The sequence below is a fragment of the Castor canadensis genome, chromosome 15 (genome assembly GCF_047511655.1).
Source record: "Castor canadensis chromosome 15, mCasCan1.hap1v2, whole genome shotgun sequence".
In the NCBI taxonomy this organism is placed as follows: Eukaryota; Metazoa; Chordata; class Mammalia; order Rodentia; family Castoridae; genus Castor; species Castor canadensis.
This window is the reverse complement of record NC_133400.1, coordinates 91,517,176-91,589,264: the sequence shown is the minus strand read 5'-3', so window position 1 is coordinate 91,589,264 and position 72,089 is coordinate 91,517,176. Positions and strand designations below refer to the sequence as shown.

Here is a 72,089-nt window from a genome sequence, read left to right as displayed (position 1 = left end):
ATGCTAATCTCATCCAGAAACACCTTTATAGGCACCCAGAAATATTGTTTTATCAGCAATCTGGTCAGGGTGACATCATCACAATCAGCAATGAAGATCATGGAATAAATAGTTTGTACACATAGTACACTATGTGTATATCATGAAATATACATAGAGAGAATAGTTGCCAATCTTTAAATGTTGCTTGTATTTGAAGAATTAAGAACAGAGGATAGGCTTTTCAGCATCAGATACTGGAAATGTTTGTGCCAAAGCATTAAAGAGTGAGACTCTTCAGAGTGATGACATGGGCCATCCATGAACACCTTTAATTAGAGAACAGACATAACCATATTTAATTTTGCTGTGGTCACTATGACATATGAGCAGTGGATGCTCCAGGAGGGGAAGAGTAGAGGCCATAAGAACTGGTTATGAGGTAGGTGATGGTACTGTGAATTACTGAGGAGGTCATGGCAGAAGTCAGTCAGTCAGGATTTAAAGAGGAGAGAAAGAGTTCAAGAAATATGGAGTTGGTGGATTTTACAAGGCTGTTGACTAGACATAAGAAAGGTGCCTGAGTCTGGGCTAAGTTGCAGGTGTTTGCTTTGGGAGGCCATATGGATGGTGGCCCCACACATCCAGGGAGATATAACAGGGACAAGAGTAGGTTTTGAGGGTATATGGAGGGAAAGAATGACTATAGTCTGGATTGGTTGCATTGGAGATGCCTCATGAGACACAGGAAGGAATACCAACTGTTCTAACATTGAGGGTTGGAATGGTGGCAGAGGCTCTTCTTAAAAATCTAATGAATAATTTCTCTTGAGTGTTTTCTTCTTGGACACAAACTGTCAAATATGATAACATTTCAAAGTGGGGAGGGTGTCGTAGGGTATAGCAACTTTCAGATGGAGTGTACACATATCTAGCTTTATTTTGTTTTTAAAAGCATAACTTTTCAGTTAGACTCCAGTGACTATCTTTAAGGACTCTAGTCAAAGATTTTTATTGCTATTGTTAAAAATAGCAAGTTCAAGTGGTGTAAATCACCTATTACACTGTGAGGCATTGACCTAAAACTGTGGACTCACGTTTCTTGTTCTTCTGGGACATCAGAACTCCTCAGGTTTAAACAACACATCAGTTAATATATATTGATTACTATTGTTAAGTTTGAACATTGTGGCAAATCAAAGAAAGTCAGACACTCACTGATCTCAGTAGGTGAAAAATGTATTTGGAGAGACAAGATGTGCACTTAAAACTTGAACACTATAAACTATGTGTCTTTTCTCAGGACTTAAGTGGGTGCTTTGAATTTAGAAAGGCAAAACCATTGCCCCTGAGCTTGTCACAGAAAACGGAAGTAACTTGAAGTTCAGCTGGGTTTTGAATGGAAAGTGGATCTCTGTTAAAATATTAGGTATTAAAACATGTCCCTTCTTGCCACATTTTATTTTAAAATATCATTGTTTGTGATCGTTAATATTTGAATCTGTCTATCTGTCAGACAGTGTAAAATGTCCACAATGTATTACCATGACCTCCTGCCGTGAAGCATCTGTGGAATGGGCTGAATCAATTCCTATTCCACTACAGAAGCCTCTCCTCCGCCTCAGACAATTGCTGTGAGTAACCAGGAACCCTGAGGGCCATGTTGCTCTGTTATGAACAAGCTGATTAAAGTGAGTTGAAGCACAGATACAGTAATGACCTGTTCAGAGGCGTTCAGGAAGGAAGAGAAGCTCAGATGAATAAGTGATGAGCCGCAAGCAGGAAAAGTAGGCACACAAATGTTTGGGAAGGAGCAAGAAGCCACATATTTTTTGGTATTTTTGTTTTATTCTTTTGCAATTAGGCAAATTAAAGGGAAAATAGATATCATACGCACATTATCCAGGTAACAGTTAATGATAATTGTGACAAATACCACGAAGAAGCATGGGATAGTAAGACATCATATTATAGAAGATCTTTACAGCTTTAGGGAGGTCAACAATCTGATTTTATGAAGAATTGACATTTTAGAGCTGAATGACAGGTAGGAAGCAAGCAAGGAAAGAAAAAAACAAATGAGAGCAGCATTTACAATAAAGTTAAAATGGAAAGTGCCTGGAACACTGAAGGAATTAAAACAAAAAGTAACCAGTGTGGACTGAACCAGAAAACACAGGGAAGCCCTCAAGTGCAGAGGCTGAAGAGGCAGGGACTAGCACACAGGTTCCTTTAGGAATTTGTATTTGCTAGCTTTCCACTGCTGTGACCAAAACACCTGATAGAAACAAGTTAAAGAAGCAAAGATTTATTTTGGCTCATGGCTTTAGGGGGTTCAGTTCATAGTGGCTTCATGGTTGGGTAGAACATCATGGTGATGGGAGCATGTGGTCAAGAAGAGGTATTTACCTCATGGCAGACGGGAAGCAGAGGAAGACAGACAGGAAGGGGACAGGGATAAGACTTCACCCCAGTGACCTACTTTCTTCAGCTAGGTCCCACCTCCTAATGTTTCTAGAACCTCCCAAAAAATAGTGTCACCAGATGGGGACCAAGTTTTCAACACATGAGACTGTGGAAGACATTTCCTATTCAAACCATAACAAGATTTTGGGAGAGACAGGTGTACAGAAGATAGCGACAAGGAGTCTAAAACAAAACAAAAGCAGACAAAAAAATAACAATAAAAACAAACAACATAATGCCAACGAAGGAATCAGAACAAAAGTTGGATTCCATTGTAACTGACTTTCTATACATTTTAATATCATCCAAATGACCCCATGTTCCTAAGATTTTGATATTATTCTTACGTGACATGCAAATAAGATGGCTCATGACTGCACTTTAAACATTGTGCAAAATTCATGAGCTTCATTATGTTAATATTGAACACAAATACCTATGTTTTAAAGCTCCTTCCATCTTCCCTGACACTAGCTCGCTTACTGTTTCTCTCCTTTCCCTCTCCTTCTCTCCCTATCCCATCCATTTTCTACCTTTATACCTACTTCACCTACAAAGGAACAATTAAAACACCAGCCAAACACACACACACACACACACACACTTTTAGACAGAAGCATCTTCTGATCCATCCTCCTTTTTTAATGCAATACTCTGAGTCTCAGCTTCCATTCACAGATGGGGACCTTCTTTGCCTTAAGGAATGCTGTGACAATTACTTACAAGGAACTTTATAACTTAACACTTTCACAGATCAGGAAACAAGGAGGACTTTAGCACACACACACACACAGCCCCGCAGACACTGGTATGCGTCACGGTGCAAGGAGGTGTCTGCAGTTAGAGAGAAGCATCTCTTTTCGACTACGGCTAAAGGTCTCCCAGGCATAACATTGCCTCTGCCCGTGTTTCCTCTACCGATGTCTCATTTTTCATCTTTTGATTTTGAGCCTGTGGTCCTCATGCACTTTCAGACCCAGCAGCATGATCAGATTGACCTTAGAAACAGAGGTGACAACATTTCTAGAATAAGCTGAGCCAGTTACAAGACTTACTAGAGGACACAAGGTGTGATCCCCATGGCCTTTTGTGTCCACCCTCCGAGAGGTCTAGCTTCCTGTCTTCCTTTCAAAAGGAGAGCTGCTGGCATGATGAATTAGCACATTAGGTTGCTTTCTCCTCTGACCTGGGAGCACTTCCAGTATTCACTTTAAGTCTCTGTGTTGTGTGCCTTGTGATGTTGTACATCTTAATAGGAGCAAACCATGTTTTATCTGCATAATGCATTTGCCAGGGGAAGACCTGAGATCCTTGATGAGTGTTTCAGGCTGTTCCCTACATCCCTGGGGATTGTTTTTACCTAACTACTCCCTCTGTGTTTGCCTTGTGGAGGGAGCAGTAGAATAAAGGATCCTCACACATAGTACAACTTTGGAACATGTCTTTCTTTGCAGTGTTGAGGATGAATTGGAAATTCACCACACAATAAAATAACAACTGTGTAACCACAATTTGGAACCTGACCCAAGGGACTGGAAATCTACCTGATTCACATACTGCCCACTTCCATTTAGAATTCAGGGTTGGGACGTAATCGGACATTTTGACTTATAAAAATCTATCCCTGTTGTCAGTATAGGTGGTAGAAAAATTAACGAACATGCAGAATAACATGAATAAAAATAAAAGTTTTAACTTCCTTATCTGCTTACTTATTTCCGAAGGCATTGGAGCATAACACCTCTGTGAATAATCAAGGATAATAATTAAGAATCAGAACATCTGCTTCAGTCAATTAAACTAGGTGAATAATATACGGCAATCAGGAATAATATGTTCCTGGGGGGCTATTATTCATGGATTGCTTTTAAAAGAAATGTCACCTTAACAAAAATATGTCTGAATCTTGATTGATATCACATTATAAAAGGTGTTTGCTGGTCAGACAATTTGGTAGATCTCTACAGCCAAGTCACCCTACTCTTCCTCTCAATTACCATTTCATAGTTATAAATCCATAGAAAGTGTTGGCTTGAATTAAAGAAGTACAGTTTGCAAAACATACCTCATCCCAAATCCAGGGTATCTGGGTCAGCTTCCACCCTGGCCTGCAGTTTGGGAAAAGCTTCTTGCACAGAGCATCTCCTTTCTCTTGGAGATGCTCCAGGTGGAGGCCAGAGAGAATGGAATGTTTAGTCATGTTTTATAGGACACGGTAATCATCACCCTTCCTCTTCTTTACACCACATATTCTAAAGCATCTCAAATTGTTTTTATTCAACTTCCCTCCCAAAGCAAAACAAAATACCTCTAGCAAAATATGACAGTTTCAAACGATCCCATAAGAATAACGACTTAGGTGTATGTTTTACAACTGAAGCTCAAATTGTCTTCCTTCAGAATTGTGGTCAGAACATTTCTTTGTCATTTCCTTTATTCCTGGCAATGTGTTCCTTCTGGCCTTTAGACCCTGCAATATTTCACTGTGATTACTGCCAGTGCATTTGTAATAAAATTTTATTACCACAAAAGCAGAATGTCTACTGTCATTTGCTTCAGGAGAACTTGATCAATCATTCTTTCTAATACTAAACCTTGGAATTTTAGTCTCGTCCCTATTACCAATTAAATTTTATTACATTAAAAATATTTAATGAGCTCCCACTTTGGTTGGGATATTGTTATTGGCACTTGTATGTAGACAAATTAAAGGTATGCTCTCTGTCTTCAAGCAGGCTTCAGGTAGTCATAGTGATAACTAATACCTGCTGAGCATATACTGTGTGCCAGGTAATGGATTAAGGGATTACATTTATTAACTCATTTAATGTTCCAAACAAATTAAAGAGATTTAATAATATAGATTTAAGAAACTACCTAGCTCTGCTTAAAATGAACAGTCTCTCTCATTTTTTTGTTGTGCATATTAACATTTTGCCTACCACTATATATTTATGGGGCCAAGAGAAAAAGGATGTGTGTGTGTGTGTGTGTGTGTGTGTGTGTGTATTTCTCTCTCTCACTTTCCATGATTTGCACATATTTGGTAAGAAGAAACATTCATATATACTGATGCAGTTTATACTATGTTATAAATGAAGAAAGGAAAAACAAAGACAGAAAGTGCTATAAGTGTTCAAAGGCAAAAGAGACCAATGGTGGAGATGAGAGAATCTAGAAAAGACATTTAGGAAAAGGCAAGATTTTAACTGCCTTTGAAATAAAGGTAAGAATTAGATACTCAGAGGTAAACCCATGCTTTAACTACATTTGAGCTCTGTGGACACATTCATCATTTTCTAGCTGCTTCATATCACCTTCAAATTTCACTAGAGACAACATCTCTCTTCTATTAATTTATCTGAGAATTTCAGGACAACATTCTTGTAACAAAAAAAAATCCAAATTGCCTTTTTCTTATTTTATTGACTGATTTTTATAAACAAATTTGTGGGCATAGCTAATCAGCCTAAACTAATTGAAATGACTTCAGTTATTAAAATAACTTTCGAAGGGAAGGCATTAGAGTGTTCCTTGGAACATGCGTGGTGCATTTGTTAAGTTTTTAGGTAAGGTCATGCACATAACAAATAATATTGTTGAGCCACATTCCATTGGGAAAGTATTGGCAATACCATATCAGGGATAACCATAGGAAAACTTGAAAGACTTCCAAGCCTATAAAGAATGAGTTGGTGATGGGAACAAATGCTTCCCACCCTCCTCCTGGACCATAACACTAAAATGGGAGGTTAGGATGACACCAAAAGAGAAGTTGAAACAATAGGGCTTGGAGTCAGGATTTGAAGGTTTTGCTGATGGTGAGAAAGAGCAGCTATCTCACGTATGATATCAGAGAACTGATGCTGTGTTAAGAAATGTGCTTAATGCAGAGAAACTAAAGCAGATACCTTAAAGCAACTGAGGCCAATAGGAAAAGGGGAACAGGTACTAGAGAAAAGGTTAGATCAAAAAGAATTAACCTAGAAGGTAACACCCATGCACAGGAAATCAATGTGAGTCAATGCTCTGTATAGCTATCCTTATCTCAACCAGCAAAACCCCTTGTTCCTTCCTATTATTGCTTATACTCTCTCTACAACAAAATTAGAGATAAGGGCAAAATAGTTTCTGCTGGGTATTGGGGGGGGGAGCGGGAGGGGGTGGAGTGGATGGTAAGGGAGGGGGTGGGGGTAGGGGGGAGAAATGAACCAAGCCTTGTATGCACATATGAATAATAAAAGAAAAATGAAAAAAAAAAAAAAGAAATGGCATGTGACAGAATTGCTTCATGAAGTGTGTAGAGTAGTTTTTTAAAAGACTAGTTTTAGAATCAACAAATTACAGAATTAATTACTCTGGGAACAGAACAAGTGAAAAAGGTCAAAGACTACCAAATGGATTTAGAAATAAGAATGCATGTCAAGGTAATGAGTGGTCACTGGGGAAGTTGTATATCTCATCTAATTCAGTCCATGTTGCCTTTCCACCTTTCCCTGTTTTTGCAACCTCTACATCTCTTTCTAAATGTATTGTTTTTTTGAATACTTAATCACATATCAGACTTTTCATTTCACTCAAATATTTTTAGTGTCTTTCTTCTACTGTCACATAAAATTAGCCAGTGGTCTAGAAACACTACCTGATTTTTTTAATAGCTGTGAGTATCTAATCATCTATTTCTTTCTTCCTAAACTTCTGTGAAGAAAACAGAGCAGGTATTTTTATTCCTAGTTTTCAAATTAAAATATACATACCAAATGGAGCCAAGTGGAGAGGGCTCCAACTAGTTCCTGGCTGCTCTAAGTCAATGCTGCTTCCTACGGTTCATCCTGCTTATCACAAGATGAACTCACCAGAGACACTTGCTAGGAAAATAATGGATCAATATAATAAGGTTGGTGAATGAAGGCGTTTCAGTTTTTTTGTTAAACTTTTATATTAATATCTCACTTGTGATCTAAGAATTACAATTATGTAATTATTTAAAGTATCATATTTTCTTGAGGACATCTACCACAACGTTTTCAATTTTGAGCTTTTGTTAAAGTTCTGAAGATGGTAATTAAACATATATAATAGAATAAAAATAAGAATCTCATTCAGCCTTATGTAATTAGACCTGGAAACATATTGTCCAGTTACAAGAGATGACAATAAATTATTGTTCCCAATGGAATTTTTAAAATTGCGATTCCAGTATAATTTTAAATACCTTCATAAATTTGCTGGTATCTCTTTCCCAGAGAGATTATAATTTAATATAATGTCACCTGCTCTTACGACATTCTTGAGCAAAGAATATGAATGTCCTTTTCAAATTTAATCATTCTAATTTTAGACACATATTGTAATACTACCTTAAACATTTCCTTTATTACAGATTTTTTTTCTTTCAGACACAATGCAGTCATTTTTCATTAACATGCATTTGTGTTATTTAAAATTTTGTTATCTTTTTTATAATAATTTTCATGTTCATTTCTCAATGTTCAACTCTATTGTCCACCTGCTATAGGTAATTAGGCTCTTAAATTCAGATTTTTCTGACATAATTTTGAGAGATTTGCTATTTCAGTATTGACTCAATGCCAAACCAACTCCATTCATATATTTGTTATATAATATTGTGAATCCATCTTAAGTATATTGTCTTGATGTTTTAATGAATGACAAATACCTGTTTCTAAAATATTATTCCAAGGTGTCTATATGCACTGCTGATATCAGAGAAAGGATAAAAAGAAAGGTTCAAGTTATAAAGGAGTAAAACTTATATGCAACATTAACCCAATTTCAGTGTAATCATGAAATCACAAGCTGGAGCCCATGAAATGGGTTTAATCTGGACTTGAATGGCATTTTGTTAGAATTTTTGGGCATAATTTGAGGATAGTAAGATATGTTACTTTTTTACTCTATTTTCATAGACTTCTTTTTCTCCTCCTTCCTCTCCTCCTTCTTTTTCATCTCATCCTGCTAATTTCTTCACATGACCTTTTTTTCTCACTTTGAAACCTGTTTTGACCAGATATTCTGTTAGAGGACCCATTTAACAAATTCACTCTAGTTTGTGTTTAGCTAATGATAGTGTGCTGGACCATTCTTTTTAGGTTAACACAACAGCAATGTGCTTGGACGATTATTTGCAGAAAGAACAAATGAAAGCAGATTGAAAATATAGAATGAAATATGTATGTTACAAATGGAATACATTTCAAAGCCAAAGTTAGTACGATATAACAAAGGATAGTAAAGTAATGATTGTACTAAACTTAAATCTGCGGAACTCATCAAAGATCTGAGTAAGTGTATGGACTCCACTAAGACATGGTGGCCATGTCATCTGCTCTCAGCAGTTATTAACTTATGTTACTGTCATTGACTGAAAATTTTTCCCAATGTTATCATCTACAAATTTTATAAATTTATATTTAACATTTCAGTGTGTTGTCCATCTTGAATTAACTTTGTAGGGTAGAATGTCTGTCTGTAGATTCAATTTTCACATATGATGGTCTGTTGTTCCAGTGTCACTTGTTGAAAAGATACCCTTTCTCCATTTAATTGGTTTTTCTCTTTTGAAATGTCAGTTTATTCTATTTGTATGGATCTACATCTGGGCTGTCTGATGGTTTTATCAGTTTTTTCACCAATAGTGCACTATCTTGATGACTGTAACTTATAGTAAGCCTCAAATTCAGGTAGTGTCAGTACTTCAACTTTGTTCTTGAATTATATATTGGTATTCTCAATCCATTAACTTTTCATATAAACTTCAGAATCAGATTGTTAGAAAGAAAATTGCTCAGATTTTGTGAAGGATTTCATTGACTCCATCAATTAATATGGGAAGAACTGTTATCTTAAAAGTTTTGAGTCTTTCTATCCATGAATGCAGAATATCTTTCAATTTATTTAGATATTTTATTTCTTTTATTATAGTTGTTTTAGTTTTCCTCATATAGATGTTACATCCATTTGGTTAGATTCATAGAGAGAAATTTCATCTTTTGTGATGTTGGTAAAGGTTGCTATGTTTCTAATTTCAAATTCCAATTTATAACTGTTTTATAAAAGGAAATTAATGTATTAACTTTGTACCTTTCAACTTTGCTGCAAGCATTTATTAATTGCATAATTTTTTGTTATTCATTCTTTGGAATTTTCTGTTGAAAACAATCTCATCATCTGTGAACCAGTCTTATTTTTTTCTTTCCTAACTTGGATAACTTAAAAAATTTTTTTCTCATCTATTTCTTAGCTAGGACTTCCAGTTTGATATTAACAAGGAATGGTGATCGATGACATCCTTGCTTTGTTTCTGACCATAGTGAAAAATTATCTAGTTTTATTACAGTGCTTTTAACAGGTAAATTTAATTAAAATTTATTCTAGTAACTGAAGCTTGCTAGGTGCTCTTGATAATACACTTTGGTAGAAAAAAATGAACAGAATATAGCAACATATGTTGTTGCATAGCCCTCTTTCAGTGATAACTCTGCTACAATTCTGTCATACTTCTCATCACAGCAACCACAGGCCTATTTGAGATGTTCAGTTCCTCAGCCTCATTCTCCATCATCCATATCACCTGCACTGTTATAGGATATTACCTCAATTCCTCTGTACACAATACCACGCATATTCTGAATGTTGCTGACATTTCTCAACTGTATTTCAGATTTCTGTTTTTCTGTATTCTTACTCCTTTACTTTTTATGTCTTAGAGGAAATAATCCTTCTCTTTTCCACTGATATATATCCTTTAAGATCTTTATCTTCAGATTATCTACCCATCAATTATTCTCTCTTTTGAATTTTTTGTTCATTATGTCTTTTCTGTCCTAGAAAAAGCAAATGAAACCTTCTCTGGCATTATAATCATTCCAAATAATAAACTATCTTCAGTGTCAGAATCCCTAAAAGAATATCTTATTTCCTCACAATGTCTACTCCCCTATTCATAATTTGTCCCTTGAAAACTAATGTTTTCCCCCAATAACATTACTTACATCAGGTGTCAAAGCTCTTCACCAGAACAAGTTGGTTCCACTGTTTTTAAACTTCTGTAGATTTGACATTCTTAGACATACTTTGATTCTCACATCCCTCTGGAAGCCATAGTTTGGCTTCTACCAAACTATGTTTTTTATGATTCTCCTCCATCTTTACTGCTTCTTAAGACTTTTCCCCTTTATGTCTTTAATATAGATTTTTGCAAAATTCTAGTTCTCTTCAGCCTTTGTCTTTCTTCTCAAGTTTCTCTCTTGACCTTGGATAGCTAAAGGCAAAACCTTTAGTCATTCTATCCCTGTAGATAATTATCCAGTACATGTTTCCAGACCTGGTCTCTCTGGTACTCAAGCTGTACATTTTAAGCTATCTTTTTAACATCTGCATCAGTATAGCTACTTATATCTTAAGATTCATCATGGTCAAACACAAATATTTCCTTCCTTACTAATAGTCCCATCATTGCCCAAAATACAGGCGATGTTCATCTATAGTTATCTTTGAATTTGTTGTTCCCAGTCATTTGTTACATTGGATTTCCTTAAACTCTATCATATCCCCATTGAGCCTTTATAATATTAGTATTCCACTCTTTATAATTTTCAATAGTTTTGGATAAGAAACCCCCACTGCTGGACTATAATGTACTCTAATTAATGCAAAGATTTTAATTCATTTTTATGAGTTTAGTGTTCATCAAAATGAACCTCTAGTAGATATTCAAATAATTTTTGCTATATTAAATGGAATTAAACCTCTAATTTCCTTTCTTTAATCATTTCTGTAAATATAGTTTCATATTAAAAGATGACAAAATTATTGCTTTTTGTCAGATTTTTATATTTTTATTCTCTCTCAATTCTTCACTATAGAAAACACAGTATCTTGCAATAAATTAGGATAGTTGCAAAAGTTGGTAACTTGCCACTTTTTTTGGCAATTTGAAATATATGACAAAATTAAAAGACAAAAAATTATTAAAAGACAAAATTATTAAAGTGAAGCCAGTGTGTTATAGTCTTAATTTAACCACTTTCCTTTTCTAGTATTCCTGTGGTTGAAAGATGCTTCATTCAATGTTTTGACTTTTAGTCTCCTTTCAATCTCTCCTTTCTGCAGAGATGCCATGGAGCATTGTCTTGCTTGCTGTCTGTGCAGTCTGATCATTGTCAAGGTAATTAGGTATGCCTTTGAATAATTAAGGCATTAAAATTGTCTTGCTCTGTTTTGTCTTATTGATGGGCAATGCAACAGATTTTTAAAATCTAGCCATAGCCCAAATTCATACCAACATATTCTGAATCCTGCACAGGAACACAACCTGGGGCTCAGCCCAATGTGGAGACAAGTAGACATAGACAGGATTCCTATCAAGGCCATCAGTTCAGTTCTGGGCCACATGCTTCTTTCCCAACAGCCAAGAGAAGTTAATTACAAGTGCAGATGGCCATCTTTGGCTTCTGGGGTGCCAGGCCACTGCCGAGAGAGCAACTCCTGGGAATGATGTTTTATAAAAATAACTTTATTTAGTGAGGGCAGCTTTCATCATTCCCATATCTGAGTCACAAACTGGCAGACCCCATGCCAGGTTCAGTCCTGGTTTTGGCTTTTCATTGTTGGCATACAGTGTCTTTTGCACTGTAGGCCCAAACAGAATTTTGAATTCAGGGTGGTAACCAACATTTAAGAAACCACAAGATTTCACGTAAAGCTATGGATTCCTGTCTTCTCTTGACAAAGCTGAGTATCTGACATTCCCAGGCACAGGAAATATTTAGCTCTATCTGAAAGGTCATAAAACCTTTCACACTGAGCTGGTGGCATTTTCCTAACACTCTCATCAATGAGTCAAGAACCAGTTCCCATTGATCATCCTACACTTTGTCTACCTCATGAACCCATAGTCTGCATGGCTCTTGCTGTCACTAAACTTTATGACATCTGGTTTATATCAGAGCCTAGGAATGACCTGGGGGTTACCACAATATCTCAAATAAAGTCTTGATCATCAGGAAAGATGCGTTTATTTTTAGGATGAGAAAAGAATGGGATAATAACCAACAATAGTTAAGTTGGGAGAAAGAACTATTATATATCTATATGACTTGACAATCAAAGAAAAGCTCTTATACCACAACAAAAGTTTACCACCATATTGTCTTGGTTCAATATTCTTTATATTCAAAAAAAAAATTAAACAACTCTCTAAGTCATCCTTAGGTAGATAAAAGTGAATTAAGTGGAAGCTCTCCTTTTATTTTTATCAGTTTTATAAAGACAAAATGAATGCTCTGCAGAGATACAGTTTTGCACTGGAATTATTCTATACTTATTGCATTAGTTTACTGAAGCTTTAGGAGACCTCTGCACACTTCTCTGAGAGTCGTTTATTTTTCTTCATTTCTATAAGAGCAATAGGTCTACTTATCTTACTTACAACTAGTTGTAAGCATTAAATATCGTGTATGTACAATGATCCACATAGAGGAAGTACTGAGAGAAAAAACTGTCACATTTATCCTTCTGATTATTATTCCTAAGGTCATTGCTGGAAAGATAAGGATGTGTCTTGATGGGTTGGGATTTTCTCACTAATGCATACATTTAGTTCACAACAAATTCTTGGAAAATCTTGACAAAGTGAGTTTTTATTCAAACAAATGCTTTTTTTATTTTTTAAATTGAGTAGTCAAGCTGAGTTGTCCAGGCTAACCTTAAACTTCTGGGCTCAAGTGATCCTTCTGTGTCTGAATCCTGAGTAGCTGGCACTATAGGTACGGTATCACCATGCTCAGACTTAAATAATTTTTAAAATATACTTTCATGGAGGACTGGCTTTAAAAAGTGAATAGTCAACAATGTAGAACTAGGTGAGATACACAAGTAAGCCTCAAGGTGAGAACAAGCTTAACCCCAGGGCCGTCAGTGTCCTGAGCTACATTCTTTTCCCACAATATCGTTCACTGAATGTGAATGAAGATTGCTGAATGAAAAAATTGAAGGTTAGGGAAGTAGAGGATGGGGAAAGAAGGGAATAAAGATATTAGAGTCTAATGTATCTTTCTTCATGCTGTTTTCTTAAAGATTGACCTCATTTATCTTCCAGAGACATTGGCTGGAACCTCATGATGAAAAAGATACAGAATTTCCCTTAACTTGGTTGTTGAACTGTTAAAAATATCCTCCAAGGCAACCATTTTTATATTTTAACTCCCTCTTACTCTCTGATTTGTAAAAATAGACATTGATAGATGGAAAAGTCCAGTGGCCATGACTAGTCTCACAGTGAATATTTTTCCAACAGGGACTGGCTTGAACCAATGTCACATCAAATTCCCCTGTGCTCCTGTGTTCTCTGTGGGATGCCATGGTGCTCATTAATAACTCAACTGCAGTCTTTGGTCTTTACTGTCTGTGTGTTTTAAATTTTAGGAGAAGCAAATCAAATTTTTATGTAGTTTACGAAATTTGTTCTTTGAAAGTTGGTTGTAAGAAATAGGACTTAATGAGATTGTCTCCTTTTGACTCAGCTTAATAAGAGCAAAATTTTGACTCTTCTTAAGATAATTTAAGAAAACCAAAATCAAATTCCTGAGGACCATTTGCTATAGGCTCTTTGGAAGACAATGTGGCATCATATATGAAGAACCAGTGTCAATGTCCCACAAATATAGCATTGTGGGAAAGAAAAGGAAGGAGGTTGAAGGACAGTCTATCCTGGTTTCACTTTTAAGATTTGCAACTGTCAATAATTTTGAATATTTTAACTCTTTTGACATATTTTACTTTCTGTGTAGAAAGTGAATCTCTCAAAGGAACAGACCCATGTTTTAATCCTTAAGTCTTCAGACATTAAATAAACACATGATGAGGGAATGAGTAGCTCTTTCTTCTTCTAGGACAGGGAGGCAAACTTTGACACTTTCTGGCAGTTCACTATGTACCAGCCACAGTAGGAGGCATAGGAGCTCACACATGCCTTCTTACTTCACTCTGCAGTAACATTGCTTGGCAGGTGTTTTCGTAAGTTTTAAAAATCACATTTAGGCTTAGGCGAACGAATACCTTGAATTAATAAAGGTGGTAATATTCAAGTTTGTTTTTATCTTAAACTGGATTATAATTTTGTAAATGGCCAATCATGACTATGGCAATCTTTGTAAGTTTCAATATTAGAAGGTGAAAATGTCAGAATAGATCCTCAGGTTCTTGGAATATAAGGAAAATGCTCACCTGTTTGGCATGGACTGAAGCCTACGGATTGAGGTAAGTCAAGGCAGTTAGCCTGAGTTGGAGAAATGAATGGGAATAGGGAAGGCAGGCACTGAAAGGCTGATAATGGTATCTCAAAACACAAGTGTTATTAAACTTCAATGTCTTGTCCACAGGAAAGCATTGGAGATTTTCTTTTACTTTTATTTGTTATATTTTATTTTATCTTGTTTTATATCAAAAATCACATTCAAGGATTTGCATTATATTTGCAATCAATGGATTATGTTATGTTCTAATGAATGTATCAGCATTGCTATGACATTTAATCACCTGAAAATGGCTTTCACTTCTGTCTTGAGTCCAAAGGCATGAGTCTTATTTGGACTTACTCTACAAAGTTGTGAAGTTTTCACTAAAAGCCTCTGCTCTTTCTTTTCTATTGGAAAAGTTTTTTAATTCCCAGAAGTGGACACAGAAGATATCACTCAGAATCTGGTTTTAAATTGCTTACTATTATGTCTTCTGAAAGTTGTTTGCTTCCTCCTACAGAACAAATGCCCACACAACCACTCTGCTGTTTATAGTAAATGAGGGAGCATGCGTGGTTTGGAACCAAATCATGCTCAGTAATTTCATTTTACTCTTGGCACAAATTTGAACTTGAGCTCTTTAAATAGTATGTATGTGAAAAAATGTATATTAAAAATGGTATGCATGTGAAAAGATACTTATTAATTTTTAATAGTAAGGAATAGATAAGGAATTGTTAGACAAAATATTAACATGGTACATTTTACAATTAACATCATAACTTAAACAGTCACCTGGTTATGAAACAAAAACCACAGAATGAAACTTAAGTACAACTACTTGGACACAAAATCTTATTAGTGTAAATATTGTAAAGCACACTTATCTCAAATATATGGAATCAGGTAGGTAATTACAGCTAGAACTGATGCAATTATGGTATGCAATGATGTGTAGTGATAATGGATAATAAGTCAGTTGCCATTTGCACAAAAGTCATAAAAATCCCTCTGAAACTTTCTGAATAGATAAATTACTTACCTTTAGCTGGCCACAGAATTATGTGTTTATGGCATTAGGAACTGGTTATTAATAAACGTAACTCCATTCTACAGAATGAGAGGCCTGTGAGGGGAACATTGGAGCTGGACACTTGAAGATGTCCTTCTGGCTTCTCAGATCACCTGTTGTATAAAGTAGAGTTGCATAGAATGAGTGTGGTTCCTTCATAGGAAGATGGTGATTTTTGCCTGGAATATGTCCTTCAGACTGCTGCTGAATATTTCCTAAAAGCCACTTAGCTTAGTGCCTGAGAATGCAATTCAATCTTTGTTCTCCAACTCATGCTTTGGATACATCACTATCTTCTTCTACATTTACTCTCTTCTTTCCAAACATATCAGTCACTTACTTCATTCTTTCCCCATCCTATGCCCAATCTGCTTATGACAAAACTGCCATTCCACTTGCTAAGAGCATTCCTCCACAGCTGGGGTCTAGGAAAGGAAGGGATTGGCCCAAGGTGCTTTTCAGGTTACATGAAGTAGAAATAAATAATTAAAAGTTATTTTGTACTATTCTCCATTGGTAGCTCACAGACATGGGTCTGGAAATTGGGGGAAAATTCTAGAAAAAAATGAAAAATACATAATCCTGTTAGAACAGATCTTTCTAGAGATTAAAAAAAATTTCTTGCTACTATGTCAAGGAACTAGTAAGGAGTAATTCCCATCAAAGTGGCCAGTATTGGCTTTTATTCCCAAATTGTTAGACGTTACTAATAGAATTTAGTTTATTCAAATGACTTGGTTGTTTGAAGTCTATTAAGGAGTCTTATGTAAGATAAGAAACAATGGCCACATATTCTGATAAACACTTTATGGGTAACCTATTATTTAATTCTTAAATTAACCCAATAAGTAAGAACTGTTATGTACCTTACAAGCCAGAAGACACAACAATTGTAATTCCAGCAGTTGGGAAGCAGATGCAGGAAGATTAAGAATTTAAGGCCAGCCTGGGTTACATAGCAAATTCAAGACCAGCCTGGGCCATATAGTGAGATACTGTCTCGAAAAAATCCAAACATTATGTCTCCTGTATATAAGTGAAAGGAGAATTGTATTAAATGCCCAACGTAACTCAAATGATACAAACAGCCAGGCGTCAAAGGTGTTAAATTCAGTTCTAATTCTAAACTTTGTAATTTTTGACTACCACCTTCACACAGTGCTGCAGATGAGAAGTCTCAAGAAACAGCAGCTCTTAGCTAATGAGAGAGAGAACACTTGACGGCAGGCACATGAAGTAGTGTAATTAAAAACACTAGCACAACTTAAGAGCTTTACTCATTTAATTCAGATGACTTTTTGAAATCCTACTCTTGTTGCTGTCTAGTTTATAGGTAAGGAAACTCAGAGAAGTAAATTGATCAAAGTCATTATGGGAGATGTTTATGTACCACACGGTATAGAAACAACTGAGTGTATGTGGATATTAAAGTTTATTTAAATTTAATGAACACTAAATGAACGTATAACCTCATCTTCTCAGTCATACTGGTCATTTTTCACATGTTTAAACAGACATATAATGTTAGTGGCAGCTGAATTGAACTGCTGGGGTTCAGACCCAGGGTCATATGCACGCCAGACAAGCATTCTGCTGAGTCCAATCCCATGACACCTGAATTGGACAACATAGATACAGACTGCTTCATGCACTCACAAAATTCCACTGCGCAGCACTGCCAGATGATCACCAGACTTCACTCATTGTCACCTTTTTGAGCACACAACTGTCCTCCCAGAACTTCTTGCAGCTAGGTCACACCAAAAAATTTACTTCCTGTCCACGGGATGTTGGCAGAGGTAATGTATCTTTCTAGGTTTGGACCATACAGAGAGATGCTACATCGAGGGAGTTAAGTGTGGTGAATTGAGAGTCACAGGGGAAGATGGTAGAGCAAAAAAAAATGGAAGGATTTCTGATTTGCTGCTCAGAGGAAAGATGCCTGCTTGTTAGGAACCCTTGCTTCAAACTTGATGAGAACAACAAGTGTATTTTTGTCCTATGCATTTGCAATATTTTGGTGTTCATCATTCCTGTCATCTAGCCTTAATCAACATAGTCAGGTAATCAATAAGGTTTGTAGCTATGATTTGAACTTAAGACATTTAGAGGCAGAACTTTGCTCTCATCACCTTGCTGAAGTCAGCAAAGCAGATATGCAGCACAGGCACAAGTTGGCAAAGTTAGTGCAACTAGCAACCACTACAAAAATCACACAATTATCTTTTATTTCAAGATTTAACACCTTGTGAGTAAAAATTTAAATATCAACAATTCACATGTTTAATTCTATGTGCTAGGGAACTGTGCATTATTGCACTTAATCCCCAATCACCATGTGAACACACACCATTTGTGTGTGTGTTACTGAGGATTAAACCCAGCTCTTGAGCATGTTAGCCAAGGGCTCTATAATTGAGCTACATCTCCAGCTCATTTTATCTCCATTTTATAGATGGGAACATCAGTATTCAGTAAGGTTAGGTAACTGTGATAAAAAAAATCTAGAAGAAAAAAAGAGCAAGTTTAAAAACTCTGATGTGGTGTTGGCAGGTAATGAGCAAACATTACGAGTCTGAGGGATCCTTCTGGCCTTGGTTATTGACAACTCCTCTGTAAAAAGTTAGCATATCTGGGAGTGATGGTGTACACTGCAATCTCACCCCTCAGGAGACTAAGACTGGATGATTCTTAATTTGAAGCCAAACAGGGTTGATAGTGAGACCCTATGTCACAAAAACAAACAATAAGAAAAGAAGTTAATATAATTTCTTTTAGTTAACCGAGTTTAGTTTTAGTATTACAGAGATAGCTGACTCTGATATGGACACGGTCTTGCCTATGAAAGATCAAATGTGGAACTGTGTGTGTGTGTGTGTGGTGTGTGTGTGTGTGTGTGTGTGTGTGTGCCATCTGTGCCCATGAATGCATGTTAGAGTACATGTGTGCATGCACTGAGTAAATCTGTACAAAGCCTCTCCACAGAGCCATTTATTTCTAAAACTGTCACTTAAAAATAATACTTCTTCCAGCTTCGGAAGACATGTATTCCCAAGCTAAATTTATACAAATTACTAGAAGATTATTTTGTTAGAGGCTGCTCCACAATTGTCATCTTGATAGAAATGGAAACTCAAATAACAACTGAAAAGGGAATGTTCTTGCTTTGGCTATTTCAAAACAAAACATGTAATTATTTCTCAGCTATGTGCTGAGAATTCAGGGAACTTAATGGAAATGTTCTTCATCCACATGGTGTTCTCAGATCAGAGACATGCACGTTCTTTAAAGATCATGTAGACTCATAAGGAAAGCAAATCCTGACTGCAACCACTGGCATCAAGTCACACACTCATCCCATAAAATGTCCTAATTAATGTGTTGCTGTTTTAATCCATAATAGACAGTGTATGAATGAAAACAAACAGAACCATATTTTCAACTCACCTTCTTGTATGGATGAGAAACTGGAGGAAGACCTTCATAAATGACTAGGCAAGGTCAATTTTTCCTACATTCAAAACCACGAATTGAAATTAAAGCACACATAAACTCACACAGACTCACACACATGTCATTCTACTAATATTCATACACAGAAATTTGGAAAGAAAAATTCCAAAACCCAGAAACACGTGATGAGATACAAATGAATCAATCAGAAGAACAAATAAGAATCCATAAATTAATGATCAGCATCCATTCCTTCTGCTAGCCACACCATTTCACTATGCTAATCATTCTTTACAATAATAATTCCTCATACTTACTCAGTGAATGACAGTGATATACAAAAGCACAAACAAACAGGAAAAGAGGTTTTCTCAGTGTTTGTCAATGAATAGCATAAAAAGGCAGTCATAGATGTTAGAGACTGAAAAATATTGAAACATTGCATCTGCATATAAAGATAATATAACCCAATGCACTGCGAGCTGTTGAGTAATAGGGGAGCAGATGACAGAGAAAGAGTAAGTAATGGGGGCTTAATCTGCTTAAAGTAAAACAATATATATATCTGAAATACCAAGACCAAACCCCCTTGAACTATCAATATATACTTGAAAAATGAAGAACAGGAAGAAAAAATATGTTCTGTCTGGAGAGGAAGCACCCATGGGACTAGGAAGAGCATAAGGAAGGATGAAGGAGGGCAAATATGGTAGCTATATTTTGCGTACATGAAAATAGAATGATGAAACCTTTTGAAATTGTGCTAAGAAGGGGAAGAGGGATAAAGGAGAAAAAAGGAGGAAATAAATCTAATTAAGATATATTGTAAGAACATATGTCAACATCACAATCTATAAACCTGTACAACTATTGCATGTTAATTTTAAAAGGCAGTCATCAGAATAATGCATCTGTCCTGGATAATCAAGAAAAGGCTTCAAACAATGTATATCACACTGCTTTGGAACAACAATATTTAGGCTATGGAAGGTGGCACTTAAAATATGTTATCTGCCTGGTGGGGCTGATCCAGGGAAAAAGGAGCCCTTTGTACCATACAGGAGGGACGACTGTGCAAAATATAATAAAAACCTTGAACAGTGTGAATGCTTACTAAGGGAATTATTTAAATTATAATAAAAAGGAGGAGTCACAGCAGAGTCAACTCAATCTCTTAGATTCTAGGATGTACAATAAAACTTTGGGATTTAGAACATAGCTTCAAGGTTTCACAAACACTAGTTATAAAAAGCAAGCATCCTGTGGAACAACTGGGATTACAGGTGTGAGACACCCCACTGGGTCCCTTGAATATTTTATGTAAGAGGAATCGTACAACATTAATGTGTTTGTATTCTAGTTTCTTTCACATAGCTAGAGTTTTCAAAGCTCACTGTGTTAGTGTGTGCACCATTAATTCATTTCTCCTTATGCTCTAGTAAGGTTCCATTATGTGGAAACCACCATGTTTACCCATTTATCCTTTGACAGATGCTTAAGCTGTTTGGAGTTATGTGTAATGCTGCTGTGAACACTGGTATATAAACCAGGCAATCCTCATTATAGGCAGTCCATAAAGGCTGACATTTGTACCCTCAAGCCAATACTGCTGGTCATTTGCAGACTTGAAAGAGAGACAAAGCGTGGTGCACTGCCTTCTTGTCTCGGGTCTCCTACTGCAAACAGGTATCCTACACTGGCTTTACTTAGTTCCAAGTTTCTGTGCTCTGATCAGACAGCCCATGCACAGCACTGAAGTGCTATCTGTGCTCCCCAACACAAAGCTGTGGTGTACCTGACAGCACACGTGTGTTGGAGCAGCTCCACTCAAGCCTGGGCTTCCACACTGTTGGCCTGGAGCTCAGTGTTAGTGAATCAATAGCACGCATTAAACAAGGTGTCTAAACAGAACCACACTTCAACCCTGTATTACCCATTAAAGTCAATGCTTCAGTTTTTGCTAACTCAATGTTTATGACAGCTTAATGGAACATAAAGAGTGAAAATAGACTGTTTTAAGTACCTGTATTCAATTATTTTGTATATTGGTATACTTTGGATGTGGAATGTTCCCCCAACACCTCATGTTTTAAAGGATTAGTCTCCAGGTGGTACCCTTGGAAAGCAGTGGAAATTTTCAGAAACGGGGTCTAATGGAGCATCTGTCAGTCACAGGGAGCATTACTGAAGGGGAAGGGAGGATTCTGGCTCTTGCCTCTTCACTTCTTCACTTCTTTCACTTCCTAGCTATGAGGTGAGTATTTTGCTCTGCCATGTGCACCCTACCAAAGGCCCCAAAAGCAACAAGGGCAATCTTGCACTGAAACCTCTAAAACATAAGCCAAAATAAATCTTTTCTCTTTGTTTAAAAAAAAAAAAGAGCATGCAAAGAAACAACAAAGCACACAAATTAAAAACTGATTAATAAATCAAAAATGAAGAGTCTGCTTGGTGTGGTAGCTCACATCTGTAATCCCATCTACTTGGGAGGTAGAGAGCAGAAGGATTGCAGTTCAGAGCCAGGCAGGGCAAAGTTAGCAAAATTCCATCTCACAAAAGCTGGGCATGTTGGGCCTGTCAGTGTAGCTATGAAGGAAGTATAAAGGACCTACAAAGGGGGTATAAGTAGGAGGATCTTGGTTCAGGTTGGCCTGTACAAAAACTTTGAGATCCTACCTGAAAAATAAGTAAAGTGAAAAGGGATGGATGTATAGCAAGGGTTCAAGTTCATTATAAATAACTATTACCAAATAAATTGCCTATCTCAGTCATTAGCCTACATAGCACATCTTTCTTCCTTGAGAAGTTTGTTTCTCACTCATAAGTTTATTGTTTCTTAATGTTTTATATCTAAGTGTATTAAACCAAAACAGGATTTACTAAGACCAATTTAAACTCTATTTCTAATATCATTGACAGGTTCTTCCTATACCAATTACATGATATGCGTAGGAGAGGTATAATGAGCCCCATTTGCCAGGCAAGATATTAAGAGATTAAGTGATTTCTTAAAAGCACCATGCTTACTGGAGCAAAGGAATGAATTGTGGTCTATACCTTCTGGTCACTAGTCCAGTGCTGATGTTTAATCATTGGAGTGAGGGCATTCTGCTCCAGCAGCCTTAGCAGCTGAGATGCAAAGTCAGACTCTACTTCTAAACTACCTCTTTATCCCTGGGGAAAACTAAACACATGACACATCCTAAAGGCAACTGCTAAGACACCTTCTTTGTGGAGCATAGATTCAATTTAGCTGTTCTTTAACATCTTTAAAAATCACCCTTAATATTTTGTTGGCTGAGAGGCCTCAGTTGAATTATTACCATCTGATATTAGATCAAAACTAGTTCCATGTATTCTAAAATTTATGAAATGCCATCTGTCACTAATAAGTCTAGAGAACTCTAGAGCTTTGCTAGAGACACTACAGTTTTTACCGTGTCTGATTATTGCAATTAATTTCATCAGCCAGTAGCAGGAATCATGACTTGATTTGGCATCAAGTATTTTGGTCTATTAGTATTATAGTGAGAGTGAAATTTACATCTTCATGGTGTATAATACTTTCACAATATTAATTTTTCTAAAACAATGCCTGCTTTTGCTATTTCAATAGGGTATTATTTTATGCTAGGGCAATTGCCCAGGTGTTTCTATAATATCATATCATCTCAGTGTGGGTGTGTGCTCTGAATTGTCATGTAGGCATCACATACACAGACACACAGACACACAGACACACACATATATGCACACACACATACACACGGCCTTCTTTGGAATTAAGCAGAAGATAACCATTACCCAGGAAGCAATGGTTGTGTGTTTGTTGGGGGTAGAGGTTAGTAGGGTATGGGTATATAAAACTAAGATTGAAATAAAATACAAACAAATATGGTAGTTGAGTCTGTTTGACATGTTTTTGAAATTCAAAGGATAAGCTTCTTGGAGATGTAAATTTATGTGCACTTTGAAAATGTCATGGAATGTCTACAGACAGGGTTTTGTAGCTGCTATGGTCTGAATGCTTGTGTGTACCCATAATTCCTATGTTAATGGTATTTGGAAGTGAAGGAGTCTTCACAAGGTGGTTAGGTCATGAAGAATAGAACCCTCATGCATGGAATAAGAACCCTTACTAAAAAGGACCCCAGAGAAAAATCCCTTACCACTTCTACCAAGTGAGGACACAGAAAGAAATCACCTTCTATGAACCAGAAAGTGGATCCTCACTAGACATGAATCTGTTAATGCTTTGATCTTTGACTCCAGTCTCCAGAATTATAAGAAATAAATGTCTATTGTTTGTAAGCCATCCAGTCTATGCCATTTTGTTGCAGCAGTACAAATGGACTAAAGCAATGGCAAATGGAAGGAAAATCTTCAATTCTAAAGTTTTGTTACTTTTGCAGGAGATACTTAGAGAGATGGAATGAAAAATTGGCTGAATCACATTTTCAATCTGAGAACTCAGTGGAAAGAGTCTTGCACTAGCAATTAAAGGACAGAGGTCTCCACACCATCACCAGCCTCTATCTTCGTGACTTGGGGCCAGAAACAGTCTCTCTCTGCCTGCCTTGATCCCCAAACCATTTTCTCAAAGTAGAGCAGCCAGAGTCTCACGATGACTGTGGACCAGGTTCATGTACAGACAATTTTCCTCAGAAAGATATTAAAAAATTTTGAGTTAATGGTTAAGAATTGAAAAGTCCCAATTTTTGGCTTCTTCTGAAAAAGTAAAAACATGTAGACCCCGAATCTACCTTTGTCCATGACCACTGAAGTCTTCAGGTGAGTGATGGTTGCCCCTTAGGAAGGGTTAACTTCCCCAGGATCTACCACAGGAGTCCAAAAACAAAAATCCCACATAAATTACCATTGATACTCATAAAGCAATGTTTTAGTTTGCTCTTATGCAAATAGGTTTCTGAATGTATGCCTGTCCATATAGTAAAATAAAGTATAGATTAAGAGGGGTGTTTGATTTATCAAATATTCACTTATATGTGTACTCGCTTACAATGTCAGCCTGATCACTGCAAGCATTTGAATTTGTGCAAGTCTAGCATTCATCAAGGGCAAATCTCAAATTGATTGCAATGTTCCAAAAATTCCCTTCTGTCCCCTTAATGTCAAGGCTCACTCTCCTCTAAGCACAGGTGTTTTCTTGTTCCCCAGACTCAACAAAGATGCTCTACCTTCAGGCCTTTCTCCTGCTTTAGTATGTACCAATAGCATATCTGACAAGGAAGCGTAACCTTTCTCCCCATTTAAATAAGAGACTTTATCTACTTGAACTTTATCTTGTTATTCATACCCTGCCTATTTGCAGAATAAACTTTTGGTTTTGTTTCTACTTCACTTTTTGCAATATTACTGTTCAGAGCTTTTGAACACAATGGCACATTTGGTGAAACACCTAGGTTGTTCTGTTTGGTTGTTTTGTGTTCATTTGCTAAAACTCTAGAATATCAGTCTTATTCATCAGCCTTAAAAATCATAGCCACTTGAATACTGTTTATTTGTAAGGTTGGAATGAAACTTTACTTTGAGGAAATTTGATGTGGTAGGATCCAAAAGCTAATTGGTCTATGAGATTCTTCATGTCAGGGCCTGGAATTTAATCATTTCTGTACTACCTGAAAAGACAGAAAGGAGGAAGAATTTTTAGGAAGACTATTTGATTGAATGATTTCATCCCTATGGATAGAATCTACATAGGCAGTCATTGAGCTGTAGGAGAGGCATAGCAATAGGGTCTGGTGTCCAGAGCCATCTGGGAAAGGACAGTGCTACCATTGGGTGGTTTTAACCTTGACGGACAGGCTGCTTGTTTTCCAGAGCATATTTTACAGTGCCTCATTTTTCAACAACGCACACCCTCAAGTCTGCTAACAGCATGGCATGAGAACCATGCAAGCTTTTTGGTTATATTTTAAAAATGAGTTAGAAGTCTCTTGATTTATGTGATGTTCTCTATCCTAATCTTAAGACACAAATTGCAGTGGTGCATTCATAAACGGAGTCACAAGGCAGTCATCTTTACTTGACTAAGCCACCAAAATAGTTGGAAGGCAATTGTGAAGAATAGTATTTCCTTTTTAGATTTGGAAGTATTCTTTTTTATGGAAATAGAGATTAAACAGAGATTTTAGAATAGTGAAGATGTGGTCAAAATGCCAGGTTATTTGACATTGGTAACCACGGTGTAAAATGGGTTAAGGAATGGAATGGCAAAAACAGTTTTTGCATCTATTATTTTACAATTAATTTCTACTAACTAAATAAGTGATCAAAGTTTAATTTTTTAGAATGAAAAACATTTTACATTTTATAGATATTTCTTTAAAATATATATATTATTAATAGTTCTGGATTAACCCAAGGAGTCTTTGCTCCTTGGAAGGTATTTGGCAATGTTTAGTGTTATTTTTAGTTGCCAGACAGGGAAAGCAGATGATCTTAGCATCAAGTTGGGGGAGGCCAGGGATGCTGCTGAATACCTTCAATGCACAGATAGGCCCCACAACAGAGAGTCATATATATAAATATTTTTGAGGTGTGTGCATTCTTTTTAATTCAATGAAGGCTTGGAAAATAATAATTTATGAAACTACCAGGAGGTGACTTGTGCCTGCAATCCTAGCTACTCAGGAGGCAGAGATCAGGAAGAGCATGGTTTGAAACCAGCCCAGGCAAATAGTTCCTGAGATCCTAACTCAAAAAAATCCAACACACACACACACACACACACAAAATAGGGCTAGTGGGTTGGCTCAAGTGGTAGAGTACCTGCCTAGCAAGCCTAGCATGTGTCAGGCCTTGAGTTCAAATTCCACTACCACTAAAAAAAGAAAAGAAAAGAAGGTATTAAGAAAGAGATCTTGGCCAGAGTCTCCAAATCCTCAAGTGCTCTTCACTTGCCAGCTGTGTGGGGAGCTCTCATCCTCTAAGTCTTGTATGCTTCACTTTTAAAACAAGGGAAATTATGAGCATCCAATAGAAATGAATGTGGAAGTCACTTTCTGAAACCAAAAGTTCTTGAGAAACAAAACAAAATATCAGATTTTAAAATGTATTTTTAAATAAACTTTTTAAAAAAATTCTTAGGTTTTATTTTAGAGTAGTAGTCCTAAGATTAGGAACTTGAGAAGCGTCAAGGATTGGTCAATGCAAAAGATTATGAACAAAATATTAAATGTGAAAGGTGCTGATGGGAGCAATTGCTAAGAGTGAGGTCAAAATAAGAAGGCAGATGTTAAAGGCCAGGAGTAAATAGAACCATTATTAGAAATAGAGTGCCCCAGAGGAGAAAAAAACAAAACAGTGGCCTTGACCCTTTGCAATTAAAACTCTGAGATATTTGAACTGGGCATGGCTGAACTCAAGACTGCTGAGAACAAGTCTGAGCCCTGGACATTTAAATTCTATACCTACAAATCCTTGTCAGGTAAGGTCAGAGTGTTCAAAGAGAAGAGGTGCCAGGCATGGTGGCTTACACCTGTAATCACAGCACTTGGGAAGTTGAAGCAGGAGAATCAGGAGTTCAAGGCCAGCTTAGACTACATATCAAGTTCCAGGACAGCCCAGGCTACAGACAAGACTCTGTCTCAAAAAATAATAAATAAATAAGGAAAGGTGCTTACACACTAAATTATTCCAATTTTATTCTTCATTTTCCTTTTGGTGTCAAAAAAAACAGAGGAAAAAATAGAAGGATCATTTTCAAATATTGGATAACTAGAGACAAGCATGCAAACCTGAGTAGGTTGATCATTTATTTATTAAATCATTCATTTAAAGTTTTCATATGTCTATATGTCCCCGAAATAACTCAAACTTGTTTCTAATAGGCAGAAGGAATATAAATATTAGAGAATTATTAATCTCACCAATTTGCCAGTCCCCTGGATTTGATACTGCTTCATGAAGGTCTGGAAAGCAATACCTATATTCAGAATATTCAGGTTATTTCAAAAATCCCATGAAAACAGTGCAATTTATCCACAACTCATGAACACTGAGGGTCTTTTAAACTGGCATCGGTACCCAAGTATTTGACCAAGTGAATTTTTTTCTAGTTTGAACCAGAAAATTATAAGGCCTATTAAAATTCTCTCATTTTTCTGTGCATGTTGGGGGCAGTCATTCAACATGTTTGCTTTGTGATTTGTGGCTTTCTCTTTGTCAAATACCTCAGTGAGCATAAGTACCCCAATTTAGGTAAATGTACTAGCCTAGACAATGATTTTAACCAGAATTACAAATACACACCATCCTGCTTTATCTACTTAAACAGCATCCATAAACATAATACATGTGATTAAAGTTGTACATTGTGGACTGACACACCTATATTAGATTGAGGACATGTTGGTTTATCAATAAAAAACCTCTGCATTTTAAAGAATCCAGTGTGCCACTCCCATGAATTTTTCAATACCCAAGTGGTGGTAAAAAATGATTGATCTAGACATTTACAAGGTGGCTCTGGACATTTCTTGTTTAACTAGATTTTTTTCCTTTATAGCCCGGGAATGGAAGTTATCATTTTCTAAACTGAGGTTGCATTCCCATGGCGTGACAGGTCATGAGTTCCCTAGTGTGTTGTGTTTATAATATAAACCCCGAGATAGTTTTACCATCATAGGCTAGCATTCTATAGGTTTGGAACAAATAAAATAAGGGCATTTGTAGTGCCCCAAAAGCTTTTTTTTTTTAGTTAATTATTATGTAAAAGCTCCTCCTAAAATGGGTGGTCTTAACTTGAAAAGATAAAGCCTATTTTGTTTTTCCCAGTGAAACTTTTTTTAACTTCTTCATTTGGGTCCCTTAATATAGGACTTTCCAGTAAGTGTGGAATATCAATCATTTATATTATGAGATCAATCTATACAATCTTTGGAACATTTTTGTCACCTGGGAGGGAAGGCTGTTGCTTACGTGGTTTAACAGTCCTGGAAAAATCTTACTCCATCTGAGAACGTTACTCCATCTGGATGCCTCAAAATCCATAACTGGAAATATACAATCAAGCAAACAACTGGTGAATAATGTTTGTTGCACACTGGGAAGAAGACCTTCTTTCTCTCACCTTAGCAACCACCAAGACAAAAAGGACACTTGCTGATAGTCTGTGGAGAGAATTGGGATCTCTGGTTGTAAAACTTTGACCAAATGACACATAAACTGCTGTGTCTAATAAGCAACTCAGTGGTTTGACTAATAAATGGAACAGACATCTTGTGGGGGCTCATGAAGGCGTCTGCCACAGTCCACCAGAAAAGATTTTCTCTGGGAGTTTCCTGCATTAGCCTACTATTTCTGACAATTTTTAATCTATAATAGACTTTTTAAGTGATTATTACATCTACTCTGAATATCAAATAAATTTGATTCTTTCTTCCTCAGAGTTAGTTTTTCACATAGGATCCTATTACATCTTGATTAAAGTTACCAGGATTAAATCAATGCCTTTAAGTATATGCAACCTGAGTGACAAGTATATGGTACCTTCAGTGAAGAAAATAAAATCCCTAAATACATAAAGCAGAGTGGGCTCTTAATTTCCTACATGTTCCATTCTAAAACGAAGCCCCAGAACACACATTTGACTAGGAACTTCAGGAGATATGACTTGAATGGACATATTTCTTCTGAATGAAGCCTTTGGCAACCAATGAGTCAGCATTTCATGTGATTAATTGAATGCCACTTAGCAGACAGTGGGGGACAGAATAACAATGTCTCCCAATCACTGTGCTAATCTAAACTCAAAATCCATTTACCAGAGCAAGTCCTACAGGCTGGGGGATCAGCAGGTAGGGACACCATCAGTGGCCCATTATCACTCGTACATCATTTGCTTCCTAATTACACCATAATTAGATCAGGGATAATTACTTTGATTTCATTATTGCTCAGAATACCTTAGAATCTTAGAATAATGATGGTGTAAGTAAATTTAAGCTCATCCATTTTCACTTCCTTATTCAGAGAAGGTAAGAGAGACCAAAGAGTTTAAGTGACTTGTCCAATATAAGATCACACAAATAGTTATTAACACTATTTAAATTAGTTATATAACTAAATAATTAATATTTGTAGTCAAATAGCATTATTTAAGAGTAGACTATCCACACGCACCTACACATTGACCGATGGACAATGAATACCATCAATTTTCAGTTTTACTCACACATCTTATTCTTACCATACACACTCATTATTCCTCAAATTATTTTTATTTGAGCACTTAAGTTTTTTCAGTCCCTGCCCCACTACCATAGGCTCCTCTAATGGCAGCATCACTGTGTCATCCCTTATTCTCTAGAGCCCCTGCACAGTGACTCTGTCCTGAGAACTCAAGAAGTATGTGTTGAATGAACATTGAACAACCTCCTACCTGAGACCAGTTGACCAGTCCTCAGTCCAGAACTCTGTCATGCACTTCTTTGTCTTTGTTCTTTAAGTTAGACCCATCTGCGTGGCATATCTTCTAGTCTACCACACATTTACATTTTGTATAGCACAGCTCATTTCACATGCACACACACTAAGTCTTAATTTATACAACCCTGGGAGTATCAGCTCTGGGTCAGTATCCGCGTTTTGGGTTGCCTGGCTCAGTCATTCTGTGGAATTGTATCCTTTACCTCATGTAGCTGTGGTGGCCTGTCCACATGGCCCAGATCTACTACTCTGTCAAAGGTTGCAAAACTCAGACAAAAGTATGACTGATGTAGCAGTATGTCAACAAGTCATGTTTCTCCTTCCTTTTAGCTCCTATGAGCGGCCATGATTGTGAAACCCAGTCTGCTTCCACTGGGAGAAGGACAGGAAAGACAGGAATTCTAAAGATGCCAACTTTCAAGCAATTCTGCATGACAGGCATCAAGATAAATCTGATGAAGAAAATACTGGCTAGAGCTTGGGAATCAAAAGTGAAATGACTCAGATTCCAGGACAGAAACATCATAATTAGGTCAGGAGGTAGGAGGCTTACCCAGTGATGAAGGTGTCTGATGCTTGCTCTCTGGGCAGTCCCATGCCATTTGGATGAGAAAAGAGGATGCAGACAGGAAATTGCACTTCCTAGCAGGGACACTGTGTATTCCTAGGGTGTATGAGAGCCTGGTCTGAGACTTTCTTTAAGGCTTATTTCAAAGACTGCCACACACTGTTTTCTCAGTCAGTCAAAGACTCCCACAAGGTTGAGACATATAATAATTTTTGCAAATATGTCAGTCACTTGGCTGGATTTTAACAGGCTGTTAGCAGAGGGTAGTTAAAGCAAAGTCTAAAAAACAAAAAAGGGAAACTCTCATTGCTATTTTTAACAGATTGTTTTCCTGAACAGAGTCTTCATGGCTGGCCAGTAGAGTTAACCTGAGTCTCCACCAACAGAAATGTTGAAAGAAGCATTTTTTTTTTAATGGTTGGCTGTATCGTTCCTATAAAGTTAGTGCCAAGTATATATTTTTAATTCATCTACAAGAATAAGATAAATTATAAGCTTTAATATTCTCTGTCCATTTTGCATAGAAAAAGTTCCCCTGAATATTTTATCTATAGGTAAATCTTTCTCTGTTACCAAACACTTAGGTGAGGTGGGGCAGTAATGCGTTCATGGAGTTTGTCTTCTGTAGGAAGCTATTTCCTTCTGCTCTGATACTTCCCTCCAGGCTAGAGAGTAAGAAATGGCTAATGCTGAAATACTGGCTCACACGTCTGGCTTGGGATGTTTCCAGTGAGTCTGTTTTCATGTGTATTAGTTTGACTGTCTCTTTCACATCTAATGAATTTTACTCAAACATTAATATCATACTTAGCCAGTAGGCAAACACAAGTTGGCACAGTTTAGACCTTGGTTATTAAAAATGTTTTAATTTTTTACATTGAACTGTTCATGGCTCAATTCATTAAGTGGGCAGCTAATGTGATAGTCTTTCTAGGTTGATCAAGGCAAGGTGGTATACATGTATTATAGTAGAAAAAGTGGAGATCTTGGGACAATTATGGAGAAGGGGTCAGCTGATAACAGATTTAACATGTCCATCCAGATTTTTAACAACTAGTTAATTTGCTCTGTGGTGTGGTAAAAGCCACAAATTAGATACCACCCAGACTTGGTAGGAATGTATGTGGCCACACATTTATGATTGTTGGGAGTAGAAGAAAACAACAGGAAGGAGGATCAACTTGTAGCCCTTGCTGGGAAAGAAGGGATTGTTTATATAAGTAATGGAGAACAACAGCTCTGTAGGAGTGCCCTGTCCAACTATAAGCCTACTATGAAATGACATGTTTAATTATCTATCTATCTATTTACCTATCTATCTGTTTACGTATCTACCTATCATCTACCTGTCATTAATCTATCTATTTCATACCCAAAAGGTCAAGTTAAGATATGTTGAATAATACGATCCTTTTAAGGAGAAAATAGAAAGTAAATATATATTTTACTTTTGTACTTGCAATATTTTTTAAAAGGTAATTATAACAATTTTAGATATCAAGTTGCAGCAGGCAGACCATAGACTTAGACTGCTACAGGGATCTTGGGTGCCACATAAATACTCATAGGTGAAACAGCTGTGCATCGAGAGTTCCACTCTCAATCAGTTTTGTTTTGTACAGCCTATGACTCTGGTGTATTGTTCTTGTTTTTTAAATGGATAATGACTAATGCATTTTCCCTATATTCATTTCATACCAAAAATGTGATGAATTATTGAAATTGGGGGAATTCTACAGCTTAATTTGTGTCCCTAGGAGCAGATGTTAGGAGTTATAAGTACAACTGTGTTTTTAAACGTATTCTATAAAGTATTTGTTATTCTCTGTGTCTGTTACAGTAGACATTTGCTCCAACAAGCAGAGACAACTGTGATAGGAAGACTATTTTAATGGTCTAGAAGGGACTTGCAGGAAAACTGGTACCAGATGAAGATAAAGAAACAGCCAAAATTCCTTAGGAGTTTGTTTATTTGTTTTAAGTCATTGTTGGGTTCTAGCTGACATGGCCCTTTGTGTTTCTAACGTTTGGCTCTTGTCTGAGGTTGAAAAGCATGCTGGGTTATAACAGTCTCCATCTCTGATAAAGGTAAGCCTAAGTGCTGGTTGTAGACTCCAGGGACCAGAAAGATTTGTTAGTGGATGATCACTGCTTCTCTGCACACCCATCAACTCCCTTCAGCTTTTCTTCATTTCATCACAGGTGAGAAAAATGCAAGGCAAGGATGGTGGTGGGTATCCTTACAATCATCCCCACTAGCAAATTAAAGGTTAAGGCATGTTTTGTTGACGTCATTCCATACAGTACATGGAATTTGTGGATAGAAAAGGAATATGGAAGGGGCAGGTAGAGAACAGTTGTAACTTCTTCCTGTATCCAACTCTTCTCGTCTCAGCGCACATCATAAAAGGGCGGAGCAGGGCTGTTTACAGAGGTACTGCTTTGAAAGTTCCTTAGCACCATGTTTGCAGCAAGAGCAGCTGAGATTCTGGTGGTCACTTGGTTTAGTTTCTCCCTTCCTTGGACTCCACCCTTGTACATCATTGCTCATAACTAGAAGAAATTACAAGTATTGTGTAAACAATTGCAAGTATTGTACAAACAATTAACCTGCTGGTTTGGACTACCTATTTCTAAGGAAAGCATGTGAGATTTATGGAAAAGAATCACAGTTTTGAGCTCCTGGCACAATCACAGATACCTCCAAGTTTATGTATTCCAAACACAAAGCATTAAGTAGACATGAAGTAGGTAATATTTGCCTTCACATAACAAGACATAGTATCCAGTGTCTAATACAGTGTTTTCAATGCAGACAGCTGAAAATCTATCCAGCTGGTTATTGAAGCACTGGCTGCTTTGGGTAACATAAATTGTACCATGTCCTTCATTCCATGTGTCAAAATAAGAAACTATGAAAGACCCTTTATTTAGGTTGCAAACGGGGAGTAGCAACTACATTTTTATAAGCCCCCTTGTGATCTTGGGAGGGTGGCTACTAAATGGAATTTTCTTGGTTCTTTTCAGAGAGGTACAATTTTCTCTTTGATCTCTTTGCTTATTAAAATAGTTTAATTAAAAGAAAATTCCAAGTAGCAATATCCCACTGTACTGTGAAAAGTTAGAAATTATCTTTATAGTTTCAAACTTTATAGTTTTAATTCCTGAAGTCAGAAATCTATGCTCAGAAAAGTATGTTAAAAATTGTTTATCACCCCTACAGATTGATTCTTCACTTCACTGATTTTTCAATGTGGGAGATTAATTAATTAGTTAATCATGCATTTGCTTAATAAATATTTAACAATGTTCTACTATGCGTTTAACTGGAGTGAAAGGACTCAACCCTAAATCCTGGTCCTTGAAACATATTCATGTCATGGTTTGGATCTCAAATGAATGAACCCCCAAGGAAAGGCCCTGGGACCACCATGGAGACTGGAAGCTGACGCCTGCTAGGAATATTAAGGTTAGGAATGTGTAAGCAGAGAAATTGTCTTCTGAAGAAGCTCTGACTGAGTGCCCTATATTTGAAAGATGAGTGTTTAGAAACGTATACATCAGTAATCACTATAAAAGGAGCCATAAGAACTGCGAACATCTTGCATAACTCGCTGAGATTGAGATGTCCCAGTGAGAGGTGTTTGTCTGGGGAAGTAATCCTTATTTCTGGTTTCTGATGGTCTAAAGCAGAGCACAGTCCCCTGGCAGTGTCTGGTGTTAGTGAGGAAGGAGGAGTGACATTGACCTCCCAGTGAATCAGAGTCATGGGATTTGTTGCCCTAGAACAGAGCTAAGTCCAAATTCTTGTAGGAAAGTCTGCTGTGTGTTTCTGGGAAATTCCAAACTTAATTTTGTAGGCTTCAGAGATTTAGATAACCCATTATTTATTCAAAATAGTACCCCTAGGTCTATACTGTGATCAGTACTAAGAATATTTGTTCACAATGAAATGTTGTACTTAAGTTGTATTAAGTCTATGAAATCCGTATTTATTTTAGTATATTCATGCACTTAGCAAATATGGCAGGACAATAGATTCCTTTTTAAAAGAAAACCTCTGAATTAATTTTTTCAGAACTTTAAATTAAATCAACTTTACTCACTAGAAACAATGTGTTATTTAAACTGTTCAGTTATTTCTTAATTCTAAGATATTAGTTTTACGTTTATTTAATTTATTTACCTTTGTACTATATGCTTCTATTCCTAAATTGTAATTGCTGTGTACAGATAAAGAGAGTTAATAGAAAAGAAGTAATTTGACCCATTTTGTTTTTGTGCCTGTATTGGGAATGAATAGGATATGCTCCCTAATTGGGAGGAAAGAACTCTAATTTAACCCTGGCAACAGGCTCTAGGGACAGCATTTTTTTTTCAATAAAAATAGAAGAAATAAGAATACAAAAATCACCAAAAATAAGTTGTTCTTCATTTTTTTAGCAAGTATACCACCTACACAAATTTCTAGCTTTGTGAACACTTAAAGACATTTCCCTGTGCCATTGTTCATCTTTAGAAAATTTTAAAAGATGACAGGTTTCCAGAGTGAATTCTTTACATGTTTCTTTATTTTGCAGTGTATTTTTTATTTCATGTTAATTAAAGTATCCATTGTTTAATATGTGAAGCAAGAAATGGGACTCCTTTATTTTTTTAGATTCTTTAGCATCTCTAGAAAGAAAAATATCTTTGTGTAATTTATTTTTTCACTCTTTCTTAGCCCCTCCTCTTTTAAAAATAATTTAGTGTGGTTCATCATTCTGTTTTCATGTGTGCATATATAGTACTCTAATCATCCCCCTACCATGCCCTTTATATACTCAGGATAAAATCATTATTAAGTTCTAGTCATCTTTATATTTAGAGATGTGTGCATTGTCAAGTTGAATTTCTTCCATATCCACTTGACTGTGCAGTGTATTCTGTGTTGGGTTTTCAGGCTGCTATAGAGCATTAAACTGGAGAGATTATTAGTGTTATGGGAAGTGACCACCTGCTTTGAGTGAAAGCATTGCACTTTATTTTTATTCCCTTGGAGACTTCAAGTAAATTGCTAAGTTGCTAAAATTGGGCTGTATATGAATTCCTACCAGGAAGCTGGTGAATTTAATTAAACAAGGATCTATAGGGAGAATCTATGCTTGCTGTTTCAAGTTTTGAACTTGATCTTCAGTATTAGAGGATCATATTCCTACATTTTGAGGAAGCTGAACCAAACCTTCTTGGAGAATCTTATTTACATGTGGTTTGAAAGAGTTTTGTATTATCTAAGTGTTAAAACCACAGCAGTGATGAAACACCATGAGGCAGTTCAGGCTCAAATTGATGGATAGTCCAAATCGGGACTAAAAGGCAGCATTGTGCCGAGATGAAGTGTCAACTGAGCAGTTTATAAACTTCATCATACGGATTTTCACATTATGCAATCTACCTCATAGGGATCAAGGTTGTCAAATTAACATTTTGTAAATAGAATTATTATTTCTCTGTATGTGTGGAAGCTGAGCATCACTAGCAATTGTAGTAGGCATAGTTGTTTAAGAACGGGCAGAGTTGTCCAGGTGTGTTATTCACATCTTTTTGTCAATATGTCTGGCTTCTGCCTTCAATTTTTGATAGCAGTCCTGAAAGCTTAACTTTGGGGGTGGGGGAGCAAAGAGGAAGCTCTGACTGGGACTTAGTACTGTGGTCTCCTGCAGTAGACAGCTATGCTATGGATCTGTTGCTTTAAGTGCCTACTTTTAAATGATTACTTTAGTCAGAAGAGTGGGATGGGAGTGTTATCTAGCTCAGTCCTGGGTGCTAGGACTTCACTGTGAGGAGAGGATTCACCCTTTCCATTTCGCTGTGTGGTACCTCAGAACGTAGTTCATCTCTCAGCATGTTACTACTGAGAGAAACAGGGATTCACCTCTGTGTTTTCTAGCTCAGTGCCATGTTCAACCGCTCTCTGGCTGCAATATGTTCAATAAATAGCGGTAACTCCCTTCTTCCAGGATTTCACCATGCAGTCATGAAGGGTGAACTGGACCTGCTACCAGTCAAGCACTTTTCTACCTGTTAATACACATTATTTTGGTTTTATAGTAGTCCTCCTAGGTGGATGCAATGTTGATTCCCACTTTATAGTTTAAAAAAATTCCATGCAAAGACACTGATTAGTTTGCCCAAATCAACAGTGTTGCATGTGTTGGAGACAGGCTTGAAACTTGTACAGGGGCTTGAGGTACACTTCTCCCTTAAGCATACACAACTCCTAAGTCATTTGTGGCTCTATGTCTGGGGAAAGGTGGATGCTCTGTACAGTCCTGAAGGTGCCAAACTAGAAGCTCTCAGTCCAGGTGTGCCTTCTGTTGACTTTTTTCTGCTTGGACTCTGGTACAGTGAAATATCCAGACAACTTGTTTCAAAAAGTAAACCAAGTAAAACAAAACTCCTCTTAGTCATGTAATTAAGATTTTCAGTTAGCCAGGGCTTAGCTATTCCCTCCTGATTTTATAGAGGAGGTAATAGCTGCTGGCAAAAAGAAATACCTCCTGCACCACACACAGAGACGGGCTCTGAAGGATCCAGAATAGCAGTCTAGCCCAAGCATCCCTTGCTCAACACAAGGACAATATCCTGGGCTTCACTGAGTCTGTTTCTCATTGTATGAAGTCTCCTGTCATCCTTGCCCAAGGGCCCTGGACAGTGCTCTAAAGAGCTGCTTCTGGACTGCAGAGCATCCTCTTACCCTTTATGTCAGGGGGTCTGCCCTGGCTGTGCACGTTAAGGTGTCTCATCTCATGGACAGCCATTTGGAGATCTCAAAGGGAAATCCAAGTTCTGTGGGAGGGGGCACCTCACAAAGAATCAAAAAGCTTACCTTTTAAATTGTGGTTATGTCACAAAAAGTTACTCAGCTTTTGTGTGATGACATCAATCAGTTTACCAGGAAACAAAAGTCCTTTAACTAAAACATTGGGGACTATGATATGTTTTATTTTCTCTAGGTTCTCAGGCCCTAAAAAATGAGCATAGTAATTTGCTATCCAAGATTGGTTTGCCTTTCCTCACAGGTCCACTAACGTTGAGCTTCCCAAACCTGTCTTCTAGCAATTGATTCTCTTCCACCATGCTACTCTGACAGAGCAATCTATTCATGGACCAAAGATTCAGTCCCACAGGCCATAATGTTGTCATCCAGGACCGGATTGTTTTCTTTTTTTATTTTAGTCCTTCTGTAAGAAATCCACATCCAACAAAACATTGAGGAAATAGAGAGTTTTAAGTAAAACAGATGTAAGTGTTTTTGTGACTACTTTCCCCCAATGTTTTTAAGTTTTCCTTATCTTAGTGACACCTTCTGGTTTTCCCTTTAAGAGAATTTGTAGTAACACTTAAGGAGAAGATGCTATGCTTATTGCAGAATACAGTTTCCTTCAGGTTAAAGAGCTGTATGTATGATTCCATGGAAATGTCAAAAGAATTGGCTATTCATGGGTAAGACAGGAACAGAATGTCTCTGAATAAAGGAAATGTTATTTGTAGATTCCAACTGGGAGAAGGAATGTTAAAAGTTATTTGTAGGAGACTTTAGTATTTGTAACATGCCTTTGTTTTAAAATTGCTAACACACACACACACACACACACACACAGCCCTCCTCATTACTTTCAAAATAGGGAAATTTTTAACATAATTATGAAGATAGATTCATTCGCTCATGTTTACTGAACACCAACCATAAAACAATGTCCTGAAGAGTAATCATGACCTTTTCTCGTTGTTAAAACACTCTGAAATTCTATTCCTTTGCACTTTGATGAGCAGTCGTTTGTTGCTGATAATTTGAACGCTGCTTCTGAAATGTGTTATTTTAAGAGACTCATATCTTCCACGTGGGCTTTGAAACATCTGTTCAGAATAGAACATATCAGTGCAAAGGATATTTTGCTCTTTGCAGTGTGAATCCAGATGGTTACATTTATGTACTATGTAATGTAAGTATCAATTATATACTGTGATTAATTTAATTTATTTTATATATCTAATGAAACCAATTATTTAAGACAGTAAGAACTCATGATACATTTTTAAAGTGCTGAAAGTTAAAGCTCTTTAAGTGTGTGTGTGTGTGTGTGTGTGTGAGCGTGCATGTTTGTTATAATGTTGTGTGTTTACTGTTAAAATCTGTGTTAAGGCACATTATTAAAAGGTTAAAATTTTCCTCTGAATGAACATTCCAAGTGTAAACAAAATCAACATCAGAAATTTAATATCAAAAAAGAATCATTGAAAATTACAATGGCGTTATTAATTAATTCAAGAAAAGAATACCTCATCCATCTTCAATTTGTAAAATACACTGATTTTTTCTCACTGATCTCTATTTTGAAAAAAGCTACCTATCTGCTAAAATGAGTAAGAAAGATGTCAATTTTCAGACATTCTGCTTAGAAAGTATGTTTTATGATGCTTAGAATAATTGTCTTTAAATCTTATATTCTATTTTGCAAAGTATAATCACTCAATCATTTTTAAACTGGCACACATTTTTTCTCATAAGCTTAAAGAGTTGCAAACAATGTAGATCTATAATATAAAAGATAAAAACGAAACAATGAAATTGCTCTTTTACGTGTATTCAGTGGGATTCTAACAGCAAGGTGATTCCACACTGATCATTATCCATTACAGGAAAATATACAAACAAGCTCACCAATTGTAGGAAATTGGACATTGTTTCATTTTTCTCTTTGAACTTGTATCCTAATTTTATTCCTCCATAGATTTTACCTTAATGTGATATCTTTCCTTGAAAAATTTTTGTTGTTTTATATTTTCTGTGAATAAAATATACAAGTTAAAAATTAGGTATTTATATTTTGACCATATAGCTTAAAATGTTTCCATAATACTGAATTAACATTATAATTAACATTTATACAAGCCTGATCAAAATAATAGATGATTACACATGTTTATATTCAGCAAATAAATAATAAAATTTAATTAGAAATTCATATCATAATGAGAATATGGGAATATTTTTTCTGCTAGGGTTAGTTTATTCATTTATGGATAATTATTACTTAACTAAGGAAATGAAATAAGTATAGTATTAATCAATTTTTTAATGTAGGCTCTGAGAAAATTGGGAATGTTATAGACTTTCTATGAGGTATTTAAAATGTTTCCTGAATTATATAAAAATAGCAATTATCTGTTATTAAAAAAAACGAGTAATGTATCAATTGGCAAGTCAATTTCATTGTCCTTGAAAACAGTCAGAAACCACATGACATATAAAGAAAGTATATTATAACTCATGAGAGTCCTTTAAGAGTGTTAATCTATTACTGATTCTTTTTATATTATTTTCTTATTCTTCTTCATGGAACTTATTTTGTCTTAATTTTCTCTGTGATAGAAAGCCTGCAGAGTTGAGCTTTATCTTCCTTCTTTTTCCCAGGAGCTGTCTCTTTTTCTCCTCCTCATCTTCTTCTTCCTTTTCTCACACTGTAGCTCTACATGGTATATTTCTTAAAACGTTTTAGTCATTTAATAAAATGTTAAAGCACATAGTTGATCACTCAAAAAATTAAGCTTTTCAAACATGCTTGTAAATAAACAAGCATTAGTTTTCTTTTTGATAAGTTTCAACACTGACTTTTAACAATGTATAATATTCACTTTTAAAATATTTTGTTCTATTTATTATTTAACATGCAAATCAATTTGTTGGTCTTGAGCAAAGCAGAGATTCGTGTTAAATTCACAGCATGTAACCCTTTTAACTCCTATTAAAAGCCCTGCCTTGGGAACCAACCATTTAACTAAATCCTGCTGAATGATTCACAAAAAGCATTCTATCAAGATACAACTGTACATCAGCCAGCGACCTCTATCTGACCTCACAAAAAAGTAACCTGGGGATTCTTCAGATGCTTCATATCAATGTCGTGGTATGTTTTCATATTCATCCTGCTGTGGGTTTGGACAGGGAATGGCAGTCCTACCCTACTGAGGTGAAGATGATCTGAAATATTGATCTTAACTCTGATGGAATTTAGAAAAGCGTTTCACATCTCCCCTACAATGGTCTCAACTCTGCCACCCCCACTCCACCACAACCAGGAGGAAAGGAGTTTTCCTCTCATTTTGGTAGCTCTTTATTCATGAATTGTGTATTGAGTTTGCAATGAATGTGCTCTCCTTTTTTGTTTTATTATTTAATTATATATGTGCATGTATATATATGTATATATATATATATATATATATATGTATAGTATTACTATTTTGTGGTTTTCGTTTTTAGTTTAACATCTTTGGTCAATGCAAAATTATCTGTATGAGGGAACCACAATGATATCTTTCAAGAGCCATGGAGCAGTAAAGTAGAAAGACAGAGATTAAACCAACTACACTGGGGCTTGGAATGTAGCTTATCTTGTATGTGAGAGGCTCTGGTTTGATTCCCAGCACCACAGAAAAAAAAGATATGTAAAGTAAGTTTTCAAAAAGCAAATAAATTGACATTATTTTCCCCATTTTTTTTTTTTGAGACAGTCTTGACTTGTAACTAGGGCTGGCCTTGATCTTCTTATGTCCACCTCCTGAGTGCTCTGATGCAGGAATGTACACGATACCATACATTGAAAAAAAAAAAAACAGAAAACTTTACTCTTTACTCTTCAAGACTCTTTAAAATCACATGGTGCCTCACCATAAGATTGCTTCACATGACTGATTCATTACATTTTATAAGGCCTGAAACATACATTTTTGGGGGACCCTTTATAAAAACTATACAACAACAAATAGAAAATTAATTACAAAATGGAACTTATTTATAATGAGAAAATAAATAAAACAATTGATAGTCTTTATGAAATTATACAAATGTGACAATATATTAAAACCTCAGGACATCCACAAAATTTTATTTTAGTTGCTTAACTACTCCTAACCTAACTCTGGAACACTTCAAAAAAAATTGGTAGCAGACTCATTAGTAGCTTTTCAAGTATAAATATGTGTTATATAATTTTTATAGGATTAAAAGATTGTGTTTTTCTTCTATCCTGATTAATAGAATTTTTTTGGGGGGGTGGCTTGGTAAGCCCACAACTACTGAGCTCATTCCCAGTAATAAAATATTTTAATGAATAGTTTAAAGAACTATTTTTCAATTTTATAACTTGTTATTCATAATGACATGCAAAATTTTTGGTGTGTGATAAAATTAGTGAAGACTGTATCACAAAATTTAACTATCTCAAAAATGTCAGTTTTTTTTCATAAAAATATACAAGTTTTAGGATTGCAGGGTGTTTCAAGATTTGTTTTAGTGTTACTTTACTCATAATTAATTCAGTTGATTGATGAGCCACATCAACCAGTTTGTCAAAATGTTTAACTTCCAGTAGGTCAGTATGTCTTTCATGTAATTTAATCAATGCCAACATTTTGTGTCAAATTACCAAGAATTTAAAAACTTTCGGCAGTGTCTTTAGATGATACACTACTCTGTTATAGAATTGTCAAATGATTCAAAACCCATAAAATTCTTTTTTTAACCCTAAAGAATTGCTGCTTTGTACAATCTGAAACAAAGTTTATTACAGTTTTTTTACTCTCAGTGTCAAGACCAGTATTTTATTTTCAATACATATTTTTTTGTTTTCTTTCATATTTTGTTCAATCTTTGCTTGCATTTCTTCCATGTTCTAGTTAATAAATACACTTAAAATGATTCTATAAATAAGAAGCTTGAACTTTCTTTTTTGTTGTAACTTTCTGAAGCATCCTCTCAAATTAGAGTTACAATGGCATATTCAAGTTTTTTCATTTTTTCAAATAAACCTATACCATCTCATTTGTGTCTGAGTTCCTTTTCTTGAGTCTTTAAATATATACTAAGGAGTCTCTAAAACATATCATGAAATCTAATTTATAAGCCTTAAAGCTGTAATGTGTACACTACTTTCTTAAACTTAGACTAAAGGAAAATTCAACTTTTCATGTGTTTAAACTTAGGGGATGATCCTGGAAAGAAAACATGAAACTTGAAAAATTCTGGACAGCTCACCATTTTCAGTTCTTGTTACAGAAGTTACTTTTTCCAACAAGGGTCCAGCATAGCCTGCCACACCCGGTGGCACAGTGTTAGATGACTGACACGGGATGGTGGAGAAACCTGATTACAACATTTCCCTAGGTTGACCTTGTTAGTAATAATTCATTTGATTTAACCAATAGCTACACAAACTCAAACTATCTCTAACCCAGTTTTCCTTTAAATGAGTCCAAAAGTGACTTAGTTTTTACAACATTCTAAATTTGTTACCATTGCATAGAATCCACAGTTAGAACCCAGAGGCTGACCAAGACTTACATAAAAGCACTGATGATTTTGGCTTTTATCCCCAAACATGTTAGTTAGTTTTCTGCCACTGTAACAAAACATTTGAAATTAAAAAAAAAAATCTTAAAAGGAGGAAAGATTTATTTTGACTCAAGGATTCAGAGGTTAAAATCTATTGTTGCTTGACCCCATTGTTTTGGTACTATAGCAAGGAATGGCATGACATGGCTAGCACATGAAGAATGAAACTACTCAACTCATGACAGTGGGGAAGCAAACAGAGAGTGGAGGGGCAGAGACCCAAAATTGCTTTCAAGGGCATACCCCTCAACAACCTCCATTCCTCCTACCTCCTAAAGGTTTCAGCCCCTCTAGTAGTGCCACAGGCTTGTGACCATCCCTTCAATACATGCCCTTAAAGGGACATTTAAGATCCAAACCATAACACCAAGGATTCTGGTGGTTCATATTAATATCACATTTTTAGTCTGTCATAACAAAAAATCCACAGACTACATAGCTTTAGGCAACAGAAATTAATTTTCTTATAGTTTTAAATGCTGGCATATCCAAGACCAAGTTGTTGCCTAATTTGGTTCCCCCTGTGTTCTTACATGGAGGAAGGAGAGAAAGTGAACTTTCTAGGTTGCTAATTAGGACACTAATCTTATTAGATCAGAGATCCACCCTTATTAACTCATTTATGCTGAATTAGTTTTTTAACTCAAAGTAGTTACATGGGGAGTTAAAGTTTCAGAATATGAACTTGAGGGGAAAGTAATTCAGTCCATAGTAATGTGCACACTTCACAGTGTCTGCAATAGAAAACCCTACAAACCAAATTAAAGACCTTTAGTTTTGATTTTATGTAAATTTGACTAAAATCTCTTAAATTGGTTAGAATAAGAAGTAAACACTCCCACATGCTTTCCTTCCCCAAGTCTCATTGGTAGGTATTTGAATTCAGGTTCTTGTATTCAGACTCTCTTGGCTGGAAGACCTATGAACTAAAAAAAGGGATTCAACATTACTTTAACATATAATGGTGTGACAGGTATCAAATAAAAACCATAGACATTCATTCACAATAGAGGCACATAAGGACAATTGCTCCATAGCAATTCTGAAAACCCCAGGACACATGGTGACATTTCCTTAATTAGGGCTCAAGATATGTGAGTAGTTCTTTAGGACTTCTGGCTCTGACCATTTCACTTTTGGTTTTGCTGGATCATCTTTTCTCCATGAAATGTGGCCAGTGCTCTAAACTCAGTACCTAGAGTCTTCCAACTGTCAGAGGATGTCTATCATGAGTGTCTCTGAGGATCTTGGATTAACCTACACTTACCTCAATATCCTCCCAACTTCTGTCTGCCTGTGCCTCTACTTCTACTACCAAAATGTTTAATAAGTTATCTGTTGCCACATTAAAAAATGCCTCGAAACTTAATGGTTTAAAGTTGTATTTATTGTTTTGTTAGGAGTAGATCAACTCAGTTGGAGGTTTATGGGAAGTTGAAGATCAGGATTCCAGCTGGGGCTTTTGGCCATGAAGCTTGACTGGTGATGGAGGAGTAACTGGGCAATTTTTCCCCTGGTTTTTGTAGGTTGTTTTGTTGTTGTTGTTTATTTGTTTGTTTGTTATGGAGGCTGTTCTTTTTTCATTTTTATTAGCATATGTTTATTGTACAGGAGGGATTTGTTGTGAGAATTCTGAAAAGCCTTATATTGTGCATTGGTTAGATTGCCCCCTCCATCTCTCCCACTCTGCCATCCATGTCCCACTTGAGTCAATTATAAGAGGTTTCATTGTTCTCTTTCTTTTATGTATTATGAAGCCCATCAAACCTATTTCCTTCATCTTCCTCTTCACCACCACCCCCACCCCCGCACTGTACCTATTTTACTGTCCTTTCATGATTAGTTCCAAAGTCAATGTTCAAAGGGGTTTCTCTATGGATCCCTGCTGTGAATATGTTTTACTTTGATCAGTTCAACCCTCTCTGTTACTCTCCCTAACTCCTTCCTTTCCATCCCCTCCATTTTCTGGCAGCTTTCAGTACATATCGTTATGTCCTCTACTTGCACTGGATATTTGACTGACCTTATGACAAGGTGCTGTTTTTACCAGAGTGTGATACCCAAGACAGAATGTAGACTGTAGAAATGACAACATTATCATGGTCTCACTTCAGCAGTCATGCACTATGGTTTCCACCAGACTCTTATTTATTAGAAACAAGCCACTAAGCCTGTCCCACTTTTAGGGAAAGGAGAAATTAGGTGTTGCCATTGAAGGTATCATTGCCAAACAATTTGTATGCATATTTCCAAACCACCACACAGTTGCTAAATAATTTGTGGAACTTATGGGCCCACATAACAGGTAAGAGAATATAATAGGAAGAGTATGGGTATGGCTTGAGCAGGAACCTGGCTCCAATTCTCTGAGATTCTCAGGAGTTTGCCTAACCCCATGGACAATCTTTGACTCATTGTTGTTTCCCTCACAATAATGAAATGGTTGAAATTTCCCAGGAATTACATTTGCATCCCATGCTATTCAGTGGAAGAGCAAGAACCTCTTGGCAATCTCAGTAAGTTTTGAAAAATAGAACTTGGCCAGATGTAGAATGATACTAAATTATCTTTGGTCACAGGACATATGCTACATAACAAGTGAGAAATATGCAAACTTTATTGTATTGTTGCAGTATGGTAATTTATTATAAGATCAAAATGTAACTCAGGTCTTAATTTTTGATCTGAAAATGCAGGAAACTCACTAACCATGTCCTAGTTTCTAAGGCTGCTCTGTTTTAATATGCTAATAGTAGATCGTAAAGACAGAGCCTGTCTGCTTGGTTTACTGGGGCAGATTCAGAGCATAATAGCGGCCTGACACTCAGTATATCCCCCCAAAAGAAATAGTCATTAAAGGAAAAAAGTAGCCCTAATACACACAACATTATGTGAACATAAAAGCAGTATTTCTGGTACAGCGAATTGTTTAATACAGATATCAGCCTGTGGAGAGTTATTGGTTATTAGCATGTTAAGTATTAGTTTCTCCCAGTCTTGGGGTGATCTTGATTCTATTCGCTATTTTCCTACCTCTCAAATCCTTCCAGGTCTTATCTTTTTGGAACAACTTATATAGCCATTTCCTTTTCTGCAATGGAAGGAAGTGATTACATGTGTTCAGACACATTGCCAGTTGCCAAGAAATTCTATTTCTGTCTCTCTTCATTTATCTATAGGAAGAACAAAGAAAACCACATCTTCTCATTAGTGTTTTCTGGACATCAGTAGCTTGTTAATATTCGTTGATGAGGTCATGGCAATTCACTCCTGTGAATTCATGAAAATGATGTAAAAAGAATGATAGTTTTCAAGGAAAAAATAAAAATACTAGATATGTATTTCTTGAGATTACACCAGTAATTTAGAACGCCGTTGGGGTTCTCTTAGTGAGAAGCAGTATGGTTTTTCCCCATTTTGATTTGAATAAAATGAGGAACTATGAAAAGTTCAGGAAACATTAAAAGAAAAATCAGTCAACTGTTTCAATGCACAAGGAAAAAGAGTCAGACTAAAATTTTCTTCTTTTGATTATCACCATGGAGGATTGACTATGAACAAATACATATTTTATTTTAAAAGTGAAACCAGTGCTCATGTCAGAATATGACAGTTCAAAATCCATTTGTAAGGATGAAAAACTAAGATATCTGTCCCCAGGGTTTTTGTCTCTTTAAAAAGACAGAAGTTTCTGTGTTAGTCTATAGATCAAGTTCAAGTTCTTGCAATCTCAGAATACTGATCAGTGAATTTGTTCATCATTTTCTCACATCACAATATTTACCATCAGGGGCTTTTTTTTTTTCTTTGAGAACCTGTTTCTCCATGTGGCACTGTGTACATTTGTATAGAATGTATTTTCTTTGTTGTTCATCTTGCCTTGTCCTCTGGTTTGTGCTCCTCCCAGAAGTTCTTGCCCCTGCGTATTCTGGTATAAAGTGGTAGAATCTGGTCTTCAACAACTGGTGAGTTCCCACACCTCTGCAAGGCTTATGTAACACTGCAGGCACTTCTCAGGCACAGGACAGTGAAACCTGTATGTTGGCAGGGTGGACACATACATATCACAGGTGTGTCAGCTGCTAGGGCTGCCACAACGGATAGCATAGACTGGGGGCTCAAGCAACAAATAGTTTACTGTTTCACAGTTCAGAGGGTTACAAGTACAAGACCAAGGTGTTAGCAGGTCGTTTCCTCCTGAGGCCAATTTCCTTGGCTTCCAGATGTCCTTTTCTCCCCATGCCATTACATCATCTTTCCTCTATGTGTGCCTCTGTCTTAATGTCTTGTAAAGTCACCAGTTAGGGCCAGTCCTTTTGAATTCATTTTATCTTTATTATCACTGTAAAGCTCCTACCTCCAAATAGAGCTACATTCTGATGTATTGATGATAAAGTCATTACTATATAGATTTGTGGGGACAAAATTCTGTCCCTAAGACTAAAAATCCTTTAAAACCAGGGTTCTTTGAAAACAAAGAATCTGCATCCTCCCGCCTCCACCCTCTAACAGGGTGTAGCACTCTAGTAAACATGTCATCATATATCCAAAATGGATAAAGGACAAACTGGTATGCTGTAAGCAACATTCTTTACTCATGAAAAGTTCATAACAAGTTCAGCAGGCAGAACAGGATATAGGAAAATATTACACTGCCACTGAAATGATTTCTCTTTGGATGAAATATCTACTTTTATTTTTTCCCACCTGAGACAAATGGAAAATACTGTCCTACCTGCTTTCATTTTTCCAAATCTGAGGTCCACATATCTTAGTGTTTTTAACTCAGCCAATGTTATGCAGTTCCCTTTTATATTAATTTGTCCTTAATTTTCTTTGCAAGAAACAAATGCTATAATGCATAGAAAATATTCTAATGTCCTCTCCATCCTTCCATATGACTTTAGTGAGATAAACAGGCAGGGCATTGTGATATTCGAGTCAGAAAACAGATTCTAGATCTGATAAAATTTTACATATTAAAATAGTTTTGAGCTTGTTCAAACTCAAAGAACCTGATTTCCTGAGATAGGATGTTCTAAATACCAGATAAAACAATTGAGTTTCCATTTTGTCTGAAAATTTATATTCCTTCTTTTTCTTTTCAGGAAAAGCAAAATTGTGGTGTACCTTTACATACCTTTAATTCATTAAGTATTCTTCTGATAGCACTTCATTACTGAGAGAGGAGAGAAGAAATCAGCAATCTGATTGTGTATATTGATGTAAACAGCCCAACAGTGTCTCCTCTGCTTGGACGTCAGACCAGAAGAATACTGTGGAATATTTAAGGTTTTGATTAGCAACTAAGTTTTACTACATTTGATCTTATCCAAAAGTTCAAGAAACCATGGCAACTAAGTTTTTAAAAACGTCATTTTTCTATGTGCATCAAGTATACTTTTTTAAAAGAAGGCCCCTTTTGGAAAGTAGCAATTAATTTAAAATTAAATTCACATGACAAATTCAAAACATAGATTTTCAAAATAAATATTAGACAGTTTGACTTGGAAAAGATCATTTTTTTAGCTATGATGAAATCTTTCTATTCAATAGACTATGTTACAATAGCCAAACAAGCTGGATCAAAAGAATATTTATATTTAAATCTAAACATCTGTTTTGTAGATCTTCATACTACCTTTTATGCTATTTCTTACTTTTTGTTTTTTAAGAAATAAATTGGTATCTGGAGTCTTACTAAGACACTTGGACTTGTTTCTGTGAACACTTATGTAAGAGTTCAAATTGAGAATTTCCAGGGAGAACTGCCAGATTGAAAACAACATTGAACTTTATCAAACAAGGATAGCCAACAAACCAGAATTACAAGTGAAACTACTTGCTTATTTTCTTTCAGCCACTACCCTTTATTTTTGTTTTTGTTCCTCCATTTTAATTAAGGTAGGCATGGTCTTTATTTTTTTTTTCCTAACTACTTTACAAGGTCCTTTGACAATGACCCAGAAATTGATTTAGGACAGCAACCTGCCCTTGCCCGGGAGCTCAGAAGCATTTAACTCAGTCTTTCTAGAAACTCTACCATTAACTGGAATCGTGAGAATATGCCCAGTCAGGTCCCAAACTGTGCTAAACCTAAAATAGCTCCAAGTATGAAGAAAATGTGATATTTTATTATTTTCATTGAAATGACATTTAAGATACATGAGTGAATAAGATTCTGGTAAGTACCTATTTCCTATTCTGTACTGTCAAAAGTAGAAAGAAAGATTCACCTACTTTTAAGACACTGTTAATAGCTGGGAAGATAATTTTAAAGGGAAATCTCTGACAGAGCTTATCTGTACAGGAATATTTGGGATTTTGTGCTTCATGAGTTTGTTTTCATAACAAGTGTAACTCAACCCTTGCTAATTGGCACAGTGGACCCTTGACAATATCAGTTAAGTGAAGGTCCTTAGGGAACTGTAATGAAGGCACCATTGTTCTTTCCAGGTCCATGTTCTAAGTTATTTTAGCATCAAAAATAGTCTGATCATGGCATCTTCTGGAGCAAGTATTCAGAGAAGATACAAAATTTTCTACAAAGTAGTTGAAGTTTTGCTGCTTAACGAGACACAAGATGATATGGGAGTAGAATGCTATGGTTCAGACAAGTAAATAATTCATCAATTTTCTGTTGTTGTAACAAAATATCCCAGATAATCAACTTAAAGGAGGAAAGACTTATTTTGACTCATGGTTTCAGGAGTTCCAGTCTATGGTTAGCCTTGTCTCTTTTGGGCTTATGGTGAGACAGAGTGTCATGGCGCCAGGAGCATATGGTAAAGAAGGTTGCTCACTTCATGGTAGCCAGGAAGCAGAGACAGACAGAGAAAGGGGTCAGGGATAAGAATATACTCTGCCAGGCCCTCAGTGACCTACTTCCTCCAATGAGACCCTGCTTCTTAAAGTTTCCACCATTCCCAATAATGCTATCAAATTATGAACCTACCCATAGATTAACACATCCTTAGGGTCCAATTACTCCCGATTGATCCAATGACCTTCTAAAAGCCTAATTTCTGAAATCAGTCACACTGAGGACCAAGCCTTCAACACATGAACTTAGGGGTTGGGGGAGCATTTCAGAGTCAAGCCGTAAAAATAACAGCCTCTCCTCCAAAGACCCAAGTGTTGGAAGTTTGGTTGCCCACTGGTGGCACCATAGGAAGATGGTGGAATCTTTAAGAGATGGGAAGCAAATTGGGTCACTGGGGGATTGCATTTGAGGGGATTTTGGACCCCATATCCCCTTCTTTCTGTCTTTGCTGGCTGCTATGAAGTAAGAAACTTCTTCTTCTATCTGCTTTGGACACAAGGAACTGCCTGGTCACAACCCCTAAGGCAATAAAGCCAGAGGACTGTGTACTGATACTTCTGAATCTGTGAGCCAATGTAAACTTCTCTTCCATTTTACATTGTTTCTCAGGTGTGTGTTATAGTAAAGTAAAGCTGACTAATCCATATCCTTTTAAAAAATCAAAAAGTGAGTGTATTGTTAATGGGGAATTCTTAAAATGTCCATGCCATTCCTTTAAGAATTCTGTGAATAGATTGTGACAAAATCTTCTATTTCCTCTTCATCCTTAAGTACAACAAATTAAATGGATTCAGCTAGCATAATTAATTGGTTCTGTAGAAAGCACCAAATCCACATATTCCAAGCAAAAAATATTATTTTTATCATTATACAAACCTCTAAGTCCTGTTGTTACCCCCTCAGTTTTTTGGTGGAGTTTAGCACTGTTACCTCAACACCATTGCAACAATCCCTGATAGATGGCCAAGCTCTGATTATCCCCTATTATTTGCCATTGTGTGTACTACAGACAGACAAAACCTCCTAAAAAGCTACATTAATCGGTCTCCTTACTCAAACACTTTTAATAACTCTTTTTATCATATTTCATTAATTTGTAACTCCCTGCTGGTCAATCAGTCTCATTAGAAATTAATCCTGTGTTCTGGGGAACAAAGTCCTCTTATTCTGGGCAAGCCACTAACAGCCAGCCTAATTTATTTGTAGACATAATATGACATTGGCTCAGAAAGTCCTAACTCACAACACATCTTCCCACTTCCTTTGCTCAGCTAGGTAGATGTGGTCATCTTAAGCACCTCAGCCTGAGACCTGACATCAGCTTTCAGCTGTCATATTCCTTATTTGAGTTCTTCATCTTTAAACTGCATCATGAGAAGCCCTAGATCATTCTTAGTTTCTCTGAGAGTTTCATGAATGTTGGCCTCACAATGTTGCTTAAATGATAACTGTTTTTCCATCAGTTGTAGAGATGACAACAAAACAAAACCAAATCTAGAACAAAATAAAAGAATAAAGATACCTTAAATACTTGGTTTGATATTTAGAGATGAAAAACAAGTTTTTACTAATATTCCCAATAACATGAAGCATAAATTCAATAATAGGGAAATCTTAAAACTGAATTTAAAACTTTAATTTTCCAGCCATGTTTAGGATTTTTGGAGGAACAGAAATAATATGACATTGTATCATAATAGTTTGGGTTTCAGGCCCAGCTCTATCAATGGTAGGCTAAGAGATAAGTTTGTCCAATTACATTTTCTAGTTGTCAGGAAATTCTAGGCAAAGTACATGGCTGGTCCTTCAATGCATAGAAGGAAAAATATTTTTTCTTTTCTTCTTTTTCCATGGAAGGATCTAATTACTAAAACAATAGCAATTTAACTCTAAAAGATACATATTTAATCTTATTTTCCAATAATTAGTGACAATTCAATGGCATTAAGAGAAGCAAGTTAACTATAGTCCTATTTTCACAGGTAGAAGCTACATTCTGTTCAGGGCATCTTTGATAGTGTTGTTAAGAACTGCATACTTATTATACCTTCAATTAATATCTACTATTGTATAAAGTTTCCTTGAAAAACATTAGACAAGCTTTAGAAATGAACCATGAACATGACCACGTTTGAAAGATTTTAGTATGTGCAAACCAAGTGAATTTTCCTGAGTGGTTTTGAGCATCAAAGAGGGAGAGAGAACCCTAGGACAGAAGAGCAGTGAATGAGGACAGATGAGCCATGCCCGCTAATTTGATCAAGTCTCCTTCTCAAGCCCTTTGTTCATTTGGTTAGACTTTAAGCACTAGATCAGATTTCTGGGCAGAATCCGCTGAGCTGGTTAATGAGTGTAGCCAGTGACGAATGAGGTTGATGAGGGTCAGCAAATTTATTTCCAGTACTTCATTCATACTAATCCTTAGTATGTTTGGGAGGACTTGTTGTTTGCCCTTATTTCTATAATGAGGGAGAATCCATTATGGTTGTCCCAATCCTTATACCCGGCATGTAGATGGTTCATCCAGACACCTTGAATAGGGATGTATGCCCTTTTCTTCAGAAAGTTGAAAGAGATTTATTGACCATCTTGTGTGATCTGAATTTTTATCCACTAATTGCTTTTTTTTAAAATGAAATGTGTGATATAGAAAGTGGAAACATGCCAGTTGGGACTACACATAGCAATTTTGGCCTTATTACCAATGTATATTTGTAAAAGTACAAAGTGGTACAAAGTGAATCATTGTCAAAAACTAAGTGAAATGGAGCTCACTATGTAATCAAAAAAACTCACACATTATTTTTATGTTGTGAAGATATGTGAAAGAGAAATTTATGAAGTAAAATGATATTTTGCCTTTAAATACTCTTTATAATGGTCCAGGTATTTTCACTCTTATAACTCACTTAAACTTCATTGTCATTGAGGCAGAGATTATCTGTAATTTACCAGATAATTATTATGCACTTATTATGTGCAAGGCACTAATTGAACACCGCATGTATCAATTAATATAAAACTCAGATTCTATATAATTATGTCACTTAACATTTCATTTGTTATTTATTTACTGACAGTACTGAGGTTTGAACTCAGGGCCTCACACTTGCTAGGCAGGCATTCTACCACTGAACCATGTCTCCAGCCCTTATGACATTTCATAGATAAGGAGTCAGAGTACAAAAGATTTAATCAATTTAGTTGGTTATGGTGGTGTATACCTGTAATCCCAGCACTTGGAAGGCAAACGGAAGAGAATCATGAATTGGAGGCCAGCCTCAGCCTCTGATACATAGCAAATCTCTATCTCAAAAAAAACCAAAAACCTAAGTGATTTGATGAAGGGTCCCACAGCTGATAACAGAAATATAGTGATTCTGTTCCCAGAGCATCTGTCTTCACTAGTTTTCTATGCTATGCCACTGCAGTTCTGCATCCAGGGCTTAATGGCACTTGTCAGTTAACAAACCTGCCATCCTATGCAGAATTTTAGTTACTTAAGGGATATCATTTCTTGCATTCACATTTTAAAATTCTAGTGCAACACATCATTTCAGCAAAAATGGTATTCAGTATGTATTTACTGGACTAAGTAAGAGTAATAGCATTGCTGAAGGCTTCTCACTTGTCAGCGTTGATCTAGAATTTGAAGTGAGACTTTTAACTATGAGTTCTTCAGAAATGTGGTTTCAAAGTTTAGTTTTGTCTACAGTAGCTCAGTTTGATTTCCAAATGATGTATTCCTTGTATCAGTTTTAATGGCGAATATGGATCAGAATGGTTGGATCACATACATTCCATTTGCTCCTTAGCACTGCCTTCGACCAAGTCACATGCAACACTACTGATCTCAGCGCCTCCTTGTAGTTTCCGCTCTCCTCTTGCACCCCTAGTTCCCAGCTCATACTCAGGAGCTTCTAAGTCCTAAAGAACTTTAAAATTATTGGGCTCCTTATGGATCTATTTCAAAGGTTTATAAAATTTTTCATCATATGGTTACTGCTTAATTGTTTTAAAATTTATTAGTAAGAATGGCAAGTAAATAAGAATCTCTTAAAAACTTAAAGCTGCTTTACTTCCTGTGTCACTTTCCCTCCCTCCAACTCTTTTCATTTCCTCACATTTCTAATACATATGACAACACTTTTATTAATGTCTAGAGTATGGTATGACCATGAGAAAATGAGGATTAATCCAAGAAAATATAATAGAGGATATTAGTAGGAGAGTCTCAAAGCAATAATTTTAAAAAAAATCAGCAAATGTTAAGTTTTCTTTCAATGGTGTTATGCTGTTTCAAAAGCTTGTTTTTATTTTCTTCTTTTTTATCTCCCCAAATTGCTCCAACACACACACACAAAATATCCCCTTGAAGTATCTTCTCAATTATCCAAAGATCATGGGGCCAACACAGTTCAGAGGGAATTAGTCCTATATCCAAATATTAGGCAGAGTGAAAGAACAGCTATGATGGATGAGGCTACTCTCACCCATCTAGTGACTCTGTCCCCAGTCCTTCAGTCACCACAATGCTCCATTGCTTGATGGAGTTTTTGGGGATTTTTTGTTTGTTTGTTTTATCAGGATTGGAGTTTTTCTCCTGGCCTGGATTCTTGCCACCCACTGGCTCCAGGGATATAGCCCTGTAATTCACACCCTCTAGTTCACAATCACCTGCTCAGGCACTGTTCCCTAACATGGCAAACTGGGCTGTAGTTACCTTTGAAAAGTGTTCCACTTTCAATCCTATGCTCTGCTGGCACCATTTGTCCCCCTTTATAGCTGGGCTCTTGTGTTGAGTTTGGATCAAACTTTCCTTTCCAGCTTGTACATTTTTGAGTGAATTCTGGGTCAGAGATAGGTTCACAATGCTTGTACCTTTAGGATGGTTTTTCTTTCCTTATGTAAACAGGTATAAGTCAACCACAGCACTCTGTATCACAATGTGTTTCCACGAGGAAAAACCTTGGCCATAGTCCATCGAGTCCCATTCAATATCTGTTACAATGCCTTGCTGTCTCCCACTATATGTAGTGGCCACCAGCATAATTTTACAAATGTTCCATGGTTGTGGCTGCTTACATTAGCAATCAAAATACATGAATTGTCACAACAAAAATAGTTTTTATCCATCAAATTGACAGATTGAAAAATATATGGAAAAGTGGGTGCATTTATGTTTTTTTGTGGCTTTTAAATTGTTACAGCATTTTTGGAAATTAATTTCTTAGTATAATTTAACATTCTTAGGATTGATTTTACAGAAATAAGAAGTCAAGTTCACCAAAAATTGACAAGTTCATAAAAATTGATAATAGTCATTACAGAAAAAGGAAATCAAACCATTGAAACATCAGTAGGAGACTGCAAAATAGATCCTGTTAGATCTATGCAAGGAATAATATAGTCATTAAAATGAACATGTATTTTATATCTGTGCTCTTTACCATACAGTAGTATTCATAGAATACTAGTATTTATTGAAAAAGATAATGAATATGGAGCAGTATGTCCCATCTCTATAGAAAAAAGTGCACACACAGAAACAATTATCAGAGAAAGAGTTGCAGGATGGACGGCAAGACACCACTGGCAACAGCTAGAGAGAAACGTGTCCTATGTTACCAGTGGCCATTTCACTTTGCAGGAATATTGGCAGTTTCACTTATATTTCTCTGTTTCCAAGGAAGATTATTCTTAATTTTTTTATCACCATTTGTCTAGTTGTGGTTTCCAAGATCCAGGCTCAATAGGAAGTCTCACAATTGTTTTCAATGGAAACCTGACAAAGCTCTGAAGCTGAAACTATCATGATCCACATTCTGTAAATGAAGATAGCAGAATTGAAGTGATTTTATAAATTCATTAAACTGGTGAGTAGTGGAGCTGTGATTTGAAATCTAGCCGTCTTATATAACCATGAATTATTTTCATAATCAGAAAGAGATAATAAAAATGTATTTATTATTTGAAAAAGAAGAAAAAATAATATTTCTCTTTAATATCCATAGGTATTGGATGATACTTATCTTCTTTATCCATAAATTATTAAAACCAAACAAATGCAGAATGAAGCATTTTGTTTTCTCTTTCACTCAGAGTCCAGTGTTCTATATTTAATTTTTTGGTTATTGAAGGTATCTTCAAACTGAACAGTCTTTCATTACAAGGAAAGATTTGCTGATTTTTGTTTCTCTGGTCTACAGAAAACAGGCTCAGAGAAGCTGTTCTTTCTAAATCTACCCATGAGAATATTAAAATGAAGTCCTGTTATCCTGGTGGCAAAATGAACTAAGCAATCATATGGCAGTGTTCATCAGATGTGACAGAATACTTTGGCTGTTAGGAATGCTCAGTGGATCCTATATGTAGATGGTGTTGATTGACTACTCAGCAACCTTACAACAGAAAATTTAGAATCATCCAGTTATAATATTTCCAACTACACAGAAAACATTGACAGGTGCAGGAAGAAAAAAAAAGTACTTTTCTGCCCTTCAAGAGCTTTCCATTATTCTTTCAAAGTAATAAAATGCACACAAACAGGTTCAAATACATATAATTTATCATCTCATTATTCCCAGCATATCAGAAGGATCCTACTTTCATTCCCAATTTTTCATTATACTAAAATTTCAGATGACTTGCTGGTGGAGTAGCTTAAGTGGTAGAGCACCTGCCTAGCAAGTGTGAGTTCCTGAGTTCAAACACCAATACTGCCAAAAAAAAAAAAAATCCAGGTGACTTATTCCAGTTCACATAGTTCATGATGGAGCTGAGCTTAACTCCAGATCTAGCTCCAACCAATCCCTCAGAATGGACCTCTGTCATATCTAAAGCAGAAAGTCATCAAAAGTCACATAGCTAAAGACTGAACAACATGAGTGGATGAGTAGAGGAAAGAAGCAAGATGTCGCTTCAGTAAGAAATATAGATAATTATTGCACATGAGATTACATGATGTGGGAGAGGTCAGGCAGGGTGACTGAGAAAGACATGACAAAACACCCTGAGGAAGAGTTTGTTGAGAGGATAAACCACACATGGTCCAGCCATACAATGGAGTGTTATTTGGTCTTATAAAGGAAGTTTGGGCACATACTACAACAGGACTGAACCTCAAGGATGTTATGCTAAATGAAATAAGCCAAGCACAAGAAAGACAAGAAGTGTCTGATTGCACTTGGCTGCACTTGCAAGATCTTAGGGTAGAGAAGTTCATAGACATAGAAAGTTGGATAGAGGTTACCAAAGGCAGGGAGGAGGGAGCACAGTCACTGTTTAAAGGGTACAGAATTCCAGTTCTACAAGATAAAAGAGCTATGGAGATAGATGGTGGTAAAGGCTGCAAAACAATGTGACTACACCTAATGTCCTTCAACTGTACACTTAAACAAGGTTAATTGTTAAATTTTGGATTATGTACATTGAATCGATGTTTTTATCAAAAAGAAAAAGGCATTTATCAATCACGAACTTAGAGAGATGGGAAAAAGCTAATTCAGTGACAATATTGACATGCCCTATGTTGAGATGCCAACTTTCAGTTTCCAGATGAACTTTTGCCTGTTCTTCTCTGTATTTGATGAAACAAAACCTTTCAGGTCCTTTGTCCATGGCTTCTTGGATAGCTTGGTTATGGGAGGACTAGCAGCTTGCCTAGAGGAAAGCCTTTTACTTTGTACTTCTGTGCTGGCACCTCTGCAGAATCTATGTCTGTACCACACCTTATTTCTTGTGGAGAGCACTGTTCAGGATCCCAGGACATGCCACAGCCCATTCTGAGGTGAATCTGTTTCTACGAGAAATCTCAGCTTCTGGATTCTGTTCACACCACTTTCTCTTGTTACCTATGTATGCCAGTGTCAGGTAGCCTCAAGAGTGGGCCCTATTTGACTACATCACCTCTGGACCAGATCCCCATGTTAAATCCCCTTTGTTCAGAGAAGAGTTTAGTATGATGAATGGTTATGATTGTATATTCCCAAGAAGCAAAACACTCCTTTTTAATCCTTAAATGAGTGATCAAATTGTGGGAGCCTAGTGGAATCTGAGTGAGACTAGTCCAGAGACTGGGAGTTAACATACAGGTACATGAATGTACATGGGAGACTGTCTGGGGGGGTCAGGGAGTAGTGGGAGGAGGGAGAAAGGAAAATATACTGAAGAGCAAAGAGGATGGAAGTACACTACATATATACATAAGAAGACAGCATAACGAAACCCACCAAACACTGTTTGAAAGAGTGGGGAAGGGGAAAGCAAGGGGGGAATATAATGCTGGGTGTGAACTTGTTCAAGGTACACTGTATGTGCATATGGAATTGTAACAATGAAATTCCCTTGTATTATTAATGTATGATAAAACAAAAATTTTAAAAATTCTTTAAAAAGTAAGAAAATATAAAATAAATTTGGCATGGTCACATTGCAGAATAAGATTTAATGTTTAAAGCTTACATTTGCAAAGGATTTGAGACCAAAAAAAAGGAAAAAGAAAAGGTCAGTGTGTAATGTGGAGAAGAGCCCAGATTTATATATGGCTCATATTTCATTTCAAGATTTGGTTTTAATGCAAGCAGCAAGCAAGCATCAGAGGCACGTGGAGGTAAAACGCAAACTCCGACTTATTTATCTGGAAGTAGACCAGGAATCCTGCTCAAAAAAATACAGAAATGCACATAAAACACATGTACAAACATGCAGATGCACACACACACGCATACATGCACACACAACTTGAGCTGTCAAAAAGGGACTAAAGATAATAGTCTCACTATTGTCAACTTCAAGATAAAAGTCACAAATTAGATGTGGACTGAGGACCAAAGTTAGCCTTCTCCTTGAGGACATCTCTTATGATGGCAAAGACTTTAGGGAAAAGGAGGCAAAAGATCCAACTAATAAGAAGTCTGGGGAAGACCCCAGTGACCTCTCTCTCTCCCACTCTCTCTCTCTCTTTTTTTTTTTACTGGTTTCACACTCATGATTAATCCTCCTGCCCCTGCCTCCTGAAAGCTGGATTGAAGGCAAGCACCACCATGCCAGGCCTGCACTTCAACAAGAGGGTAAGCCAGAAATAATCGTAGAATGGAATGTCCCAAGGGATGAATGCTATGTGCTGGCTGCATATATATAAGGGAAGAAATGAATAAAACACCCTAATTTATAATTAGAAGCTGGCCTCTGTGTCCATTGTTAACATAGTCTGAATGAACTTCAACCCGAAATTTTGATTTGGAAGAATTGTGAAAACAATCTTGAGGGATATATGTGACAAAGAAAACACAGATCATGTTTAGAGAAATATACTTTCAGCACAAGCCAGATAATGTCTACAAAGTTTTAAAGATTACAAGTTCATAGCTAAAAAGTCACTACACCTCAAGGGACAAAGGCACCATGAGTGAGAAACAGCAGAATGATAGACCATAGAATCAGCCATGCAAATTCTTAGATACTTGATCTATCACATATAATATGATGTAATGTAATGTAATGCAAGATAATGTAAGTAAATATATTTGATTTATATGTTGAATAAAGTTAAGTAAGCATAGGAAGTAGCTAAAAATATAGCCAAATTATAAGTATGCTAAAATAAATAAGCAAACAGGAAGAAATGCAAGTAAAATTTCTAGAAATAAGAAGTGAAGTTTTGATTGTGAATCACAGAGTTTGAGGTAGAGATGGTGAGTTAGAAAGCCAATCTGATATAACAGTACAGATTGCAGCAATGGAAAAAGTAGAACTGTGTAAACTGATGAAGACAGAGGTGAATTCTAACCTTCCATTCAGAATTGTAGGAAGAACATGCTGACAACAATCCTAAGGTCTGAAGGTCCAATGTCAAGTAGTATTACAGAAAAAAATCCACACCTAAAACATTATTCAGGTGTAATTTCAAACACAGACATTACTAAATGCCAGGTTATCTTTAAAGGAATGACAATAGAGGACAATGTTGCTTCTCAGCTGCAATAAGAAAAATCAAAAACTGGTTGAAATGTTTGCCTATTTGTGTTAAAAATATCAATAACCAACTTAATTGTATTCTAATTAAAACTATTTTTTTAAGGAATGAGAGTAAAGACATCAAACTGAGGGCATTTATCACCAACAAATCCTAAGTAAAAGAAAATTTTCACTTACGGAATTATAAAAGAAATAACATACAGAACATAAAATATTATAGACAATGTTCTTAAACCATTGAATTATAGTGAAGAGGGTTAAGATACTAATGTGATTTTTTATTTCTTTAGGAAAACCAAAATGTAATACTAAATACTAACATAGCATATATAGGATTATAAATTAAACTTGGTAGAGTTTTTTAATGGAGAAAGAAAAAAACAAAACTTCATAAATTCAAAAGATGTCAAAAAAGAGGAAAACAAAGAAAATATAACATACATGGAAGAAATAGAATGTTCCAAATGAAAATATTAATTTAAATATACCAATTATCTGAAATGTTTGATTGTAAAACAAGCTGAGCTTCTGTAAAGAGAAGAATGGATATTTATTTCTTCCTTTTGCATCAGTCCTGGAAGAGTGAGAGGTGCAAGGCTGGTAGACAGCTCTGCCTCCCTGTCCTCTTGGCTTGCATCCTTGCTCCAAGTTACCTAGTCAGCTGTGGACCATTTCCTGGACAAGAGGACTGGAGAAAAGCAATGGAGAGTAAGGAATTCACTTTCAGAAGTTGTGAGCCACATATTTTTTTGCTCGATTCCATTTGCCCTGCTCAGTCACATCTAGGGACAAGAAAACTCAACTCAGTAAGGAGCATGAGAGATGGGTCTACAAATTAAAAAAAATGGATACTGTATGCATTTAACTGTTATTTTAAATGCAAATATAATATGCTTCCTTATCCATTAGGAGAAGTTCTAAGCCCTCCCAGTGGAGACCCAAAATCAAAGATAATACTCAGCCCTAACGTACAGGCACAGCCGTACTGAGACAAACAATCTGATAACCGAGATGGTTAGTACGTGACTAATGGAGGGGTAGATTACACACCATGGATACTTTGGACAAAAGAATGGCTCTCATCTTGGTGAGGACAGTACAAGGTAGTGCAAGATTTCATCATGCAACTCATAATGAAGTGCAATTTAAAATTTATTGATTAAATATTTTTGCAAATTCCTCTTTAACATTTTTTGCATGGTGGCTGACTAAAGGTAACTGAAACTGAGGATGAAGGGGAGCAATGTACAATAAAAATTCTGGCTAAAATGCCCATATTTGCATACCAGTTTTAAAACATCTATCTGAGCATTGTTTATAAGAGTCACCCAAATGGTAAGAATTTAGAACAGTATAAATAGTTTTTACATTGATTATCCATCTACATTTATCTCCTTCTTGAACTTGTAAATATACATGCGTATGTAAACTTCTTTAAGTATCATGTACAAACAAATAGGTACTATGTGTAAACACATAAATAGATACACCAGAAAAATAGTGAAAGAAAGCTGGTACATATTATTATTGTCAAGCAAAAGAAATTTAAAGGCAGAAATCGTTACTAAAGCTACAGAGAGACTTCATATAAGGTAAACATTTCAATTTTCCCCAAGAAGATATAACTAAACTTACATAAATTTAATAATAAAATCTCAGAAGCAACTCCTGGCAAAACTAGAAGAAACCAACAGTTTTATAATTTTTTATTATATCAGGAGTTTTTTTTAATAGAAGGGGCTTGATTTTACTTTGTAGCTGTGTGATATTGGGTTGTGACTTCAGCTGTCTATGGGTTATCCTAGTAAAATGGTACAAAAGATAAACACTTGCTAATATTGTCCTAAATAAGACAAAGTATCATATATGAAAGAAATAACCCACAAAATAAACACTGTTGTTATTATTATACTATTCTTATGAAGGTGGTAAGAAGATAAAACAATGTTATAAAAAACAATTTTAATTGCTTTGCAAAATAATGGACAAGGCATGAAGCCCTAGAGACAGGAGAGCAGGAATGGGGCAAGATATCTGGAAGATATTTTAAGTACTTCCAGATAGAATATAATAACTTTTTCATTTCAGATTTCTTCTATGACCACAAAAAAATAAAGAGGTCTATGAAAAAATGTGAAAAACAAACAAACAAAAAGCTATTTGATAGTGGAGTTTTTATTGCTTTGTTTTCCTTGGAGGCAAAACACATCGAAAAAAGCAAAGTCCTTGTATCCTCCAAATTCTTCCAATGTTTTTTAAATGTTTATAGCTTAAAATCCAAAATTTGTTTTCTGCCTGGATAACATGCTAGAGCTCAACTTACTAACAGGTACTGATTCATTACTTTGCAGGTTTGTAGATCTATGTGAAATGTATAGAAATTATACGAAAACAGAAGGCAAAGCATCACGAAGATAAAATAAAACTGGCTATTTCTATTGGATAGCATTGCATATGTGATAAAAAATTTGTACACCGATTGCATGTGGAAACATTAACCCTGGTGAATGATTTCCAAATACTATTGTAAGCATGAAATTCTACACTGAAGCTTGGTTAGGGCAGTTTGTGCTGTTACTATGGTCTTGCAGACTCTCTACTTTCTTCACTATCTTCAAGATGATGGGATTCAAAATGAGTCCATGCATCTTTGACTTACCTACCTGCTACTGCCTGTCTTAGGATCCAGTGTCTTCCATGCCATTTAACTTCAGATTGTTTGTTAGTGTCTTTGAAAAATTCAGGCACACACAAAATCACCATCTGACCCATGGGGCTCTGTCAGCTAGTAGACCTACGGCTTTAGAAAAAGAAGGTGGTTAAGCATGCACTTTTTAAAAACACATATTTGGTCGCTCTAAAACAGAGCCATAAAATTGCACAATCTAAAGGAAAGAACAGTTTGTTTTGCCCTTTTTATTGCCAGTTAAATGCCAGAAGACTTTTAAAGTAACAGCAACCAGTGCAAAGGAGAAAAGAATCTAATAAAATTTTTATGATCTTAAAATAAACCTATTGCTCTTTCCTCTTCCATAGCTTTACAAAACTTTCTACACCTTTTGGCAATAGAAACTACATCTAATGTTTTTGCTGTGCAAATACCAGCAAGGCATCATATAAAATTATAGCTATAGGAATGAAATGTTGTAAAACCAAGCAGGGAAACAGACAATTTTCATATAGAATAAAACAGTTGATGTTATTTTCATTTTAATAAAGCAAAATTTATTTTAACAGAAAAAGAGGAGAATTGAATTTATGCTTTTATTTTGTTTAAATAAAACCTTTTAAAATAGCATTATAAATGGTTTTTATTGTAGAACAATTACTTCTTCCATTTTGTGTCTGATTTCATCTCACAGTAACACTTGATGCATTTCAGCAGATTATGGCCACAAGTAAGCATTGGAATTAACTGGAAAGCCTTAATATATTTATAAATATTAGGGTGTCAAGTGGTTCTGATTCAACTGATCTGGTATACCTCCTAGGAGTTTTCAAAGCTTTTCAGGCAGTTCTGCAGAGAGCCAAGGTTGAGGATCATAGGCTCAAAGCAAGGTCAACCTAGACAGTGCAGGCTGGATGAGAAAGGCAAGGACCAAATCAATGCAACCAGGACATGGAAAGGTACCCCCAGAAGCAGTCCACATCTTAGTTGAGCATGTCAACACTAATCCTACTACACTGACTTTAATAAGCTATAAAGTTGCTCTTGACCACTACATCCAGTGTTTCCCTTTCCTTCTGACCCATCTCAAATTTTACCTGAAGAGAATAGAATAATGGTGGTTTGGGAGTGATGTGATAAGAACAGGAGAAAGGAACCTCGATGAGTCCCACCCTCTTTCCTATTTTAATGCTGACATGCTCTTAGGAAATTGTGTGTTGGTCTCTAAATGCAAGACAGTAGGCTTATTTATCTTGCATTGCCTGAATTTCTGTTTTTTCCCTTCATATCTTTGTGTCTTCTTCCTTCCTTCAACAGTTTTGCATTGCTTATGTTGATGAGGCTGGGCTTCAGAAGTGATAACTTGCATGTATGGGGGAAAGGGAATCATGTCAGGGCCAGGAGTGATGGGGACAAGAGATTCAGAATAGGGGTGAAGGAGCCTGATGTCACCAGGGAGATTAGACAGAGCTAATCCTACTCACGACCAAAATGCAGCACAGGCTGGCACATGGTGGGGAGCTAATTCATATTTGTGATTTACTCTGAGCCTAATGTTAAACACTGTTCTCAACATCCAGCATAGCTAGAATTTGGAAATATTCTAATCTAAAACTTGATGGAATACAAAATGTGTCCCTGCATATATCTGGGGAATGTCATGGAGGTATTAGAAATTAACTTGAATTAGGAGGAGCTGATCTCTTCAGTTTAGAAAACTTCTTAATATAAAAGATGCTATTTCCTGTCTGATTTAGAGACCAGAATAATAATTTACTTGTAATAATACAATTTACTATTATAATAATGGATAATTATTTATATTTTACTGATAATTAGTATTTTATTATATAGTAATAATTAATTACTATATTATATAAAATACTATATTATAGCAAATATAGTAATTTCCAAATCAAAATAATCATTTATAGGCTGGGTTTGGTGCCTCATGTCAATATTCCCAGCTGCTCAGGAGGCAGAGGTAGGAGGATCAAAGTCTGAGTCCAGTCCAGGCAAAATATGAGACCCTATCTGTAAACAAACGATAAAGAAATGACTAGGAGTGTGGTTCTAGTGGTAGAGTGTTTGCCTAGCAAGCACTATGTCCTGAGTTCAATCCCCAGTTCTAATAAAAAATAAATAACAATAATGTGTAAATAATAAAAACTGAAACCCAAATTAGAATAAAAGTAATAACAACAATAAGCACAATAATATTTCCTAAACTCCGTAGGATCATCTTTATTTGATCATTTACCATTCATGCATTCATCCAACAAGCATTTATTACGTGAGTTCTGGGTGTTAAGCTCTGCTTCATTTGCAAGGTACGTGACCATAAAGAAATGGATCTGGTATCTTTCCTCAGGGAGTTTATAGATTTGGGAGCAGCAAGTTTTAAACAAGCAAGAAAATACAAAATATATTAAACTCTATGGAGGAAAAGAACAGAGGCAATGAGATCTTTTACAAAAAGTCCTACTTTGATTGGAGTATTCTGAGTACACTTTAAGGAAATGACATTTAAATTGTGTTCTGAATCATGTGTAGGAATGATCGTGGTTAGAAAATGAAAGGAGTTATTTATGCAGGAAGAAAACGTGCTGTGTGTTTTGAGATAAAAATATTTTATGAAGGAGATGTATTTGTGCACACAGGCATCCACGTGCACACCCACAACACACACTGAGAATCTAACAGAGCATCTAGACAGTCACATTGGTGTCTGGCTCCTTTCCAGAGACTATATGGATAGGATGAATCAGCTGGGTGCCAAGCACCACAACTTCCAAAAACAAGAGCCATGAAACACTGAAAGTCTCGGAAAATGCATCTTGACTTTGATCTTGAGGATCTCGTGAATTCATTTTACAGTTTCTGTGGAGTATCTCCTAGTGCTTGCATAATCTTGCCTGGGCCCAGATGGGCTATGTTTAGAAGTTCTGTTACTCTTCCAGAAGGCAGCATGGCAGAGGGGGGCGAGCAGGCCCAGCCCGGCACTCTACAGGGGTGGCTTTCTGCAACTGCACGGTGAAGACTACTTTTGCTCTTACTGGAGAAAATGAACAAAATATTTATACTGTGATTTGGAATTTCAACTTGGAGAAGAGCTAGTCTACCAATGACTTAAGGGAAATATGTTGACTCTTGTTCTGCAAATAGTCTTTTTGGTTTTAATGGCAAGTAAAAGGAGGGGCTCTCCTCGGTCTTTGACATTATGGAAGTTTGAACTCAGGACTTCATACTTATAAGGCAGGTGCTCGTATCACTTGAGCTAAGCCTCCAGCCTTTTGTGCTCTGGTTATTTTGGCTTGGCTTTTTTTCCCAGTCAATTGGACCACAATCCTCCTATTTTATGCTTCTTGTAGTAACTGGAATGGCAGATGTGCAACACCATGTCCAGCTTTTTTCATTGAGATAGGATCTCAGGAAATTTTTGCCCAGACTGGCCTGGAACTATGATCCTCTCAATCTCAGCCTATTGTGTAGCATGGGATAACAGGTGCATGTCACCACACCCAACTCTTGTTTGAGATGGGGGAAGTGAGGCCTTGATGACTTTGTGTCCAGGCTGTCCTTGAACTGTGATCTTCCATGTCAACCTTTCAAGTAGCTAGGATTATAGCTATTAGCCCCCAGCATCTGCCTCATTGAGCCATTTTGTTGTGATTTATTTTATCAAGTATCTTAAAAGTCATGTGTATATTCTTGTAAGGGTTTTGAGTTGTGCCATTTTCCAACATTGTGGAGCCTCCACCATTCCAACAAGAATGCTGCAATGTTAAAATATAAATAATACAGTTTCATGAGTAGGAGAGGAGACAGAAAGAATCACTGCAGTGGCCTCCAATAAGGTCAGACAAGACTTTCCCTCAGCCATCTCCTTCACTTTGTTTTATTTTGTTTTGTTTGTGTATGAAGTTGTCTTTTTAAACACCTTTGGTCTTTGTCCAAATCCATTATTAATTTATCTGTTGTGAATGTCTCCCTTGCCCTTCCCCACTCTCTCTTCTTTCTTTGCTAAACCTTCCTGTTGAATTGTATTCCTAAATTTACTTTTATATTCTTATGCATGGCTTAATCTAAGCTATTTCTGGTTGGAATTATTGAGAACATTTTGAAATATGCTGGAGTTTCCACTTTTGTGGATTTGGCCTCAACCTGTGTCTATATTCCTTGTTTAAACATTGGAACAGACACAGTTGAAGGGCTTCCTTTAGGTCTGTACATATTGCAGAAGTCTCTTTTCTGCCCGAGCCTCAAACCCTGTAAGTCCCTGGGCTAACTGCCATCTTCTTCATTTGAGAGTTCATAGAGAGCCTGGGTCCGTCCTTATCTGTCTAGCCCTGTCATGAGATTGATCACATCTTATTTAAGACTTGAAGATAGTACAGAACACATGTGGGCTGTCATCATTAAATAAGCGCTAACAATTCATAGGCTAAACTCATCTGAACACATTAAATAATATTTCCAGTTTCTGGTTAACAAGTGAATGTGCCTGAAAACATGGAGCAAGTGATTACAGTGGAATGCCCTTACACTTACATAGTCTATAGACCAGCAAGACTGCCTTACTTGGGGACATCTTAGAAAAGCTAAGTCTCAGTCTTTGGACCTCTAGGTCAATTGGGAGCCATTTGAACAAGTATCTAGGAAATTTACAAAGACAATAAAATTCAAACCTCGCTGGCTTAATGCATCTTAAGAAATCTTCAATTCCCTCTGATGACCTCATCAGAAGCCATGTGACTTTCTCAGAAGAGAAGGTGGTCATAGTTAGGGTGGGTTGTACTGTGTGTGTCCAGCCCTCTGAAAGAACAGACCGGTGCTGGGGTGCTCTGGCCCTTCACAGGATCATCCAGTGAGCAGTGAGTGAGTGGGATGGTCCCTCCCACATCCTCAGGAAGACTGTCCTATACATAGATACCAATGTCATTGGGAGTGTGTTATCCTCCAGGTGTGTTGAGGAATGAGTGGAATTGGAGAACAAATGATTAAAGAAGGAAACTTTAACAAGAGTGTGAAAGCAAAGGTAAAAACTGGAAAGTCATTTTAGCAGCTGGACCCCTCCTGAAGGAAAATCTCTGAATCAGGTTAATCTTTGCCTATCAGGAACAACAACATAAGGCCTTGGAATCTGAGAGAGGTTTAACTGCCAGTGCTTGGGTTCACCATCACCACCCCTGCATGGAGCATGGAAGTGGAGGGCTTCTTAGTTTGGAGCTTAAAAGTGGTGAGTTATTAGAAAGTAGTGATAACTTTCAGGGACTTGAAGTAAGTTCTTCTTCCTTATTGCCTTAAATGTGTCTTTGACACACATATATCAGTAAATAGGCACATTTGACTTTAAAAAACTGATGAACAGTCAAGTATTTTTAAAAAGAGACATTTTGCTTGAAAGGCCTACCATCTGATCACGGAACAACAGTGACTAAGAACTGGGGAAGAATATGTGTTTCTGTTCTAGGGTATGTGCCAGTCACTGTCACATGAAAAAGCACATGCTCTGCTCAGGGGTCTCCTGCTTCCAGCTGCCTGTCAGCTGTTTTTATCTGTTTTCTTTGTCTTCTGGGGACTTGGCTGAAATTGGAAAGCAGACTACACTGTGAATTCTTTTATCACATCATTTTCTCCCTACTTCTAGGTTAAGTAATAATGTGTTCTTTACCTTAAAGTTTTTAAATATCAACTTTTTTTCTTTTTCAATTAAAAAGACTATATAATAAGGGAAAGAAAGGGCACTTTTTTCTTAGACATTTAATATGTGTCTCCACTGCCAAATAGATTCCAGTCATGTTCCATGGTACTGCAGTTCTTCTTTGAGGCTAGAGTGTAGCTATTAGAGTTGAAGAGAAAAAAACATGAAAGGGAATGTATTTGTCCCTAGAAATTATCTCTCTTGGGAGGCACTTAGGTGAAGGGTTATGGCCCTGGGGTTATAAAAGCCTGGGAATTTATACCATGGGTTTTCTTCCTGGCATTGACACTTAGTGATTTGGGTAACATAATTTCTTGTACCATCTGTATGGTAGTGATCAATTTGTGACCATAGACGTATGTTATATTTTAGTGTAGTGGACTGAATATTTACGTACCCCCAAAAGTAAAATTATATGTTGGAACTTAATCTCCAAGGTGATGATACTAGAGGGTAGAAATTCTGAGAGGTGACTGGTTCATGAAGGCATAGACTTTCTAAATGGGATTGGTGCTTTTCAAAAGAGATATCAGAGTGACCTGCAGCCCCTTTCACCATGTAAAAATCCAGCAAGAAGATACTGTCTTTAAGCCAGGAAATAGGTCTTCACCAGATATTGAATATGCTCATGATTTAGTCTGGATTTCTCAGTTTCCAGAACTTTGAATGATGGTCCTGGTTGCAGTGGGGTGAACTGGGTGTCCAGCCCTTCAAAGAAGCATAGGCTTATGTCTGTACTACTACTCAGTCTATGGTATTTTGTTATAACAACTCTCATTGACTAAGTCATTAAATCATTGTCCTTCTCACACTCACTGAGCGATTCTTATTTCCTTTCACATCAGCAATGTCCATACCCACAATGACACAGTGACTTAACATTGCTCCTTATCAAAATGGGATGAATCAGAATCTTTTCTCACTTGCTGACCATCTCCTGTGCATCCCTGCTCTTCAACTGCCATGAGAATAATCCCTAGAGAAAACTCCTCACTACCATGTTCATCTCCACACCCTTCACCCCCACTTGTATATCTAACAAAGTCAAGGGTGAGAGTTTAACTTGGAAGCTTGTGAGCAGTCTGGCTTCTAAGAAAGCACAAAGGTCCCAAAGAACATTACTGTGGGTAACACCTTGAGTAGGTCTATGGGGTTTGCATCATGAACATGGGAGCAGAGTTGCTACAAGATACAGTCTTAATTTTATTCATTTGAATACTCCTTAGGTTATTTTATGACAGGTAGACAAAAAAGTAAGCCAGAAGATGATGTAACCATGCAAAGCCTATGCTTATGGATTCTTAACTGAAACTTTCACAGTTGAATGTGATTCATTGGCAAATATGAGTGTGATTTACACTGGTTTAAGTCTACAAATAATTACAAATAAGAGCACTTTTCAGTTAAAATACTATAAGAAGATCATTTTTTAAAATCAACCATGTTGCATTTTATGATTTAATATCCCAAATAATTTGAACTTTAAAGATTTTATGATTATATCCTGTATTTCTAGTTTGTATTACCTTAGTACAACTGTATTTTTTCTAATTTTTTGGTCACTAGAATTATATTTGTATTACTGAATTGGGTGAAAGACTGTGGCTAAAAAATGCCAGTCTATAATTCACAAGAGGCAGTCCTTTCCAGGCAGAACTCCATGAGCTTCAAGAACTAGGTTCAAGTTAAAATTCTGCCACTGCCTATCTACATAAACTTTAGTAGATAATTTGGTTTTTGTACCCCCTGAAAATAGCATGAATAAAAGACTCATTTCACAGGTGGTTATGACTTTAACTTAGATAATTTAAATTAAAATGCTGAGTAATGAGGAAAGTATTACAATCAAATGTTGAGTAATGCAAAACATTAAATGCTAGAAGGAACAGAACATTCAGAGATTCTGAGCAATCAAGCTTACTGCTTTGAAGATACTAAGTCAACAATGGTTTATATCAACATTTTGTTATTGTGACATGCTACCAAAAAACAAAATATTCTCCTATACAAGAGTATCTTAAACATTTTTTCTGGTTGCATTACTACTATTTAGTGTTTAATAGACTATAGGTTCTTGGATTTTCGTGTTACCAGCCACAGTGCTTAGCTTCCTGTTTCTGGGTAATTGTCCTCAGAACCTGAGCTCCTCCCACTTAGCAATGGAAATGTTAACCTGAAATTGAATTAACTGGTTAGCAAGAATCTGGCAAGGAGTGTGTGGACAGAGGTGGAGTGGGAAAAAGATATAGAAGAAATGCATTTTCTCCTTGTCTCATTACAGGTAGCTCATAGAACACAAACTTAGAACCCCTGAAAAAAGATCACTTGTCTGTCCTGTTTGATCCTGCTCTGCACAATCCCTAAGTTTGTGGCAGTAGCTCTAGACAGGTCACGGCCTGAGCACAGTCCCTGGAGATGAGGGCCCTTAGAGAAATTGCCCTCATGCCACAAGAGTCACTACCATGCCTTGGTTGGTTAACTGACTCCTCTGGGACTGTTTCATTACAGATTTGACTTAGTAATAAGTTCTGTCTCAGAATAAACTGTCTCCTCAGAGAGTCAAATTTCCAATGCCAAGTTATTACTAAAATACTGTATGAGTTGTACAACTGCAAACTCCCATTTTCTCAAGATAGTAACAGCTGCCACGGGATTTCCATAAGGAACAAAGCTCTATGCAAGGGGTGTGGTAGGTGTTTCTATGTTTTCTTGGCTTTCCTAGACTTATTCCTACACAATCTTTCCCTTGCCCTCTTTTACTAAGTACACTTGGGTCATTCCTCTGTGGCCCTTGAAGACCTTGAAGAACTCAGATTCCTATAATATTTCATCCCATTCTACCCACCAACCTCTCTCCCTACACCTTATTAACAGTGTTTATGGGTTTCTTCCACTCCCTACAGACTTAACTTTGTCTCACTTCTACAATCTGGTCAAAGGACACACCCCAGCCTTCTTACTACCAGGAAATACCATCAATCTTTCTCTTTCTCTGGAATTCCCCCTTTCTATGACACATTCCTGATACTTTCCCCTTCAACATCCTCGCCCACACTTGGCATGACATTTCCTTTTGGTGTACCTAACAGTCTTTGCTCACCCTCATTCTCCTAGTCCATCAACTCCAGCTTCTCTTGCTTCTGACCTTCCAGCTCTGGACATAGGGTTATATTTTTTAAAAAACCAACTCCCATTACTTCTATCAGTATTCTTATTCACTCAGCAAATATTTACTGAATGATAGTGCTGTTCCAAATGAGTCTTTGCACTTCCTTTTCCTGAACCTTCACATTCAGTTAGACTTTTTCTCTCCTTAGCTTAGTCACTCATTACATATCCATATTTTATGAAACCTAAGGCTATATCAATAATAAAATGCACCATTACTGTATTATACATCTCATATATTGGAAAAATGCTGCCAATTAGAATACTAAAATGCCATCTATTGCAAGATGCATTCTGTTTCTGGAGCTGTTAAAATATGGAAATATATGCACGTTGTAATATACAAAGTAATGGTATTTTTTAGATCAATGCAGAGATATTTCCTAATCTTTCTTTTCCTTAGATATTAAATTTCTTAAAATAGACTAAGCTGTCAGGTCTACTCTTCTTACTTCCCAAATATTCATTATCCTTCTACAATTTGACCAAATAAAACTGCTGTCTTAGAAGTCACAAGTCACTTTATAATCACTAAATCTGAGGTCATACTTCAGGCTCTGCTTCCCAAGGTCACAGCACAGAGTGATGTGTTCACTATCCTCATAACCTTCTCCCCTTCATTTAGAGACTTTTTAGTCTTCTGCTTTTTTTTTTAAGACTTTAATATTTTTGGTATTCAGATTACCTCATTTTTCTCTTTTCAGCCATTTACCTGTTTTTGTTCCTTTTATTGTCAACTTCTATCTTTGTTGTCTAAACTTACTCTCTAACTTGAAACCTGCCAGGTAAGGCTTTTATCCTGAGCACCTCCCTCAACAGCTCTCAAGCAGGCTACCCTTTAGTACACATTTGCTAAACCCAACTGTCAAGTCTCTACCACTATCTTTTCTGACCTCCCTGTGCATTCAGCCTAAGCGATAGCTTCTTCCTTCTGTAGACATGTCCTTTTCATGTCATGCACAAAGCACACTACCCTGGGGTTCTCCTAACACCATGAGTGCTCCTCCTTAGCTCCTGACATTCTCAGCCCAGTACTTGGAACTGCTTTCTTAATGACTTCAC

At 36.4% G+C, this 72,089-nt stretch overlaps 1 long non-coding RNA gene across 1 annotated transcript; it reads right to left on the bottom strand.

Moving 5' to 3' along the window:
- Nucleotides 1–45,146: 45,146 nt before the first annotated feature.
- LOC141417311 (uncharacterized) lies at nt 45,147–62,307 on the bottom strand. The gene is made up of 3 exons (XR_012441833.1): nt 62,151–62,307; nt 47,827–47,962; nt 45,147–46,720 (listed from the first exon to the last, which is right to left on the bottom strand). It is a non-coding gene; the product is annotated as an uncharacterized lncRNA (long non-coding RNA).
- Between the last annotated feature and the right edge of the window lie 9,782 nt (nt 62,308–72,089).